At 40.1% G+C, this 72,089-nt stretch overlaps 4 protein-coding genes across 4 annotated transcripts in view; 1 reads left to right on the plus strand and 3 right to left on the minus strand.

The window, feature by feature from the left end:
- Positions 1–4,989, minus strand: part of LOC121934982 (vomeronasal type-2 receptor 26-like) — a 9,618-nt gene extending 4,629 nt beyond the window's left edge. Inside the window, exons 1-3 of the mRNA XM_042475954.1 lie at positions 4,204–4,989; positions 3,507–3,734; positions 2,623–2,749 (exon numbers count right to left, since the gene is read on the minus strand). Coding sequence (XP_042331888.1) covers positions 2,623–2,749; positions 3,507–3,734; positions 4,204–4,989 — 1,141 coding nt within the window. The remainder of the gene's footprint in view (positions 1–2,622; positions 2,750–3,506; positions 3,735–4,203) is intronic.
- A 5,978-nt stretch (positions 4,990–10,967) lies between these two features.
- On the minus strand, positions 10,968–17,216 carry LOC121933884 (vomeronasal type-2 receptor 26-like). Its single transcript, XM_042473876.1, has 4 exons — positions 16,431–17,216; positions 14,087–14,314; positions 12,439–12,565; positions 10,968–11,857 (listed from the first exon to the last, which is right to left on the minus strand). The coding sequence occupies exons 1-4, from the start codon at positions 17,214–17,216 to the stop codon at positions 10,968–10,970; spliced, it is 2,031 nt and encodes a 676-aa protein (XP_042329810.1).
- A 10,149-nt stretch (positions 17,217–27,365) lies between these two features.
- Positions 27,366–33,407, plus strand: LOC121933885 (vomeronasal type-2 receptor 26-like). The gene is made up of 4 exons (XM_042473877.1): positions 27,366–28,151; positions 29,706–29,933; positions 31,478–31,604; positions 32,485–33,407. Exons 1-4 carry the CDS (start codon positions 27,366–27,368, stop codon positions 33,405–33,407), a joined length of 2,064 nt encoding a protein of 687 aa, XP_042329811.1.
- Positions 33,408–38,325: 4,918 nt separating this feature from the next.
- On the minus strand, positions 38,326–45,117 carry LOC121933886 (vomeronasal type-2 receptor 26-like). Its single transcript, XM_042473878.1, has 4 exons — positions 44,830–45,117; positions 43,601–44,455; positions 40,183–40,309; positions 38,326–39,260 (listed from the first exon to the last, which is right to left on the minus strand). Exons 1-4 carry the CDS (start codon positions 45,115–45,117, stop codon positions 38,326–38,328), a joined length of 2,205 nt encoding a protein of 734 aa, XP_042329812.1.
- Positions 45,118–72,089: the final 26,972 nt, after the last annotated feature.

Here is a 72,089-nt window from a genome sequence, read left to right on the forward strand (position 1 = left end):
AGATCCTTCATTACATTGAACAATGATTTTCCCAGGAACAGAGTTCATGACCAAATCTGGGAATGGGGGAAATGTCCCAAGCCAGATAGTACAAATGCCCACTTGAATGAGGGAGCATGAGAGTACAATAGAGATGCCCACTTTTTTCCCCACCCACTTCTTCATACTGGACTCTGGCCGCGTGGCCATGAATGCTGTAACCACCGTGATGGTTTTAGCTAACACAGAGGAAACAGCCACTGAGAAGACAATGCCAAAAATGGGTTGCTGGAGAAGGCAGGTTTTTACCCCAGGCTTCCCAATAAATAAGAAAGAAGAGAGGAAGCAGAGGAGTATGGAGACCAGGAGAGTGTAGGTAAGCTCTCTGTTATTGGCTTTGACTATGGGAGTATCATTGTGCTTTAAAAAAGTTCCAATCACCAAAATTGTTATCAAGCAAAAGGAAATAGCACTTGACGCTAAACATTTGGCTAAAGGGTCTTCATAGGATAGGAATGTTATTAGTTTAGGAATGCATCGATCTTGAGACTTGCTTGCGTATTGTTTTTCTGGGCATAGGAAACACTTATTCATGTCTGGGGAAAGAAAAAAGAAGGGCAGTTAGAGTGCTGATTCATATGCAATATGGAGGTGAATTACATCACTCATTTCAACATTGGAATCATTATTTATGTTGACTCCTGTTACTACACCCTGCATACTCTGAATTATTTGGGAGTACAAATATTTTGTTATAATCACAGTTACAGAGTGGCCATAAACATGAAGCTGGGCAGGCCATGAGGATCTTTAAGTGAACTTCTGACTGGTCATATAGACCTGAGAGCATGTGGAAAACGACTCTTGTAACTTAATGGGTGTAAGTACTGCTTTCTCACCTCTGCTATGTCCGTTTCCTCTTGAAGGTGACAGACCAGCCTAAAACATTAAGCCAATCTTTCTGCTAGCACCTACTGAAATTCTCCGCACCTGATTCTCTCCCAAACATCCTGGGGTTGTTCTAATCTTATTAGTACTTGGTTAATCAATGTCATCACCATCAACCAAAATACTGTATTCCCTTTGTAACTCTGAAATTAAAACCATCAACCACCTATGAATCCTATTGTTTCTAAGATTCCTAGACTCTATCAAAAGTCAATCCTTGCACCCACACATTGGCTCAGTCTGAAATAAGACAGGGATTGGAAGCCAGCAAGTCTGTTTCCTCTCTGTGATGGTGTGTAGCATGGGCATCAAGCCTTGTTCTTCCTTCATTACATTATGAAAAGATATTGCAAAAGTGTTGGAGTGAATCAGTAAGCAAATGAGGAAGAGGACAATAGTCATTGAGCTAATGTTGCTTTATATGTTTAGGGAAAAAAACCCTTTGAGCTGGAGATTTTGTTTCTTGAAGTAGTTTGACCTAAACGTCTTAACCGAATCAGGTTGTACCCATGTTATGGTGTCCTGAGAACACAGAACCAAATGCTTCCATCATGTTACAATCCTCTGAACATAGAGGCCACCATGTGAAGGTTCTCTGAGTCTCCTTCCATTCCTGCTGAGCTGGATGGGACCCCCTGAGACCACCTTTTCCCAAAATAAACATTATTGCTGTCATCACCTGATGAATTAGCCTCCCGCTCCCCTTAGCAACACATCAGGACTTTGCTGGGCAATTCCAAAGATACTTTCCCTTGCCAACTTAGGAAAGAACTAGCTGAGCTAAAGGCATGCGAAAAAGGAGTGCAAGAGAGGTAGGGTACTTTAAAGAAAAACTTTATTTTAACTAAGAGGTTTTAGAGCAAAAGGATATAACTACATGCAGGACTATTTATCCTAAAGGAACAAGGAGAAATGGAAGTTACAGAATATAGTCATTTCAGCCAAGACAGTAAAACAAACCTCCAAAATCCTAATGACACTAACTAGTACATGCTACTAATCTTACTCATAGTTCAGATGGGATTTGTAGTTCTTGATGGTCTGCACAGCTGAGATCCTGGACTCCTTTATCTAGTGCCAGCAGGTTTTTCCTCCTGCCAGCAGGCAGGCAGGCACACTGTCTCAGACTCACACCTCATGTTGCATCCAGGCCTTTTAAAGTCTCTCTTCTAGAACCCTCTCAAATGTTTGCGTTTCTGCCCAACTCCCCCATTTCATTGGACAGTTGCCATCTCATCACCTCTGATGTAATCCTCATTAAAATGTACCTCCCCCAACATTTAATCCTTTGTTATCAGAGAAGAAAGTTCTGATAAGTGGAGCAACTCCCATTTATCACAGCCCAGTCTCTTGTAGGCAAGGTGCAGGTACCCAGATAATACACTACAGACCAACCCCCCCCCAAAAAAAAAGGGGGGGGGGAGGAGAAATAATTTGTGAAGAATATGGACATCCCAATTTTCAGTTTTTGCTTTCCGTTAAGAGCTGCTTTACATCTCAATGTACGTTTCTTGAACTTTTCCCCCCTCTGTGGCTTCTAATTTATGAATCAACCTCTCCTGAAAATTATTGCATCCCCAAAATTTTGCTTTCCACCATTCCTGATCTGGGTGGTCACAAGCACAGGTGGAAGGCTGCCACTTCAATAAGAATTTTTCGCATTAAACAATTTGGTTGAAAGCTTGTGCCACCTACCTGTTTGATTGGAAATGTTCCCTTCTGGACAAGGAACACAATCATAGCAGCAAACTTGCTCTCTTTCCTTCTTTCTCTTCTGAGAACCGGGGGCACAGGAGTCACTGCAGACTGAAATAGGCAGAGCCTGTTCATAAAGAAGAGGGAGGTTTAAGATGGACAAAATTATGGGCCAGTATGGACGGCTCTTTAAGACGCCCTTGTCACGTGCTAGGGTTGCCTTGGGGTGGCTCTTCCAGATGCCACTCAACTCTAACACGTGATGAGGGCATCAAAATGGCAGTGTCCTGTACACCGCCATTGTTATGCAAGTGCCGTGTGACATCCGCATGGCACCACACGGCGCTTACGTAATGAGTGCGCCAGTGGTGCATTCGTTACTCTGCAGGGAAGCCACACAGTTTGGGGGCTACGGCTTCCCTGTGGAGAGAAAACAGGCGCCAGCAGGTTGCCGTTTTTAGGTGCTCTGTACCGTGCCTATGAATCTTTATTTGTTGATCAGGTGATGTAAGAAAAACATAAGAAACATAGAAGAATGATTAATGCAATACATGTGATTGTTTGCCATAATTTTCCTTCATATGCCAGGGATGGCTCACATTCTGATTGTAGCCAACACAGCCCCCCCCCCCCCCCCAACCAAAAAGTTCCATTCGTTTTGATTTTGTTCCTTTCAGGGTGAGCTAGAATATGTCAAAGTTTAGAAAATACTTGCCATGATTTTAGATAGATAGATAGATAGATGGAATATGGTACAGTTTTATTTCAACCTATCAATTGCACGGGGACCATAAATGATTTGTCCACCATACTTCTTTTTTCTTGCTCTTAGATCATCCTCCCTCTTGATGATTTATAGACCAAGAAAAGTCTATAATCCACACCTGGTTGAAGCTTTGATGCCAGATAATCCTATGCTTATCAATGCTGAATCGTTTTCCTTCAGGAGCACTGGGATCTATTCGTCCTACTTTCACATTAAGGAAGGATCTGTTTGGAAATGTAACCAAATTCATGATATCAAACCCAGCTCTCATTTCCCAGTTCTCATTAAAAAACACTCTTTCTCCAGCAGAGTTGTTAAATGAAATGTCTTGAAGGAAAGGATGGAGCTAGTTGAAAAAGAGAAACACAACAATAACAAAAGGAAGGTATAAACATTTGGGAACCTTCACAATTTACCTGAATTCCTTAAAATCGTAATTCAAATACTGTTTAGTTGGATCTAGATTCAGTCACCCTTGTTGTATACCAAATGAAAAAAACAAAAGAAATGAATTAATAAATTTACTTAAGTACTATTGACTTTACTGACTTTACTCTAAGGATGACTGTTGCAGTATGCACTATTTTAAGCAACTGCATCTAAAAACATTTCTGTTTTTATAATGTAGCCACACTAACAAGCAGAAGGTAATTGATTCCCATTTTTTTTACTTTGAAAGCACTGAGATAAGTGTACCCATACATCTCTGTGAATTAGTCCAATGTGGATCTCTGTTCACCATTTATTCAGGAAGGGAAGAAGTAAATCTCTCTCTCTCTCTTAGGCATACATGCATTTCATCATGGAGACCTTACCTTCCAAGGTGGTAGATCTTGAACAGCACCTTTTTTACCATTCATGATTCCTCTGTAACTGAACCTAGATGAGGACAAAGCATGTAAAGCATGGGCCACCGCACAGGCAGCATTATAAATGCCATAACTGTGCCCACTCAAGCGCATTTCAAAAAGAGGTCCAATAAGGGTCTCCAACCGTTCTTCCCCAGTGCAAGTTCCAGAGACTTTGTATGGCATTTTGGGATCAGGAATTGAACAGTCAAAGGCTTCCTGCCAGAAATCCTTGAGAAAATTATCTTCTCTTGTCCAGTCAGGTTTTAGGGTGTGGAGATATTCTTGAAACCCTGGAACTTTATTGGAGTGGATCGTAAAGGAAAGAGCACCCTGGAACATTTGCAAACTTTTATCCCGGCCAAGGCTTCCTAAAACAAAATCAGCCTGGGCAGTTGTAATCCACACCTTCCCTACCACTCCAAGACCTCCTTCAGTAATAAAATACCGCAGCCATGTAATATTAAAAGGTTTACCATAGAGAACAAATACTTTGATTTTGTTTTGTTTGAAAAGCTGGTGCATACTATGGATTAACTCGTCTAATTGTTTTTGATCACGAGCATGTTCTTGGCTTGGAATTTGCTTTGTGAAGGCCATGCAGATGCCATGCTGGGAAAGCAAGGGTTCCATGTTCTCCAAAAATCTTTCTCCATTGTCATCATCCACCACTAAAAATCCCACCCATGTCCATCTGAAATGCTGAAGTAAGCTGATAATCCCCATATACTGTGGCTCTTCATTGGTAGTCATGCGGAAAAAGGAAGGGATCTGTCCCATTTCTCTCTTTAATGGGGCAAATGAGCCATATGAGAGCTGAAAGAGATTTGAAAATGTGTTGGAACTGGAAAATACATGTCATAATTTTATCCAAGATAATTTCTATACCATTCATAATTTAACAGTATCAAAGCTTTATAAAACTACGCAAAGCAATACATTCGGAATAGTGTCAGTGAAACATAAAAAATGTGGAACATCTGCCATCAAAAGCTTTCTGTTGGAAACCATAGAGAACTTGAGCTCTTAACCAGTGGCGCTAGTGAGGCATCTGTAATCTTAACCTGCTAGTGATGCACCTGTAATTTAAGTGTGATTAACACATGTCTGTTCATAGACAATGCACAAGATGACATTCAGGGACCTTTCCATAATGTCTAACCCCCTGCACACACATACAGATACACACAAACACAAAGACTTGTCAAGTCCCAAGTCTTCTGCTTACTAATGGGGAGGTAATAGATCAGGAAGGCTATCAATAGACCTAACTCTGAGAGAAAGGGGTAGGGTGCATTCCCCTTGTCAGCATACTCCCATTTCCTTACTCCTCCAGGCTCAGATGACTGAATGTTTCAGTGTCTCCCTTCCCTGTTTGCAAACAGCAATGCCCCCTCCTGGAGCTTGACAGCTGCACTGGGGGAGGTTTTGGAAGTAGTGGAAAGGGATCAAGGGTGGTCCTTTACACCCCCTCCAAAAACAGATGTGGACATTGAACATGGAAGGGTACACACTCCTTTCTTGAGAAAGCTTCCTGGCTACATGACTAAAGATTTATTCCAAAGTACAGCTGTCATGAAGAGATAGCATGGTGCAGTGGTTTGAGCATTGGACCAGAAGTCTGGAGATCAGGGATCAATTACCTGCTAGAGGACAAAAATCTACTGGGTGACCTTGGGCAAGTCACACAGCCTCAGAGGATGGCAATGGCAAACCCCTTCTGGAAAAGATTGCCAAGAAAAACCAATGGTAGGTTCACCTTAGGCTCATAATAAATTAAAATTATGACTTGGAGGCACAAAACAACAACAAACAGCTGGTATGACAATAGAAAACAGCCTTTTCAGTCACTGCCAAGGTGATGTTCAGCACATGAGAAAGAGTATATTATATTTGAGAACTGCCATGAAAAGATCTTACCTGTGGAAGCTTGTAAAGCGTTAAGATGTCTGCCATATGGAATGAGGTCTTGGAGTCACGTGCCCCAATGATGGCTAATGGCCTTTTGTGGCTTTCACAATCATAATTGAGGACCAGTTTCTGTGATTTGAAGAGACGTTCCAGAGTAGTACGATAAGTCAAGTGTGCATCATTGTAACTGTCATAGATATGGGATCCGAGGGTGACATTTGGTAAGATCTTGGGATTCTTGTTTATTTCCTTTATAGCAAAAACCAAGGACAAAGTATGCTGGTAGAACTTGGTCATCATTCTGCAAAAGGGTTTACACACTCTGTCCTTGGTGAATTCCACAACAAATAAGTTTTCAAATAATATTGATCTGTTCACTATTTGAGTTGCCCAGCTGTAATAATAGGCTTTCATCCTTTTAACTGAAGGAGGAGCAGAAGAGCTACTAATAGGAGGAATACCCCGTAGTGATTATCTGCTTTACTGAGTCCTCTCCAGATGATTGGAAAAGGGAGGCGTGGACACTTGTTTGCTTGTTTTTTTTGGAATGAAATGTGGAGATTTCTGGAGTATCTCTAATGTTAATTAAAGAAAACTAAATATTTTAGGTTCTCATCTTCATCTAAGGAGTTTAGCGCACAGTTAAAAAAAAACCCGGCTTACTTTTGCTGGTTTGAGTCCTAATTCGGGCTGCATCTGGTTATTATCATATTCAAAATGCCACTGATGCCGCTTGCTGGGTGCAGCCTGGGTAATGTCCAGCTGGCTGAGTGTGGCTTCTAGCCATATGTTACCCGGGCTGCACCCAGCTGGCGGCATCAGTGGCATTTTGAGTATGATAATAACTGGATGCAGCCCAAATTAGGACTCAAACTGGCAAAGGTAAGCTGGGTTTTTTTAGCAGTGCGCTAAACTCCTAAGTCTGATGCCCCTCATCTTCTTGATTTCTTTCTTTCTCCCTATTACCTTATACCTCTCCTTATTTTCTTTTTCTTTTTCCACTCTCATTCAGACTTTCCCAGTGTGCAATTTCATCTCTTCCCTTACTAAGCAGTAAGGTTGTCTCCCTCTCTGTAATCGGTGTCCCTACTTGGGGTTGATATGATCTGTTAATTAAAACTTTGAGTAGAGAGCTAGTCTTCTTTGGTTTAGGATCTGTAAATCAAAGCAGAATATGAAATAATTTTTGTTGCTCTTGCTCCTAGTTTTAACTGCCATTAAATTACACTAGTGCAGGGATGGACTCATGAAGCCCTCCATATGTCCTTGGACTGCTTCTCACCTCACCACCTTTGCCTTTAAAAATGAGCAAGGAGGGAGAAAATAAAGAATTGTGGAGGCACCTTTCAGACTAACTGGTTTTTATTTTTGCATGGTATTTTTGTATGCACACAAGCATGCGATTTCTCATGAAAGGTGGAGGCTATCAGATTTTATAATCACAAAAGAAGAAGAGGAGGAGGAGGGGAGAGGAAGGAAAAAGATACCAGGGATGGAACAAAATAGCAGTTTCAATGAGAGCAGAATTTTCCATATCTTGATCACTGTTGGAAATGCATTTGAAAAACTTGGTTAAAACGTTCATAAAAAGTGCAGATAAAACAACATGTATATTTTGTGAAAGCACACAAGTGAGAAACTGTACTTTAAGCAATGAAGAAATGTTCCTTAAATAAACCATGTTATGAAAATGCAAGCAGCGATTAGGAACAATGTATTTCATGTGTCAAGGATGGGGACTAATATACAGTCTGAAAACACAATGCAAAGCAAAGATGGGAAGAAAAATGAATAAACTCATCAAAATTGCAACTAATTTTCACATTCAAAGTATTTTTATCTGAGGGTTAATGTGCATGAAAGGCAAACAATAGTTTTTGTGTATGCTTAACATCCTCTTGCATTTTTAATACTCAGGGTCTCTTATCAATTATTGAAATAATTCAGGGAAAAGAAAAATATAATTCCTTACGTTATATAATTGGAAAATTCTTGCAGAGGATATTCCTTGAAAGAATATTCATGGAAACTATAACTGTAGTGAGAAACATGTGTTCCAATCATGAGGTTTCCAGAATGATAAGACTCTTGTGGAAGAGAAGGTGGATCAAGCAGGAGACAGTTCATTGTATCTACTTCACATGTCCAAAGGAGAAGGAGAAGTAACAGCAGTAACATTGCCAATCCACCATTCCTGCTGTAAATTCTCTCCCTAGATCCAAACCTTTCTATATCCATCTACTACATCTGCTTGATTCAAATGGAAAACCCAAGGTTATTGCTGCTGTACTTTATTACATGAGTCTTCTAATGTGCTGGCAACGTCTGGCCTATGCAATGATACAAACAAAAATAAGGGGAAAAGATCAAAGTGACAGAACCCAGAGCCTGTTCCCCAATTTCAGCTCTCCGATTTGCTCAAGTGAAGGGGTTAATATAACCATTTGTAGAGCTGTTTTTTTCTGCCTGAAAATCTGGACCTCTCTCTGGAGAAATGAAATTACAGTGTTTGGGATAATAACAGGAAAAATAATTCTTTCTTCCCTTGAGTGGCAATATTGTTCACAAACATGCTTTTCAGAGTCAACCAAAAGTTTAGCGAAGAGATTTCCAAACTCTGGTTCTCCAGATATTTTAGACTTTAACTCCCAGAAGCGCCAGACACCATGGCCAATGTCCAAGAATCCTGGGAACTGAAGTCCAAAAACCTGGAGGATCAAAGTTTGGGAACCACTGGTTTGGCACATTAAATTGCACTATTAAACGTGAATATAGTCTAGGATCATCATGTGATGACAGTAGAAACATCAGCTCTTTTATTGAATGAAGTGTGCACTGCAAAACCCCAGTTCTGTTGCAAACAGACCAGACAACACTGGGCCATTCAGTACCAGATCTGGGGTATACTCCCCTTTAAAAAAATTAAAAGACATTATCAGTTGCTCCAGATTTTTTGAAATGTGTCATGTTCTGCTGCCTGGCACATCTGCAACTGCCATCAGTTGCTCATTCTGAGGTCAGAATCAGGCACCCAAGCATGGGACTGAGGTTGGGCACCTCATTCTGACCTCAGAACAAAGGGACCCATGGTGGGAGAAGATGCACTGGGAAGCTTAGAGGGACATGGATGTGATCATCCACCCAGCATCAGAGCTTTGTAATGGGGGAGGCTTTGTGGCAGCTGTGTCACCAGAATACTTCAGGCTGCCTTGCTCCATTGCAGACAGGACAACGTTCGATTGGCTCATGCTTTACTTTGCCTTCACCAGCCACCTCAGAGAGATGATGGGAAACAAAAAAAACTATGATTTTCCCATGGGCTGCCTGTAGGGAGTAGGAAGAGAAATGGCATGGCAAAGACAGTGGACAGGAAAGAAATGAGCCCCAGATAATCTACCTCTGCAAGAGAAGGGTGTGCATATGTTTGTATGAGTAGTGTGCATCATCAGTGTGCATAAGTTTGTATAAGTAGGGAAAGGCAGGGCCTGTGTAGATCTTTTTGTTCAGTAAACCTGGATTTATGTTATGTCTCCTGATGCATTACAGCTTACAAAAGAGGTGTGTCAAATGCACCTTTCATCCATGAGCACATCCATACCCAGCTCTCCTTTCCTTCTACCATATTGTATTATTTCAGTGAAAATGTGAAATAGGAGTGATTTCTTACCCCTATCTCTATGGACTGACAGACTGAGGGTTCTTTGCCATTTGTTAGCTAATCTGTTTCTATCTTAAGGCCCTTTACCAAGCTCTGGCCTCCTGGCTGTTTAGCTTCTGATAGTGGTAAAGTCCAGACAGGGTTAATATCACAATTCCAGTTAAGCATTCTGGGAATTAGAGTCTCTGGATGGGAGAATAAGCATGCTCTCTGGTAATCTTTTAGGTTATTTACTACAGCCAATGAAAGATATACATACATATACACTCCTCTTGGAAAGAAACACACACAAGAAACACACACTAACAATGCTAGGAAAGGTGGAGGGAAGTAGAAAGAGAGGAGGGCCGCAGTTGGAAGGACTCTATTAAAGAGATCATGATTATGAATTTGCAGGAGTTGAGCAGAGGACAGGGGGGTCTTGGAGATGTCTCATCAGCAGGGATGCCATGAGTTGAGTTCGATGCAAAGGTAGTTAACAACAACAACAACAAGAACAACAACAACAAAATTATCTCTCTTAGCAACAATATCTATTAATATCAGCATGGCTGGGGTTACCACCACTGAAAAGTGTAGCTGTTGTGAAACAAATTTCTTCATATGGGGGAGACCGACAAAGCAATTAGTCCCTCTTCTCTTGGCTTGTTTTATACTCTCCTCTATCTCCGCTCATCCTATCAGATGTCCCATATATTCCCTATATCTCAATGAGATATAAAATCTCTAGTAAAACATGTTTATGTCGACAATACTCTCTCCTCTAAACAGGTTCTTAGAATTAATAAAGACAGCACTGGTAGTGTTAGTTCTTGGCTTTTGTCCATCAGATTACATCAGTCAGCTGATTGCTCTCTATGTTTTGCATCTGTTATCAGTCAGATCTGCTCATATCTTTGTTTAAAATTCAGCAGATATTTTCCCTGGAATCCCTATATCCTCATAACACACATGAAAACACTGCAATACATCAGACATTATATCTTATATTTCATGTATTATTATATATTCATCCAATTGTGTGTTATAAGCTTAACTGATACACAGTTAAGAGTATGTAAAGTTCTTCATACTAATAATTTTAAAAACGTGAGATGAAAATTCAAGAAGTATGAAATTGGGAAATGATCAAATAAGACCTTTATATGGACAGGTCGATGCTCTACACCTTTCTCCTACTTAGCTGCTCTCTGCTGTTCAGCTCAGGCTTCAAAAGAATAATGTAACATTTCCAGGGAAAGATAAAACAGAGCAACCCAGCACTGGAGGCTAAGATAGAGAAGATCTCCACAGCTACAATATCTGTCCCCTTGGTGCTCAGGTAGGTGGGAACAAAGGACAACCAAACACTGCAAAATATCAACATGCTGAAGGTGATCAATTTGGCTTCATTAAAGGTGTCTGGCAATTTCCTGGCTAGGAAAGCCACAATGAAACTGATAGTGGAGAGAAGTGTTATATAAGCCTGGATAAGGTAAAACATGATGGGAAAGCCTTTATTACATTGTGCAACAATTTGTCCAGGTACTGAGTTCATGTCTAAATCTGGGAATGGTGGAAATGTCCCAAGCCAGACAGTACAAATCCCAACTTGAATGAGAGAACAAGATAACATAATGGTGATGGCCACCCATTTTCTCATGCTGGATCCTGGCCCTGTGGCCATGAATGCTAACACAACTGTGATGGTTTTAGCTAAGACACAAGATACAGCCAAAGAGAAGGTGGTGCCAGAAATGGGTTGTTGGAGAAGGCAGGTGAGTTTCCCAGGACGGCCGAGGAACAACAAGGAAGACAAGAAGCAGAATATCAAAGAGAGAAGGAGAGTGTAGCTGAGCTCCCTGTTATTGGCTTTGACAATAGGAGTATCTTTGTGTTTAATAAACACACCCAACACCAAAACTGTGATCATGGAAAAGGAAGCAGCACTCGAAGCGAAAGCTTTTCCTAAAGGACTTTTGAAGGACAGAAACACTATAAGTTTAGGGATGCATTGATCTTGGTCTGTGCTTGGATATTGATCATCTGGGCATTGGAAACAGTCAGCCATGTCTGGAAAAGAAAGCAATATGAACAATAATGTAGAAAAATCTACTCTGAATTATATTATACAATAAATAATGATAATACTAATACTGGCTGGAATCTCTGCCTCTTCATAGGTGGACCTTCATCTGCAGGAATTAGAACTGGGCACTTCCATAACATCTGTATCCAATTGAAGGCTGTTGTTACCATATCAAAACTCTATTTAGGAAAAAAGTGCTTTGTTTTCAAGGTGGTGAAGAGATTCCAGTTGCTAAAAAACAACACTGGAAATGAAAAGATGCAATAATAACCTGAGGACACTGGTTGAATTTCTCTATTTTATCCCCGCTTATATCCTTAAGAAATAGTAGGTTTTCAGATGCACATACATCTCCTGAGTTCTTGTCGTTTTGTATATTCCAATTGATGAATCAGCCTCTATATTTAATTTCTATATTTAATTTCTTATCTCATTGCAAGTATCATAGATAGACAAGATGATACATATTAAGTTCAAATATTTACCATATATTTATCTGCCTACCCCCAAATCAGAAGCAACCAGCTGCCTCATCCTTAATGGCTGGAATCCTTGTGCTACCTACCAGTTTGGTTGGAAATCTTCCCTTCTGGACATGGAACACAATCAAAGCAGCAGAATTTCTCTCCTTCCTTCTTTCTCTTCTGATAACCAAGAGGGCAGGGGTCACTGCAGACTGAAAGGGGTCGGACCTGTACTTAAAGATAACAAATATCTATATACAAAATCAAGATCCTTTGATTGATGATCAAGGGATGTACAATAAAGCAAGAGGCATCAAATGAGCCTGAATTGAAGGTATGATTTCCCCCCTCAAAATTGTCTTTATATATGTTGGTACACAGTCTTGTTTTGGCCAAAAGAGCTTTATTTTTCTGGATTCTTATTGAAGTGACCTGGAATAATTCAAGGTATAATAAAAAATATCTCCCTGTCTCTCTAAATATATGCGGTAAGGCACCACAGAGCCAGCATGATGTAGTGGTTTCAGCACTGGACTATGACTCTAGAGACCAGGGTTCAAATCTCAGCTCACCCTTGTTAACCCACTGGGTGACCATGGGCAAGTCACGCTGTCAGCCTCAGAGGATGGCAATGGCAAACCCTCTCTGAAGAAATTTGCCAAGAAAACCCAATTTGCCTAAGGTTTGCCTTAAGGCCACCATAAGTCAGAAATGACTTGAAGGCGCCCAACCACCACCACAACAACAACAAGGCACCCTTATATGTAGGACCATTTTCTTTGGTTTCAGTTACCTGTGCTGAACCTCAGTCATGTCCCCCCAAAAAGCTGGAAGCTGACATATTTGGCCTGTCTGTTTCAGGCCCATGATGCCAAACATTCACTCAGCACTCCTGCTTCTATATTACTTAATGGTAGTATAACCACCAGTGCCTCTTGTCCTAATGGAAAATCTATATTGGCTGGATCACATTGAACCTTCACTTTTAAAATGGATCTTTTCTGCTTTCTACCTGTAAAAGATGTTTGTGCTCACCCAAGAACAGAAAGCAGGGAGGATACAGTAGTCCTAATATAACGTTCACTATTATCCATGGTTTCAGGCATGCATTGAATGTCTTGGAACGTATAGAAGGGTGCCTTATTGTTTAAGTGTGTATGGGTGTCTCTGTGTCTTTGTGCACCTGGAGAAAGGGGCAAGCAAGGTTTTAGGTGCTTCCAAATATTTTGGAAGAACCAGACCTAGTATATTTTTGAAAGCTAGCAGGGTCAGAACTGATTAGTACTTGAATGGGAGACCACTATGGAATACTAGCTTCTTTAGGATATATTTCAGAGGAAAGCAGTGGTATGTTTGCCCCAACAAACCCTGTGAATTCAGCCATCTATGGCTTGAATACATGCACACACGCACACACACACACATCAAAAAGCAAATCTCCATTTTGCCATTTTATACAAGGAACACAATTTTACTGTCCCACTGTATATAATAAGACTTGAGCATCCATGGATTTGGGTATCCACAGAGGGTATGTGTGTCCTGGAACCAAACCCTAGCAGACACCAATGACCCATTCTATATTAATGCTGCTTTTCCTTTCTTTTTTGAATATGCTGTATGTGTGCTTTAATAAAAAAATACTGACCAGCAATGGGATAAACTGTATTTAGTCCACAAAATATCATTGATCTAAGATCATCCATTCTGATGGTAGTTTGAAAAGCAAGAATATTCTGGAATCCCCACCTGCTTAAAGCTGCTATGCCAAGTAATCATGTCCTCATGAATGGTAAGTTCCTTTCCGTCAGGAGCATTTGGATCTACCCATCCCACTTTCATTTTAACAAAAGAATTGTTTGGAAATGTCACCATGTTCATGACATCAAAACCAGCTCTTACTTCTCTGTTAGCATTAAAAGACACTCGTTCTTCAGCAGAATTGTTAAATGATATAGCTTGAAGAAAAGGGTGGAGCTACGTAGTTGAAAGAGAATAAAAAAGAAACATACTAACAACACATTGGCAACTTCACACGAATGTATAATTTCCATAAATTTGTGGCTGCATCCTTAACCATTCATGCGCTGCATCTGGTGGAATAAATGAGAGAAATGAATGCAATTAAATGAAGTGCCATTGGATTTGCTGTCTCCTCTGAACATTAATAAATCTTGGCCCATTGTTTCGTCTAACAACATATACTCCTGGAAAATGGGGTTTGCATTACAGACAGATATTCCTATTTAGTAGACTGGAAGGAGAGAGAAATTGTATTACAAGAGGCATTACTTTATTTATGCCTCATCGTACCCATCAAATTCCTCTGGGAGGAATTTGCTGCAGCCTCAAAGAGCTAGGCTTTCGGCTACCCCCCAGAGGGCTTTTTCTGTTGTCGCCCCCAGATTGTGGAACGACCTGCCGGACGAGATCCGTCAATTGACATCTTTAGACAGCTTTAAAAAGGCTGTCAAGATGGATCTCTTCTGGCAGGCCTTTCCGGAATAGATAACCCTGGCCTGTTCTTATGAGAGTCCCCAAGGTCCTCCTTGGAAATGCTACCGTAGTTTACTGTTTTATTTGTTTTGTTCTGTTTTGTTTTTGCCTTGTAATAATGTGTATGTGTTAATGTTGTTTAATTAGTTGGTTTTAATTATAATTGATTTAATAATTTTTTAAGGGGGGGAGGGAATTTTGATCTACAATGTATTGTATTTTATCGCTGTTAGCCACCCTGATTGACCTCAAGGGGCGGGATATAAATAAACTTTTATAATTATTATATTATTATTATTATCAAATCTGGAATGAAAGGAAGCTTACAAGCAAAACAAAATACAAGAAAAACAATAGAAAATGCTATTCTAAACTAGTACTGGACTGTCTACAGAATTATGGAAGCAAATCCCAAATGTGTGCTGCAATAAAAAGTCTGCAGAATAAAAAATACAACAAATATGGTCTCAACAAAAAAGAACTCTTAAATCTTGGAATCTCAGATTATTAATATGGGAGAATGAGCAGGCTCTGTGTTGGTTTTTAAGGCTATTTATTAGGCAATGTATGTAATCATAGATATACATATATACACTCCCTTCAGAGAGAAACAGACTTTCAGTGTCTAGGTGCTTTAGATTCATTATATTACATAAGAGGCATCATACATTCATAAGGAATCCAAACTTTACATCCTCTGCTTATCCTTAGCAGGCATCTCTGTAGTTGACACATGGAAGAAACTAAACTTGACATATGGGACTAAACTCACATTGCTATAAACATAGTGGCATCTATTACAAGCATAATGGGAAATACATCTTTAGCATAGCCTATATCTCACCAGCATTGTTGGGGCCCTTTATCAGCCAGAAAACAGTTTGTATGTCTCTGATTGTTCCAGGACACTTTTGCATATTTCCCAGTCTCTAATCTTCCAATCAAATTAGATCTTTGCTACCCTCCACTTATGTCAACAATGTTGATTCTTTAAATTTAAACATTTTTCCCCTCCAGTTTCTCTGTAGCATAACATTAGTGACCACTACTTCTTGGCAGCCTTCCACCAGATTGCATCAGTCATAGGATATTAATAATCCTTTGCAGTTGAGTTAACAAACCGATTCACTGTTTATGTTTCTCTTTCAAGGTTATTACAGTGCGCCCTTGCCATACACGGGGGATCAGTTCCAGAGCCCCCCCCCCCCGCATCAGGTAAATTCCATGTATGATCAAATCCCATTCATTTGAATGGGGCGCACTCCATTCACCATATTAGGGCTTGCCGTCCATGTGACCTGAAGTCTGCATATGGCGAGACTGTGTATGGCACGGGCATGCTGTGTTCTGTTTTTATTAGGTTGACCTGATGTCTTGAACTAGACAATGAATATACTCATGGTATTACACACAGAGATATTACTGTGTTATACTTTGTTTTATATTCTATGCTTTACAAACATAGGCCTTAAACTAAGCAAAACAGAACTCATAACAGCACCTAGGCTAACAAAAATAAGTCCCCAATTAGAGAGTTTTCCTGTGTATCTTTCCTGTGTATCATGGTCATTTATTCATTTAATTGTGGAAACATTACCTGCCATGGCTGCAAATCCTGAAGATCTCCTCTTTTAATAGCAGCCATGCTTCTGTGATAGGACCTAGATAGATACAAAGCATGTAAAGCATGTGCAACAGCATAGATAGCATTATAAATACTATAGCTGTAGCCACTCATACGCATTTCAAAAAAAGGACCAATTAGACTCTCCAATCTCTCTTCTCCTGTACATGTTCCAGACATCATGTATGGCATCCTGACATCTGGGACTAAACAGTGAAATGCTTCCTGCCAGAACTCCTTGAGAAAATCATCTGCTTCTTTCCAATCAGGTTTGATGGTTTGAAGAAATTCCTGGAACCCAGGAACCTCACTGGAGTGAATCATGAATGAAAGGGCACCTTGGAACATTTGCAAATTGCCATCCTGGTTAATGCTTGCTAAGACAAAGTCAGACTGCGCAGCTGTAATCCACATCTTTCCAACTGGGGCATTGGTCTTCTCTTCAAGAACTCTTAGAGTAATATGATACCATGCTGTCATAATGGTAAAACTTTTACTGTACAGGATTATTATTCTGATTTCAGATGATTTAAAAATCTGAAATATAGTATGTACTTTTGAGTCAAGAAAATGATCTTGGCTTGGTATTTGTCTGGTAAAAGCTGGACATATTCCATTCCGGGAAAGCAAGGGCTCCAGTGTCTCCACAAAGTGTTCTCCACTCTCATCATCCACCACAAAGAACCCGACCCAAGTACATCCAAAATGCTTAAGCAAGTTTATTATCCCCATGTATTGAGGGTCTTCATTGGTAGCCATGTGGTAAAAGGAAGGCCGTTGCCACATTTCACTCTTTGCTGAGGCAAATGAGCCATAGGTCATCTGAAATAATTTGGAAGCATTTGAAGATAAAATAATTTGCCTTGTGAGAAAAGTGGCACATAAGGTAAGTAAGTAAGTAAGCAAGCAAGAAAATATTTCAAATGGTAGTCCTCTCTCCACAGATGGGAGACAGAATAGTGCCTTGACATAAAGTTTTTGGTTTGCAAAGGGCGCAAGATACAGTGTAAGAACAAAGATATTACATATTTCATTTCTTAAAGAAGAAGACAGATTCCATGTGAACGTGGGCTGAATCCAGACTGAAATGTGTCATGATAATCTGATTGTACAAAAAGTATATGTAGCTGAATAGTCACCACAATGGATATTGTGGTTTTCACGTTTCCAAATATCCCATTTCAAACTCTGAGAACTAGAAGTGGAATAGCACCCACCTTCCTTCCTCTTCCTCATGTGAACTGTATCTACTCAACATTTTGCAATAATTAATTAAACTAACAATAAGAAATCAGATGAAAATTTCCTCCCCCCCCCCCCCCCCGAAATATAACAGATGATCGGAGAATAGCCCCCAGACATTACATTGAATAACCTCCAGACATAAATCCTACCTGTGGAATCTTGTAGAGAGTTAAGACGTTGGCCACAAGGAAAGAAGTCTTGGAGGCAAGTGCCCCAACAATGGCTAATGGCTTTTTGTGGTTTTCACAATCATAATTGAGGACCAATCTATTTGATTTGAAGAGCAGTTCCAGTGTAGTACGATACGTCACTTGAGCATCATTGTAGCTGTCATAAATGTTGAACCCCAGTGTGACATTTGGTAAAATATTCGGATTTTCATTGATCTCCTTGATAGCAAAAACTAAGGACAAGATATGCTGGTAGAACTTTGTCACCATCCTGTCAATAGAGTTGTACAAACATTTCTGGGGAAATTTTTAGAACAAAATTATTTTGGAAACAAAAATAATCATCTCTTCACCATTTCAGTCCCCTGGTTGTAAGAATCTCCTTTTATGCTTAGAGCAGATCTGGCAGTGAATGTGCTGCTTTCTGAAACCTTTAGTCCTCAACAGAGTTGAGGTGAGTTAATAATAAAAAAACAACATATCAAATAAATCCGATTTCCAACTTCTGAATCTAGGCTTATGACTCAAAGCCATGATGCATCGCAAAAGGTGAAATCTACATAATGTCTGATATTTGTCTTCCAAGTTTTACATTAACCATGAAATCGCACTACTTTGGGAGTGGATGACCTGGAGACTACAACTACCATCTTCCCTACACTTTGGCCATGCTGCCTAGAGTGGCTTTGTCTTCCAGCACCATTATATTTTGTTCCATTTTTCACGCTTTTCTGTTAGATGGGAAGATTTTCATACCTTTGCCATTCCCCATAATAGTGACGTTTCATGGTGGTTTTAAACAATGCTTTGTCTTCTTCTGTTTTTCCTTTCTCATCCCCACCTCCTATTCTACAATGTGTGAAAGGCAAATGTACAAGATTTTGTGTTCTTCAGTTTTAATTTTATCAGTTGTATCCTTAGCTTTTTGTGGGCTTTTTTGGGCAATGTGGTCGTGTTCAGTAACAATTTATCCCTGACATTTCATCTGTAGCTGGCATCTTCAGAGGATGGTGGCATGGAAATCTGTGGGGTATATATATACTTGTGTGACCTTTGGTTGAGATGAATTGATTTACATGTTAATCTCTGTGTTGGTCTGTTGTTGAATGGCAAGGCCTCAGGGTTCAAAGATATGCGGGAGGATATCTGTGTCTATTTATGGGAGGATATGTATGTCTACATATCCTTTCACATACCCTTCCATCCTGAGGAAGCAATGGAGCAGGGATCTAAATGGAGAAGGATGCCTTATGGCTGCATCTACACTGCAGAATTAATGCAGTTTGACACCACTTTAACTGCCATGGTTCAATGCTATGGAATTCTGGGATATGTAATTTGTGAAATATTTAGCCTTGTCTCTCAGAAAGCTCTGGCACCACAAGAAACTATAAATCCCAAGATTCCATGATAGTTAAAGTGTTGACAAGTTGCATTAATTTTGCAGTGTGGCAGGAGCCATATATTATAAACAGAGCAGGGGACAGAGCAGGGATGAAAACATATGTGATTGGCTCCACAGTCTTTAAAAAAAAGTGGCATGTCTTTGATGGGATGAACAATCAAGAAAATATTCTTTGTGCATTCAAAGGGTGCACCTACACTGTAGAAATAATGCAGTTTAACACCACTTTATGTGCTGTACTTCTACCATAAGGAATCCTGGGGTGTGTAGTTTTACAAGGTTTTTAGTCAAAGTGTGCTAGTGCCTCATAAAACTACCAGTCCCAGGATTCTGTAGGATGGAGCCATAGCAGTTAAAGTGGTGTCAAATTGCATTATTTCTACAGGGTAGATGCACCTACAGATTTGTTAAGTTGATAAGATGCATCACAGAAATACGGTGCGTACAGAAATTGATATATTTCAAAACTGAGAATAGCTAAAATGGTTATAAAGGGAAATGACATGCTAGTGAGTTGGCAAAATATGCATGATTGCGGGGAATTGGGAAATGTAAGCATTATAGGTTTTTTTTGGGTTTGGGGGGGCTATGTCACATAGCCTAAAAAACCCACAAAAAACTATGTATGCTGGCCATGAAAGCCTTCAACTTCACATTGTAAGCATTACGTTGGGGGAAAATACAGTAAGTATTTAAAATTCAGTCCAGAAAGACAGCTCAATTTTTTAAATTTGAAAGGAAGGTAGCAAAGGGAAGAAAACAAGCTGGATATCTGGGGAAACTCATTTTCATTTCAACCGAGAAAGCTTCAACTTCCAGCCCATTGATAACCGTGATTAGCAAAGGAGAAAATGCTATGTCTGATTCCACCCCCCCCCAGCATTTTGTTGTATTTAAAATACTTAGGACTCAATATATTTCTAATTCACATAATAAAAGATAAAGAAAAATCAAATTCCTTACATTATAAAATCAGAAAATTCCTGCGGAGGATATTCCTTGAAAGAAAACTTGTGGGAGCAATGACTGTAGTGAGAAACAAGTGCGCCAACAATAAAATCCCCTGGATGGTATGATTCATGTGGAAGAGGATGGGGATCAGTCAGGAGACATTTCATGGTATCTACTTCATACACCCAAAGAAGTAGCAGAAGCAGGAACAGTAACACCGCCAGTCCATTCTTCTGAAGCCTCTCTCTAGATAGAAACCCTCTTGCATCCATCAACAGCATCTGCTTCATTCAAAGAGGTCTTTTGGGCAAGCACCACATTTGACTGCTCTACCGGGCTGTCACCTTTTATTGCAGTAACAAATGCATTCCTTACAAAGCCAACAGAGACAGTCAACAGTCTGGACGATACTACAAAATGAGTAAGAACAAGGAACAGGGATCAAAGTGACAGAGCCCTCAGTACTTCTTTCCAGATCCTATCCTAGAATGCCACAACTGGAGGAGTTAATATTGCTGCTTACACAACTGTGTTTCTTTTCCAGCTTTTTGAAAACCCACTGGACCATTCTCTGGGGTATAGGAAATGACAGACTGTTGGATAATGGCAACACAGTTAATTATTCTGCCACCTGAGTGACTCAGAACTGCAGCTGAGCATTTAGAAACGTTGTTGTTATTGTTGTTATTCAGTTACTGAGAAGGGTGCTGTTACCAGTTGGTAATATTTTCCTTGTTTTTCTCAATGGTGTGCCTCTAAATCAGGGGTAGGCAACCTGCGGCCCGCGGGCCAGATGCGGCCCGGCGAGGCCTTGGGACCGGTCCCAGCCCGGTCCTGCCGCTGATTGCCGCTGGGACCTTTGGCGTCTCGCGCGAGGGGCATGGTGGGGCAATTGTCTGTAGAAGCCTCAGAAACATGCATTTATCTTAACATTTTTTAAAAAATCAGCAAATTTTTTCGCATGTCCTCCATTTTTATTTAAAAAGTGCCCTCCATTTGAAAATTTTGTCTTACATTTGTCCCGGTTTATTTATTTATTTAATTTTTTAAAAAATATTTAATTATTTACTTTTTGGCTTCGGCCCACCAGTTGTCTGAGGGACAGCAACCGGCCCCCGGCTCAAAAAGATTGCCTAACCCTGCTATGTTTTTAATTATTTAAAGTTGTACCTGTGTTTTTTATAATCTTATTTTGAACTTTCTTTGAATTTTTATTCAGCATTATTTAAAACTGAATTGTTCTTACCCCTGGGTTGGCACAGCAAAGAGAGGATTAAATGCTCACCCACTGCCATGCCTTGGCATCACTGCATGCCCCCTTTCCTGCTACCACCATTGCATCCCCTGTGCAAGTCACACAGGTTGGAAATTGGGCATCTGCTTCACCCACGTGGCCAGGTGCCTCCTTCCAATGTCACAGATTGCAACTGGGGCCTGCACAAGAGATGCAATGGTGGCAGCAGGTAACAGGGCATGAGGTCCTGCAGGTTGCCAGCTGCTGCAGTGGAGTTTCAAGCAAACTGCTGCAAACAGCCAGTTTAAAAGGACTGGGGTAACAGCATTTTGGGCCAGGGTTGGCCCAGAACCTCCAGACTGATGTCTGGAGTGGCTGATCCCAGCCCTGAGTTATTGGCTTACATCATCCAACATGACAATGCATGGTAAGCAGGAACACAAGCCTTTTGGGCCATGGTTACATCTCCAAAAGCTATCTCAGTTGATATTGAGTGAGAATAATAGAATCATAGAGCTGGAAGAAACCACAAGGGCCATCCAGTCCAACTCCTTGCTATGCAAGAATACACAATCAAAGGACTCCTGACAGATAGCCAAACACTCTCTGTTTAAAAACCTCCAAAGAAAGAGATTCTGCCACACTCTGAAGATCTGTGTTCCACTGTTGAACAGCTCTTACTACCAGGAAGTTCTTCTTAATGTTTTGGTGGAATCTCTTTCCCTGTAGTTTAAATCCATTGTTCCATTTCTTGTCCGCTGGAGCAGCAGAAAACAAGCTTGCTCCATCTTCAATATGAAAAGGTTTCAAATGTTTAAACATGGCTATCATATCACCTCTTTACCTTCTCTTCTCCAGGATAACCATACCCAGCTCCTTCAGCCACTCCTCATAGGCCAGGGCTTCCAGACCTTTCATCATTTTGGTCGTCCTCCTCTGGACATGTTCCAGCTTGTCAATTTCCTCCTTAGTGGTCTCCTCCTTAGAGGTCTTTAAACAGAGGCTGGATGGCCATCTGTCAGGGATGCTTTGATGGAGATTTCCTGCATGGGTGCCCAGAACTGGATACAGTATTCCAGGTGAAGTCTGCATTCTTCCATATTGACCTGTCCAAGCTTTGAGCTATTTGGTGAGAAGCTGATCTCTCATTCTTTCAAATCTAAGAGGACTGTCTGAGGAGACTGTAGCCATCAACTGTATCTGAAATCATAAGATAGAGAGAGAGCATTGCAGTATTTAGTCATTTAAATATAGCAAACCTCCATGGCTTGCTTCAAGTTTGGAGGTATTGTTTCTATTGACTCCTATTTTGTAGTTGCACATACTGTAAGGAATAATTTCTCTGTTCTTTCAAGTGGTTTCCATCATATGACAATCCTGTTATAAACCTATCTTGGGTTTTTCTCAGTAAAATTTGATCAGAGAAGGTTTGTCATTGTCTTGCTCTGTGGCTGAGTAGCTTGCCTAAGGTCATCTAGTAAGTTTTCATCCAACACTCAGGCACTAAACTATTTTGGGCATGATGTCCATATGGATATATGCAGGGAAATGTGGTACAAAAATATACTTTGCACAGTAATTTAAAATACAACCTATACAAGATTATGTATAAATGTTACCTAACTCTAAATATGCTGTTGAAAGTGTCCCAGAATCTCTCAAATTAATGTCAAGATAAGGAGTGCTCCTCTTTTCATATGTGATAGACTTATAAGAAGGTGAAAAATTACTGGTCTAAGATTTATATGCTAATCCAAAAAAGTCTAAATGTAATTTGTGTTATGTTACAAAAATGTTTCTGTTGGGCATTATGGATAAAGAACTGGATTATGAATCTGGATTACTTCTTTGATATATGATAACAGAAGTAAGACTATTGTTCTGTATCTTTATCTGAGTGTATATTATATTGATTGTAAATTTGACTGTTCATACTGAAAACTAATAAAAATTAGTCTTTTTTATGGTCTTGAATTAACAAACAAAGCCAATGGTTTTATCTTGACCCATGATTTGCTGTTTCATTTCTTTGCCATAGAAATCTGGAACTCATCACTTGCTGCAAATATTTAGTAAAGAAAAAGTTGGGTTCGAACTGGAAAACAAATTTGTGAGCTATATTGCCACTCAGGTAAAAGGATAATTAACTTCACTGTTATTATCCAACAGTCTACAATTTCCTTTCCCCAGGGAATGTTCCAGTGAATTTTCAAAAAGCTGGAAATTAGACACAACACAATTCTGCAGGTGACTATATTAACTCATCCAATTATGGCATTCTTGGATTGGATCAGGGAAGGGATCACTTTGATCTTTGACCCTTGTTCTCATTTATAGGGTAGATATTATCCAGTGTGTTGGCTGTCTCTGCTGGCTTTGTAAGGAATACATTTGTTACTGCAATAGAGAAGAAAGCAGAGGCTGTCTTGGGAAGTATAGTGGACAAACCTGGCACTTGCCAAAAGACCTCTTTGAATGAAGCAGATGTGGTAGATGGATGCAGTTGGGTTTCAGGCTAGAGAGAGGAGCCAGAAGGTTGGACTGGCAGTGTTACTGCTCTTGCTTCTTCTTCTTCTTTGGGTGTATGAAGTAGATACCATGAAATGCCTCCTTCCTGATCCCCCTGCTTTGCCACAGCAGTCGTATCATTCAGGGGATCTCATGATTGGTGCACTTGTTTCTCTCTACAATTATTGTTCCCATGAATTTTCTTTCAAGGAATATCCTCTGCAGGAATTTTCTGATTTTATATTGTAAGGAATTCTATTTTTCTTTATCTTTCATTATGTGAATTAGAAAGCCATTAAGCCCTAAGTGTTTTAAACATCACACAGTGCTGGAGGCAAAAAAGTGGACATAGCATTCTCTCCTTTCCATGTACTATCATGCTAGTTGAGTTATGAATGTGCTGGGAGTTGAAGATGTTAGCTGATATGTCAATGAGTTTTCTTAACTATCCTCTAACTTCCCATCCCATTTGTTTTGTATTGTAAAATTTTGAGCTGACTTCCTGGACTGATTTTTTTTAAACACTAAATATATTTGCCGTATAATTTGTATATACATTTGCACAATTTTAGCTCATTTATGCGTATTTCACACACTGGTGATGTATTTTTCCTTGTAATTATCTTAGCCATTCCCAATTTAAAACATACCTGGTGTGTGTATGTGTGAACATACATACCTTCCCTTGTGGATTCACACATTTGTGTCACTGTATTTCTGAGATACACCCTGAAAGCATCACAAATCTATGGATATACAAAGGGAAGGTATGCATGTTCTTGCACGAACTCTTGATAGTGCAGAAGGGGCACAATTTTTTTTGGGGGGGGGAGATCATTGAGGCAAATGACATTTATTTTCAGCCCAGATACATCACTCATATCTAACTTATGGAACCCTACTCCTTTGCACGTGCATGTCAAGATCCAAGGCATTGCTTCTCTTCTCTTTGTAGTATTTGTATATATCCAACTTTTTATGGAGCATTTTTATATGGTATATAAGATTTAAAAAAAGACTTAAGCTGCATCCACTCTGCAGAAATAATATAGTTTGGCATCGCTTTAACTGCCATGACTCCATGCTATAGAATTATGGGATTTGTGATTTCATAAGATATTTAGCCTTCTCTGCCAGAGTCTCTGGATCCATAACAAACTACAAATCCCAGGATTCCATAATATGGACCCATGGCAGTTAAAGTTGTATCAAACTGCATTATTTCTGCACTGTGGCAGCAGCCTTAGTGGAATGGGAAAAAATCCAGAAAGACAACCATCTGTAGATGTTTCAAAAGAAGGAGTAGGGGAGGGTTTTATTTAGAGAAAAAGACAAGGTTGATAATTCTAAAACTGGGGAGAAAAAAAAAATTACGCATGCCTGCATTTTGTACATTAAGAGGTGGATGGTGGGAATGTTAGAGTGGAAAAGAGAAGAAAAAAAAAACAGAGCATTTTTGAAGCCACCAATAAAGGTTGATATTAGAAGGGAATGGTAAAGTTATGAGAATCTTCCCATCTAACAGAAAACAGAAGGGTAAAAAATGTCATCAAACATCATAGTGTCACTGCCATTTACTTCTGAAAAGTAACCATTTCAAACCAGTTGAGGATTAAGGGGTGCAGAAAGCAGCACTTTTACTGATAGAACTCCATGCATTAAAAAGAGATTCTTACAATCAGGCAACTGAAATGATAAAGAAATTATTATCTTTTTCCCCCCAAAACAACTTTGCTCTCAATTTTTCCAAGAAATGTTTGCATGACTCTGTTTACAGGGTGGTGACAAAGTTCTACCAGCATATCTTGTCCCTGGCTTTTGCTGTCAAGGAGATCAATGAGAATCCCAATATTTTACCAAATGTCACACTGGGGTTCAACATCTATGACATCTACAATGATGCGCATGTGACTTATCGTACTACCCTGGAACTGCTTTTCAAATCGCATAGGCTGGTCCTCAATTATGATTGTGAAAGCCACAAAGAGCCATTAGCCATCATTGGGGCACTTGCCTCCAAGACTTCATCTCTTATGGAAAACATCTTAACTCTTTACAGGATTCCACAGGTAGGATTTATGCCTTAACCAAGTAACTTCTCCTGGCCCATCTCTCCCCCCCCCCCAAATTTGATGGAAACATCATTCAAACAAGCTCTGATCATAGGCAAAATGGATCTCCTTTTCCCCATGCTACTAATCTCTGGCAAAGTATGTGTGTGTGGGGTGAGTAGATTGGGCAGTGAGTTTCATTTGTGGCAATAATGTCAAAATCATGACTTAGTAGCGATCATAAATATAATACCATTACTGTAATGGCAATGTTTTGTAATACTTCCAACAGGTTTGAGAGGGTCAGACAAAGAGATGTTGCTTAGTTAAATGTAAGCTGACACAGGATTCTAGTTAGCATCTTTAATTGTGGAATTCAGTCTATATGAATGCACTTTTCACTGATCCTTGCCCATCTTAAGGATAACGATTATTCAATAGAGTTTCCAAAAATCCTGGGATTTGTAGTTTGTTGTGGCACTAGAGCTCTCTAACAGAGAAGACTATAAATCTCCCAAAAGTACAAATCCCCAAAGTCCATAGCATTGGTTTTTCTGTTTTAGGTAAAGGATAACATGAGAGGTCTCGTTTCTAAAGCATTTACCACGGCCCTTTATTGAAGACGTGTTCTATAGATTTTTGGATTCTTTCTTTTTATGTATTTTTAGTTTTCTAGTTTCGTTATTTTTCTACAAAGAGAGCCCTTCATTGTTTTATTTTCCTTTCCCTTAAAAGGTGATGATTCTATGATACAAATTACCTTTCATGATAGCTTTCCTAGCATTCCAAATGATAGCATAGGGAAGATCCAGGGGGTTACTAGCTAGAAACCATTATTCAACATCTTTACTAATTTTGGCAATACAAAAACATTACGAGGGCCTGCATGGTGCAGTGGTTTCAGAGATGGAGATCAGGGCTCAGTTCATCATTCATCTGTGGAAACCCACCTTGGATGAGTCACAGACCCTCAACTCCAAAAAACCCTGTGATAAAGTCACTTAGGGTCACTATAACTTGAAGACACATAGGAACAACAGCAGTGAAAGTCATTGTGTGAAAGAAATAGTTTAGTCTCCATATGAAACTATGTAATTTATCTAATCCTGTTTTGCCTGGAATCCCATTAAAAACCTTTCAATTATAAAAATATCTTTAAAATATTTAATACCAACTATTCTGAGTTTACTTTTTAAAAACAAAGTTTAGCTATTGTTTTATAACTGGTACTGGGTTTCAAGATGAAATATATTTCCCAATACCTTCTCCCCATTCTTTCAGCTCATCTATGGCTCATTTGCGCCCACAAAGAGTGGGAATGGGCACGTCCCTTCCTTTTACCGCATGGCCACCAATGAAGACCCTCAGTATATGGGGATTATCAACTTACTTCAGCATTTTGGATGGACATGGGTTGGACTCTTTGTGGTAGATGATGACAGTGGAGAACATTTTTTGGAGACAATGGAACTATTACTTTCCCAGAATGGAATATGTTCAGCCTTTTCCACGCAAATAAGAAACCAAGAACATTTTCATGACTCAAGCACACAGAAACATAGAACACAGTATTTGTATCAGATATTCAAATCACCCAAAGCCAGAATATTTATCCTCTATGGTTACATTTATACTATTATGTGGATTTGGTATTTTATAACTCAAGGAGCTCTTGGGGATAAGTACAAGGTGTGGATTACAACTGCCCAGTCTGATTTTGTGTTAGCAAGCCTTGACCAGGATGGCAGTTTGCAAATGTTCCAAGGTGCCCTTTCTTTTAGGATTCACTCTAGTGAAGTTCCAGGGTTCCAGGCATTTCTTCAAGCTCTCACACCGGACTGGACCAAAGCAGATGATTTTCTCAGGGATTTCTGGCAGGAAGCATTTGACTGTCCAGTCCCGGATCCCAAGATGCCATACAAGTTGTCTGGAACATGGGCGGGAGAGAAGAGGCTGGAGAACTTGATTGCTCCTCTTTTTGAACTGCGTATGAGTGGCCACAGCTATGGCATTTATAATGCTATATATGCTGTTGCACATGCTTTACAGGCTTTGTTCTCATCTAGGTCCAAACACAGAAGTGTATTTGGGCGTAAAAGAGGAGATCTTCAGGATTTGAAGCCTTGGGAGGTAATGTCTCCACCATAAAATGAATATATTTCCATTATTAATACAAAGATGCTGTAGTTAGGAACTTATTGTGCATAGAATTCACCTTTTTTGTGTCGAAAGTGCTCTTTTGTGCATGAACCACATATTTTTGTGGGAAAAAATTATTTCTGACTAGTCTCTAAACAGGAATATTATTTTGTGCATGGAAAAGACTGTTTTCTGCACAAAAGACCTGTGAAACATTTGCATAGGATAGGTCCCAGACGAAGAATAATCTCTGAAGAGCATTTACTTTGAAAACTAATGTCCCATACAGACAGGCCAAAATAAAGCTGCTTCGGGTCACTTTTGAGGTATGCTGTTTCAATGATGCATGTGTCCTAAGAGTCTGGAAGCTGTGCCAAATCTGTGCTCTAGTCCTTAGGACTGGATCATGGCTTTGGCACGGCTTCCTGACTCTTAAGACACATGTATCATTGAAACAGCATACCTCCAAAGTGACTGGAAGCAGCTTTATTTTAGCCAGTCTGTATGGGGCCTATGCCACTTTATGTAAGTAAATTAATACAATTACTCATTTATTACTTAAGGAATGAAATTACCAAAATTTTACATCCTTGATCATGAAATCCGCAGGAAGGCTTTTTCCTTACTCCACATACCAATGCTGTATTTTGGAAAGGGAATGTGATGCAGGGCCTTCCCAGGCGATGCTCTGGGGCACTAGGCTTTCTTTTCAATTGAGGCTACAGTGGTTTCCTTCTTGTGCTTTTGTCAGCAAGTTGAGATTTTCTTTTTATTCCAGCACACTTTTTGGAACTGCTTTGATTATTATTGTTGTTGTTATTATTATTATTTATTTATTTATTTATTTATATAGTGTTGTAGATTTACACAGCGCTGTATATACCAACAATAAAATTGATAAAAATGAAACCTGCCAATGGCGTACATTCTACAAAATACATATAAAACAATAGATAATAATACAAGATAGAGTTAGATAAAAAATAAGCAGGCAACAAATTAAAAAAACATCAACTATCAACTATCAAATATCAGATAACAATCGGATAAGCAATCACACAATGCTTGAGAATGGCATTGTGTGATTGTTTGATGATTCCATGAAGGGTTTAGTCCTATTTTCAAGATAGTCTTTTGTATTCTTTTACTTGTATCTATTTTTTTTTGTCTTGAAAGCTTTCTTTTGTTCTTGTTTTGGGGAAAAGATGGAGTATAAATAAAGTAACCCAGTTTAAAATATAATTTCTCTCTCCATCCAGTGTACAAATAGGAATCTCTGTCTGTAATGGAAACCACTTTTTGCACAATGGTTTGTTGTTAGATAAAAGAATTTGTAGCATCAATGTGGAATATTGAGAACGGAAAGCAAATCCAATTGCAATTCATTTAATCACAATTATTTTATCTCATATATTTCCCTGGCTACACTGTATTATGATCAAGGATAGAGCCACACAGTTATGGACATTATACATTAATGTGATGCATCTGAAGTTTTGTTACTCTTGTTAACCTAGTTCTTCCTTTCTCATGTTCAATTTATAGCTCCACCCTTTCCTTCGAAGCATTTCATTTAACAACTCGGCTGGAGAAAGCATATCTTTTAATGCTAACAAAGAAGTGAGAGCTGGATTTGATGTCATGAACTTGGTTACCTTTCCAAATAATTCTTTTCTTAATGTGAAAGTTGGAGGGATAGATCCAAATGCTCCTGATGGAAAAGAATTCATTATTCATGAGGACATGATTACTTGGCACAGAAACTTTAATCAGGTGCAGATTCCAAAGTATTCTTGGTCTTCAAGCTGCCAAAGACGGGTGGTTTAAGAGCAAAAAGTAGAAATATCCACTGTGAACTAAATACACTCTATTCCCTGCATGTTAGGTTTTTATTACAGCATATATCCATCCTATGCAAAAACTAAAAAGAAAAGCAATGTTAATGTCTCTGTTTCTTCTTGTTGTTAATTGCCCTCAAGTTGATCTCAACTCATGGCAACCATGTGGATGAGACATCTCCAAGCTCTGTTCAGGGCCTACATGCTTATGTCTCTGGCCTCCCTGATTGACTCCATCCATCTGGTGTGTGGTCTTCCTCTCCTTATACTTCCTTTCACCGTTCCCAGTTTTATTGTCTTTTCTAATGATTCATTTTCCCCTCATGATGGGATCAAATGATAACAGCCTCATTTCATTCATCCTGGCTGCCAGGGTACTGCACTTAGGGCAGAAAAATGAAATGCACAGATATAGGATGGGGAACACCTGGCTGAATGAAACTATGTGTTAAAAGGGATCTGGGAGTCCAAGTAGACCACAAGTGGAACATGAGTCAACAGTGTGATGCGGCAGCTAACAAGGCCAATGTGATTTTAGGCTGCATCAATAGAAGTCTAGATCAAGGGAAGTAATAGTGCCATTCTATTCTGCTCTGGTCAGGCCCCACCTGGAATACTGTGTCCAGTTCTGAGCACCACAATTTAAAAAGGATGTTGAAAAACTGGAGCGTGTCCAATGGAGGGTGACTAAAATGGTGAAGGGTCTGGAAACCATGTTCTATGACGGACGACTTAGGGAGCTGAGGATGTTTAGCCTGGAGAAGAGAAGGTTAAGAGGTGATATGATTGCCCTGTTTAAATACTTGAAGGGATGTCATATTGATGAGGGAACAAGCTTGTTTTCTGCTGCTCCAGAGACTAGGACTGGGAGGAATGGATGCAAACTGCAGGAAAAGAGATTCCACCTCAACATTAGGAGGAACTTCCTGACAGTAAGGGCTGTTCGACAGTGGAACACACTCCCTCAGAGTGTAGTAGAGTCTCCTCCTTAGAGGTCTTTAAACAGAGGCTAGATGGCCATCTGTCAATGAGGATGCTTTGATTGTGATTTCCTGCATGGCAGATTGGGGTTGGACTGGATGGCCCTTGTGGTCTCTTCCAACTCTATGATTCTATAATTCTAGGGTCCTATCTATAGCAATACCTTTCAAATAACTAGGACAAATATGTTTAGCAGTTTTCATAGACTCATAGAATCATAGAGTTGGAAGAGACCACAAGGGCCATTCAGTCCAACCCCCTGCCATGCAGGAAATTTTTATTATACCTTGAATGATTTCAGCTCACACTGAGATGAAACTAGAACAAGACTGTGGGCCAACAATAGGCCATCCTTACAATGTAAGAATACCATTTTAGATATTAATTTCATACATTATATTCAACATTATTGCATAACACTTTTATTATATATCCTTTGATGATTGCACAATTCTTCCAAATTTGCCCATCCCAGATATTTGTTATCTCTAAGTATAGGTCCGCCCCATTTCAGTCTGCAGTGACTCCTGCCCTCTTGGTTATCAGAAGAGAAAGAAGGAAGGGAAGAAATTTTGCTGCTATGATTGTGTTCCATGTCCAGAAGGGAAGATTTCCAACCAAACCGGTAGGTAGCACAAGGATTCCAGTGATTAAGATAAAGGCAGACAGTTACTTTTAACTTGGTGATAAGCAGATAAGTCTATGGTAAATGTCGATACATATTATTGTGCCAATTTACAACACTTCAAATCAAATAAGAGATTAAATATACTCCATGCAAGTTATACATCCTCTCATATCAGATGGGAAATATTGGGGCTTTGAACAGCATATTTTCAGTAGAGGTTGAGTTGGAAGACACAAAACGACAACTCAGGAGACAAACATTCAGTTGCAAGCCAACCATTACTTTAGTACAGAAGCTGGAGATGGAAAAGTGTACCCAATTTTTGCTGTAACTTTTCCTTTCCAGTGTTGTTCTTTAGCAACTTTAATCTCTTCAGAGCCTAATTGTCCTGAATACAGTGCAGACATAGCTGACAAAGATGCCATTGCCTTGTTCACACTTATTTTCCATTCACTGGAATTTAGAAGAGTACTCCATCAGGTAAAAATGTCTAACCATTAAAACCCGTCAGATGATCATTCAGAATGAATAAAAGAAGAAAGTCATACCTGGTATTTGGCTAGAGGTATAGCAAAATAGCCAGAAAAATGGAAGTGTAGAAATAGGGACGTATGAGTTATGAAATGTGCAGTTTGTCAAAGGTGCTACCATTGAACAGAACATGAAAAGGGGGAAAAAAACCTATAGCATTTCATTGTTTTCCATATGTAGAACTAGGAACAGCAGGTCCAGCATGGGGGAAATTAGTGCATAATTCTTATGGACTTTTTAAAAAGTGTCACACAGTGTCAACCTGCAACTGGTAACTGGAGAATAAGAGGTAATAAAATATGTTCAGGTTAGTTGCTCAGCACAATGACATTGCTTTGTTTTCCAGACATGGCTGACTGTTTAGAGTGTCCAGAAGATCAATATTCAAGCAAAGGCCAAGATCAATGCATCCCTAAAGTTATAATATTTATGTCCTACAAAGATCCTTTAGGAAAAGGTCTCGCTTCTAGTGCTGCTTTCTTTTCTCTGATCACAGCTTTGGTGTTGGGTGTGTTTATTAAACACAAAGATACTCCTATAGTCAAAGCCAATAACAGAGAGCTCACCTACATCCTTCTTTTTTCTCTCTTACTCTGCTTCCTCTCCTCCTTCCTGTTCCTTGGCCGTCCTGGGAAACTCACCTGCCTTCTCCAACAACCCATTTTTGGCACCACCTTCTCTTTGGCTGTTTCTTGTGTCTTAGCCAAAACCATCACAGTTGTGATGGCATTCATGGCCACAAGGCCAGGGTCCAACATGAGGAAATGGGTGGGGAAAAGAGTGGGTCTCTCCATTGTGTTCTCTTGTTCCTTCATTCAAGTTGTTATTTGTATTATCTGGCTTGGGACATTTCCACCATTCCCAGATTTAGACAAGAACTCCCTTTCTGGAGTAATCATTGTGCAGTGTAATGAAGGGTCTCCCTTTATGTTTTATCTAGTCCTGGGTTACATGGGACTTCTTTCCACCATCAGCTTCATTGTGGCTTTCCTAGCCAGGAAATTGCCAGACACTTTCAATGAAGCCAAATTGATCACCTTCAGCATGTTGATATTTTGCAGTGTTTGGTTGTCCTTCGTGCCTAGCTATCTGAGCATCAAGGGCACAGCCATGGTGGCTGTAGAGATCTTCTCCATCTTAGCCTCCAGTGCTGGGTTGCTCTGCTTTATATTTTCCTTTAAATGTTATGTTATTCTCTTTAAGCCTGAGCTAAACAACAGGGAGCAACTAACCAGGAGAAAGGTTGAGAACATTAAGCTGTCCATTTAAATATGTTATTCAGATGAATCTATCAGTTTCAGTTTCTTGTATTTTTTTTTTAAATGTGTGTGTCATTTTGGATAATTGAAAATAGTGATAATGGCTCTAACATCAGAACCAAATTGGTTATCAAGAATGGGACACTGCTGGGCTTTTGAGGTATTTTCATGCTGGTGAAAGGTTTTGGCAATGATCTGAGTACTGTATCTAGAAAGATTCTGGAGCAGCCTGGAAACTGCACTGGAGTTCCCCAGATTTTCTACATTTCACACTTGTCCTGTCTCCTTTGTAAGCAGTCCCATGTCTTAAAATCAAGACAAACAGCTGTCCCCAGCTATTTCCGGGCTGAAAGCTAGAGATCTGAGAGCTGGCATAGTTTAATTGTTTCAGTGTTGGACTATGACTCTGGAGACCAAGTACTGCATCCCTCCTTGGCCATGGGAACCTAATGGGTGACTCTGGGAAATACACAATCTCTCAACCTCAGGGGAAAGCAAAGGCACACATCCTCTAAACACATCTCGCTAAGAAAGCCCCAAATCTTGCTTTAGGGTTGCCATGATTCAGAAATGACTTCAAGACACACATCAACAACAAGGAAAAGATTTACATGGCAACTGCCTTTCCCCACTAATACAAACATATGTGTATCTGTGTTCATTCTCTTCTATGAGTGACTGGCCAGAGAGTATTTTCTTCCCATCTGTTATCTCTGCCTCATCATTTCAGGGCTGGTTTGGGTCATGTGATAAAACTGAAAGCTTCCTTTCTCCAATCTACACAGGATACTGATGGAGGGAGAGAGGAATGGGAATAGGGCAGCTGAGCAATTATTGTCCCACGAAAGAAGGAAAAGAACGACAGTGGCAATTTCTATTTTTCCAAACTTGGGCCCTGTAGAATACTATAACAGCTTGGTCACAGAAAGAGGTGTTCTAGTCCACCTTATGAAAAGGGAGATAGGGGCCCTTATCAGATGAGTCTGGAACAGGGGGTCTTCAGCACTGGGCGGTTCGAATTCACGTTATTTCGCACAATACCATCATACCTGGGAGCCCCTCCGAATTGGCAGGATTCAAATTGGCCAATACGCATTCGCGCGAAGTGCATTCAGTGCAGAATGTTTAGCCACACCGGTGCTCAACATGAGGATTGGCCGATTCGTATCGGCCGCCTCGCACATGCTCAGTGGTGCCCTGCATGGGTTGCGACCTTAAACGCTTCCGGGGTGAAAGGGGAGGTCACGTCATGACAGCCCGGTAAACAGCTGGAGAGCCAGCTCATGCACATTAACAATCGCGATACAACGTGCCCTCTCTACATTCCTCTCTGTTTCCTCTCTACATTCCTGCTTGGTTTTAACGTTACCATGACCTTCCCTTGCAACAAATTAGCAATGCCCGGTTCTACGTGTGTGTGTGTGAGTGTGTGAATATGTATTCTGGGGGGGGAGGAGCAGTTCCAGCGGCTGTCAAAGAGGCTGGATGGCCATCTAAGTAAATGGGGATGCTTTTTTCCTCCTCCTCCTCCCGGCTTGGGAGCCAGCATAGGCTGCATCCCAGCAGGGAACAGGCGCGGGGCCGCTAGAATCGCGGCGATCGCCGCCGTTCCAACGGCCTCCTCCTCCTCCTCCCGGCTTGAGAGGCAGCCTATGCTGGCTCCCAAGCCGGGAGGAGGAGGAGGAGGCTGCTGGAACCACGATTCCAGCGGCCCCCGTGCCTCTTCCCTGCTGGGATGCAGCTTATGCTGGCTCCCAAGCCGGGAGGAGGAGGAGGAGGCCGCTGGAACCGCCTCCCCCCCGCTTCCCTGGAACCGGCAAGAGGAAAGACCCACCGGAAGTTAAAATTGGAATCTGGGGGTCTTGCGATGGAATTCAGCACTGGGTAGTCACACCAGACCCATTCGCACTGAGATCGAACAGAGCCCCAATCCAGGATATTGCCAATCCCCTTATCAGCGCACTGGCCAACACGCTCCAAAAAGAGGAGCCAGTACGCATTCAGTTCGGCAGCTCGCGCATTCACGTGAGTTCGGATTGGGCCATTCGAATGCTGGTATGATGGTATTGTGCGAAATAACGTGAATTTGAACCGCCCAGGGCAGAAGAGCCCCAGTTCCAGACTCATCTGATAATGGCCACTGGTTGGTACAGACTGGTGCTTTGCACCGACCTGAGGCTGATTTTAGGTCTCCGTAGGGCTGGGCATCCAGCCCTACTTTTGGCACCCGTGCACCATCTTGCCATGGCCCCGTGATGATGACACACGGGTGTCCAAGCATCCAAATGGCACTCGCCGGAAGAGGCACTTATGACACTTCAAATAAGAAGTGTGTCTGTGCTGCACCATGCGGTTCGCGAAGCACTGATGAGGGGCAAATACAGGTGCCATGGAGCCACCTGTCTGCATCCCCCCATTGTCAGAGTAAACTGCACTCTGAGTAGAAAATGTGATAGATGTGGCTATGGCCTGAAACTGGAACAAGCGTGAAAAGGTAACCTGAATTCAGTTGGGAGACATGATGACTCAACATTTGAAGAGTCCTGAGTCACAGGAAGCTGATGACAGAGGGGCAGGAGGTGAAGTTAGCAAACTTCAATTCTGTAGAGTCATAGCTGTCAGGTGACAGGAAACTGGGTTGACGAAACTCAAATCCCAAGAGGGGATACTGTATATAAGTGTGTGAGCTGAATGCTCAGTGTGGTTGTATTTTAATAGGAGTCTGGCAAAGCTGTACATAGCTGTAATCAAGAATAAAAATCACATTGTGAGAACTCAGCAGTCCAGCAGTTCTTGTCTTGCCAACAGTGTCTGTGTGGGAGGATTTTCACTCTGCAGCCTGCACCAAACTTCACAGCAGAGACTCTTCTGTAGCATCTTGTTCCTGGCATAAGTCTTCTACATGTTGATCCCAGATTACACATGACCCAACAGACATTTGTAATGGAGGCAATGAAAATACAGTCGGCTCTTCTTAAACACAGATTTTTTTAATATATGGATTCAAGCATCCACGGTTTGACAATGTTCAAAAAAAGTATAAATTTTAAATATCAATCCTTGATTTTCCATTTTTTATAAGGGACACCATTTTGCAACACAAGGGATCCTGGAACCAAACCCCAGTGTATAACAATGTATGGAACATTCTGCTGTTGGTGGTATTGGGTTTGTGGTTGACCATCTCCACACTTTACATTAAATTTAAGGGTTCTTCATGCTCCAGAAGACTTCTCTTATCCAGCATAAGAGCAAAGCATCAAATCATTTTTCATCCTATTTTCTTTATTTTGCTGTTTCAACAATTTGTGATTTCCAGTGTGACTGCATCTCAGCTGTGTGCACATGCATGTATACACACAAAAACACACATTCTAAGAAGTAGGCTCTGGGCAAGTGATCAGTTGCTATAGAAGGAGCATTTCCCATAGGACACAACAGATTTGCCTTACTGAAAACAGTGGGAGTTACTTTGAGTAAATGGGACTGCATATGTATACATAACAGCCATATATACAGTATATACATCCTGGCTCCAATTTAATTCTGCTTTTTCTTTTATCACAGTCTGTACACAAAGTACTACTTAACTACTTGGAGGACATTAAAATAGTACTGTATCTAACTCTTTTAAAAAGTAATGTTCATAATTCTTAATAAATGCATATTGAATCTCCATGCTGCCTCTCCTGTTTATCCACATCCAGAACACAACCTTTCATACAAAGTTGTCCATCCATCAACCAGGGCAGGGCCCAGCCCAGAATCTTGTGAGATGTAACTCTCCTTCTTCATCTACAAGCTGATAAACTCTCAGAACTATTAGAATCATAGGACACAACAGATTTGCCTTACTGAAAACAGTGGGAGTTACTTTGAGTAAATGTGACTACATATGTATACATAACAGCCACACACACACACACATATGATTACACTTTTTTCTCTCCCTGGGTGATACTTTTTGGGATATCTTTCACATTTCAAGATGTTTGCAAAAAACAAAAAATGTTTTTGAAAAAGAAATGACCTCTTTGTGTGATAAACAATATTTTTTTGTATAAATGAAAATTTCAGAAACAAACATTTGAAATGTGAAAAATCTTATTGGAGTTGACCTCTTGATCTGGTGAGATATACATTCTCATGAGGAGCTCTTCCCAAACCCCCAAAAGTATTCCTTACATTTCTCCTCTAGATCAGAGAACTGGGACTCATTCACAGCTCTTTCATGCCACAGAGATAAAACAGTTTGACATCACTTTAACTGTCATGGCTACATGCTATCTAATTCTTAGATTTGTAGTTTGGTGAAGTATTCAACCTGGACTGTCAGAGAGGCCCAGAGCTTTACCAAACTATAAATCCCAGGATTTTGTAGGGTAGGCTCATGGCGGTTAAAGGCTGCATCTCCACTGCAGAAATAATGCAGTTTGAATCTGCTTTAACTCCCATCATTCAGTGCTATGAAATCCTGGGATTTGTGTTGTGGCACTAGAGCTCTCTGACAGAGAAGGCTAAACATCTAACAAAACTACAAATCCCAGGATTGCATAGCATGGAGCCACAGCAGTTAAAATGGTGTCAAACTGCAATATTTCTGCAGACCCTTGTATAGTTCTTGCAACAGTGTTGGGCCAAAGTTTTTCTATGGGCCACATGCATCCCCTCCCTTCATGCAGGACTCCAGCCATTTAGAAAATTCTCTAATCCTTCCCACACACTGTTTTCCTTCCCCTTTTCCTTTGAAAAACATGAAAACAGGTAATATTTGCATTTCAGAATTCTGATCCTTATACAGTTTGCTATACAGTTCATTTTTGGTATGAAATTACCAAATACAAATAGAATATTTCACTTCTGGAATTTAAAGGACTTGGTATTTTTGTTTGTTTCTTTTTAAAATTGAAACTGTGAGTAAAGCTAAATCAATGTAAGACATTTAAATGACCAGCTTGATGCTTTACTCTCCTCTTGGTGAGCTGCTGCCTGCTGTTCAGCTCTGGCTTGAGCAGAATAATGTAACATTTGAAGGGAAAGATAAAACAGAGCAACCCAGCACTGGAGACTAAGATAGCGAAGATCTGCACAGCTACCATGCCTGTCCCCTTTGTACTCAGATAAGTGGGAACAAAGGACAGCCAAACACTGCAAAAGAGCAACATGCTAAATGTGATAAACTTGGCTTCATTAAAGATGTCTGGCAATTTCCTGGCTAGGAAAGCCACAGTGAAGCTGATGATGGACAGAAATCCCATGTAGCCCAGGACAAGATAAAACATGATGGAAGAGCCTTCATTACATTGCATAATGATTTCTTCAGTAACTGATTTCATGTCTAAAAATGGGAATGGGGGGAAAGTTCCAATCCAGATGGCACAAATGCCCACTTGAATGAAGGAGCAAGATACGACAATTGAGCTTGCCACTCGTTTCTTCACCCACTTTTTCATCTTGGAACTGGGCTTGGTAGCCATGAAAGCTAAAATCACAGTGAAGGTTTTGGCTAACACAGAAGAAACAGCCACAGTGAAGCTGATAGCAGAAACTGGTTGTCGGAAAAGGCATGTGAATTTCCCAGCCGGGCCAAGGAACAGGAAAGAAGAGAGAAAGGAGAACAAGAGGGAGACAAGGAGAGTGTAAGTGATCTCCCTGTTGTTGGCTTTGACTATGAGAGTGTCATTGTGTAGAACAAAAATTCCAAGAACCAAAACGGTGATCAGTGCTAAGAAAATGGCGACTGAAGTAAAAATCTTCCCTAATGTTTCTTCAAAGGAGAGAAAGGTTATACGTTTATGGATACAATGATCCTGGTTCCTGCTTGGATATTGATCATCTGGGCACTGGAAGCACTCACCTTTGTCTGAGAAAGAAAGAAAGAAAGAAAGAAAGAAAGTCAATTATGGTGATGAGTCATGTGGAAAACGAGGCCAAGTTCCAAGGCTATTTTTATGTTGAGAGCTATTTCTTCTATTGACTACCTTCTTATTGTTTTCATCCAACACTGGAGTCACTGGGTAACCTTGGGTGAGTCACTCTCAGCCCCAGAAAACTCTGTGAGAGGCTCACCATAAGCTGGAAATGACTTGAAGACACACAACAACACAACCAACATTTTATTAGCAACCTTTCCTGTCAACAATAACGTATTTGATTAGGATGTATATTTGATTATTGATGCTCATACATTTTGGTGAAGATTATGTTTCTAAACTGGGGAGCTGGCAAAATGACTGATGCCCTTCAGGACTGATGCATAAGAGGACCAATGCACATCAGTGTCATTATGCTTTGGGACACCAGGTAGGGAGTGCCAATGGGCACTTATACAGCCCAATGCACACGATCAGGACACTCTTTCTGGTGTCTTTACAATTCACTAACATGGTTTTTTAGAGCCTGGATATTTACTGGGGTTTGGTTCCAGGAATATTCCCCCCGCCATGAATACCAAAATCCATGGATGATCAGGTCCCATTATATACAATGGGGTAGTAAAATGATGTCCCTTATATGGCAAAATCATGTTTAACTTTCTGAAATGATTTTTTAAAAAATATTATCAAGTTGTGGATGGTTGAATCTGTGGATGCAGAATACATGGCTATGGAAAGCCAACTGTATAGGTAAAGTTGTGTACCATAGACTATGATATAATTTGGAATTATTGTAAGTGATCGGAATGATAACTGCGAATGCCTGACATTTACTTGGTGGTTATGTTCATTTCAAAGACTGAAATATATATATAAAATCATCTACATTATTCTAGTGGTTTTACCTACCTGTTTGGTTGGAAATCTTCCCTTCTGGACAGGGAATGCAATCATAGCAGCAAAATTTATCCCCTTCCCTCTTACTCTTCTGATAACCAGGAATGCAGGAGATACTGCAGACTGAAAGAGGAGGGATCTGCCCATAAAGATGAGGAATGTTTAGTGTGGGCAAAATTGGGAAACATTCTTTGATTATAATGTGATGTACAAATAAAAAAGAGACACAGAGGAGTGCAAAATCTGATACATGACATAATTTTCCAAACTCTTTTCCCATGTGGCAAGCATGGCTAAACGTTGGACCACATTCCTCTTATAGCTAACAATTTTTGTGTACATGACAGTCTTAACAAGAATAAGAAAAAGTATAATAAATATTTGTTACAGGTTGAGTCTCCCTTAGCCAAAAAGATTGGGACCAGAAGTGTTTGGGATTTTGGAATACCCGTATTTTCATATATGTACATAAAGAAGTATCCTGAAGATGAGACCGAAGTTTAATTAAATAAACAGTGTAATAAAATATTACACTGAAGGTAATATTTTATAACATTTTATAATATTTTTTAACATTTATCTGAAGATGCCAGCCACAGATGCTGGTGAAACGTCAGGAAGAAACTCTGCTAGAACATGGCTACATAGTACAAAAAACCCACAAAAAAAACATTTTTAATAAATTTGTGCATGAAGCAAACTTTGTGTACATCGAATAACGAGAAATCTAAGGTGCCCCTATCTCAGCCACCCATGAAAAATGTTTTGGTTTATGGAATATTTGGGATTTCAGAATTCTGGATAAGGGAGACTCAAGCTCCATGTCAGATATTGTTTCAGTTTCATTATGTGATACTTTAACTTTAAACCCCTTGTTAGATTCTGAATAGATTCTGGCTGAACAGAAGGATGGACAAATAATTAGATAGACTACATAATGGATCTTCTCTTTTTAGTTTTTGAGTATTAGGGCAGGTTACAGACCGCTCATATGGGGCAGCGTGCACCCGCCCCTTTCCCCAATGTATCGGGGCCTCAGCTGCCAGACCGGCAGCCTCCGAGGCCCCGATCCGCTGCTTTCCAGGCTCCGGGGAAGCTGCAAAAGGCCGCTTCCTCACGGCCTGGAAAGGGGTGTCCTTGGAGCTTCAAGCCCCAAGGATACCCAGCGATGGCGGGAGGAGGAGAAAGGGGCCACTTGGCCCCTTTCTCCTCTGCGTCGCTGGTGCAGCTGTCTGAAGGCTGTGCCCAGCGACGCAAACCCAGAGGAGCTCCGAAATGGAGCTCCTTCTGGGGACACGGAAAAGGGCGCCCTAGGCGCCCTGGCATGGCCCCAATACGTCACAACTGCAGCACCTCGTTTGGAGGCGGCGCAGTCGTGACGTAGTGATGGTGGCAGCCGTGTGGAACGGCCGCCGCCATTTTCTATGCACAGAGCGCGTACTAGGGTTAGGGGGCTGCGGAAGCACCGCCCCTTCCTAACCCTAGTATGCGCTAGTCACGTACTTTCTGGCGGTCTGTAACGAGCCAATGCTAGTATCCTTAGACACATGCACACAACCACCATCAACTAATCATCCAGGATCTCTTTAATTCACAAAGATTACATCCAGTTCTATTTCTTAGATCACCCTTATTTATCATTATTTGCCCACTAAAAATAGCCTGGAATCCACACCTGGTTAAAGCTTCTATGCCAAGTGATCCTGTTGACATTAATGACAAATCCTCCCCCTTCAGGAACAAGTGGATCTATGTGCCCAACCTTCACATTAAGAAAAGTGCTGTTTGGAAATGTAACCATGTTCAGTATGTCAAATCCAGATATAATTTCCCTTTTATTATCAAAATACACTCTTTCTCCAGCAGAGTTGTTAAAGACAATACCTTGAAGAAAAGGGTGTAGCTATTTAAAAAAGAAGAAAGAAAGAAAGAAAGAAAGAAAGAAAGAAAATAAATGACTAATTCATATTGACTTACTTCAGTAAACATCTGTAACTTTGTGGCTGGCTACTTACTCATATATATGCAACAAATGGAATAAATGAACTGTTTTTATTTTGAGTAACCTTGGATTTTGCCAATGTAATAATAGCCATATAAGGTCTAATATGCATTGCAGAAAACACATTTTCACAAAGTTTAAACCATCATAGCTTAATGCTATGGGATTCTGGGATTTGTAGTTTTGTAAGGCATCAGAGCTCTTTGACAGATAAGGCTAAATATCTTATAAAACTATAAAGCCCCGAATTCCATAACATTGAGTCATGGCAGTTAAAGTAGTCTCAAACTGCATTAATTCTGCAGTGTAGTTAAGAGATAAGGCTCTTGCAGCACAAAAAGGATAAAGGGAAGGGAGGAGGGGGGGAGGAGAAATGTAGAAAAAATTTTAAGACTGCTTTTTATTATAGCATAAGCTTTTGTGGATAAGTAATGAGTTTATATCCACAAAATATCATGCTAAAATAAAAAGCATTTAGTTTAAAGGTGCTGCTACATTCCTTCTCCCCACCTCCACCTCCCTTCCTCCTTTTTATCTTGGATTCTACCATTAGCTTTATCTACTGTATATACTCAACTATAATTCGACCTCATGTATAAGTCGAGGCCAGGTTTTGGAAGCAAAATTATGGATTTTGATACGACCCTTGGATAACAAACAAACAAACAAGCTTCATTTATAGACCACTTCATACCGCCTAAGCAGTGTCTAAGTGGTTTACAACTGTAAGCTAATTTGCCCCCAACAATCTGGGTATTCATTTTAGCTACCTTGAAAGGATGCAAGCCTGAGTCAAGCTTGAGCCCTTTTTCTGGTCTTGAACTTGCACCCTTGTGGTTTTGAGTGAGTGGCTGCAATATAGGCATTTAACTACTGCACCACCAGGGCTCCTAAGTTGAGGGTAAAACTTAGGGGCATGTAACAAAGGATCTAAATGCTGAAGCAAAGGAAAACAATGCCAAAGAACCTGCAAAATGATGGCAGGCATAACTGTTTTAACTCATACTAAAGGCAGGATGGAAAAGAGAGTAGAGGGAGGTCAGTGCTTCTAGAACAGATTGCACTCTTGCCTTATACCAGGGGATCGTTCCCTTTTTAATAAGTTAAAGTCTAATGTTTACATTTGACCCATGGATAAGTCGACCTGGGATTTTTGGGTCAATTTTTTGACTAAAATTTATAGACTTGTACATGAGTATATACAGTAGTTTCACTTCAAAATAGTCATCCCTCAAAAATTGGATTTCCATTGCAGGGAAAGGGGAATTTTCTGATCCCCATTTTGTAGATTGCAAGGCAAGATCAATGTATCCTTTGCACCTTTGTCTGTGACATTATTTGCAAGTAATTCAGGATGAGGGACTAGATGAGGTGGACATTTTTTTTAGTAATTATGGAAATAAATGTATTTCATTTCTGAGCCATTACCTGCCAAGGCTGCAAATATTGAAGATCACTCTTGTTACCATCAATCATTGCTCTGCGATTCAGCCTAGATGCGTACAAGGCCTGTACAGCAAGTGCCAAAACATAGACAGCATTATAAATGCCATAGCTTAACCCAGTCATGCGCATCTCAAAAAGAGGTGGAATGAGGCTCTCCAACCTCTCCTCCCCTGTGCATGTTCCAGAAACTTTGTATGAAATCCTGGGATCTGGAAGGGAACAGTCAAATGCTTGCTCCCAGAATTCCTTGAATAAATCATCTGCTGCTGTCCAACCAGGTTTTAAGGTCTGAAGAAATGTCTGGAACTCTGGAGGCTCAGCTGAATGAATATGGAAGGAAAGAGCCCCGTTGAACATTTGCAAATTGTCATGCCGGTTAATGCTTTCTAAAATAAAATCAGCCTCAGCAATTGTAATCCACACCTTTCCAATCAATGCACTGTTTGTATCTGCAAGAGCTCCTTGAGTAATATGAACATACACCCAAAGAATGGCACCAGTTTTACCATAAATGACAAAAATCCTGGATTTTGAAAACTTGAATATATGATACAGCTTATGGATTAAATTATTCCATCCATTTCGGTCATCAATATGTTTTTGGCTTGGAATTTGTATTGTGAAATCTGAACATATTCCGCTCTGTGAAAGCAATGCCTCCATTTTTCCCCCTCCACGGTCATCATCCATTACAAAAAGCCCCACCCATGTCCACCCAAAGTGCTTAAGCAAACTAATAATCCCATTATCCTGAAGGTCTGCGTTGGGTGCCATGTGATAAAAGGAGTGGAGTTGCACCATCTCAGCCTTTAGTAGGGAAAATGAGCCATATGCGAGCTGGAAAAATTTGGAAGAAGTATTTGAAAATACATTTCCTTTTACAGTCTGCCCTTCCTTTACGCGGGGGATCCATTCCAGACCCCCCTCCCATGTAAAGGGAATTCCACCTATGCTCGAGTCCCATTTAAATGAATGGGGCTGGTGCACACGGCAGCATGGCAGCAAGAGCGCACCATGGGCGTGTGCCCCATTATTCCTAATGGGATGCGCTGCCTCTTCTCTCGGTGTGGCTTTCAGAGTATGCTGAAAGCCATGTAAAGCACACCCACATATTTCTCATTGATTAGAAGATAAGAAATTTAATAAAACTTTTCAAATTTGTTCAGCTGTGAGTTTCAAGAGAAAAGGTGCACTGCATTTAAGGATCTTACCTGTGGAATCTTGTAGATACTTAAGATGGTTGTCATGCGGAATGTAGTCTTAGAGTCAAGCGCCCCAATGATGGCTAATGGTTTTTTATGGCTTTGACAGACATAATTGAGAACGAAGCTATATGATTTGAAGAGGAGTTCAAAAGTGGTACGATACGTCATCTGAGCATCATTGTAGCTGTCATAGATATGGAATCCAAGGGTGACATTTGGTAAGATGCTGGGATTCTCATTGATCTCCTTTACAGCAAAAACCAAGGACAGGACATGCTGGTAGTACTTTGTCATCACCCTGTAAATAGAGTTCCACATACTTTTCTCAGAGAATTTGACATCAAAGTTGTTTTGAAGTAATACCAGTCTTTTCACTATTTTAGCTGTTTAACTGTAACTGTAAGGCAATCTTGATCTCAAAGGAAGTATATTTGTGTTGCTAATGGAGTTTAAATTTTATTTCCTGGACTTGATGACTCTGTCCTCCAGAACCTCTATGGCCAGAAGAGGCCTGCCTGGCTGGATATCCCTCCATACCATCTTAATTGAGAACAAAATCACAACAAAAACAACATCTTGACAAAATCTAGGCCTGTGACTTTAATATCGTCATAATTCCTTTCTATCTCATGTATGGTATTTAACTGCTTTGCCTGATGAAAATGCCAATAGAGCTTTGAAAGCGTGTAACATATATTTTGTGCATTTTGGTGAATCTAATGAAGGTATCACTGTTCTGTGGATTTTGGAAGTACTGTAAGGTTATGTGTTTATCCTAAGAGTCAAGTGAAGAACTGGAAAAGGTGTTCCTTTTGGTGGCCTGCATGCCAACCCCACCAGAACCTGGTAGTATTTTCTTTGTGTAGTAAAAAGATAATGTAATTTTTCTAAGTGCTCCTCCTCTATCTACTCTACTGTTTGCTCTCCCTCTGCTTTTTGTCCCTTCCCATCTTCTTTTTTTCCCCTCTTCAGTTTTATTCAGCCTTTGTGCAACACCCAAAGCAAAAGTAACACCAAAACCTACTAGTTTTGCACAAAAAAACTTGGCTTCTTGGTATGAAAAACTTGATTTTCAAACAACAAAAACCTCCCATATGTTTTATGCCTCCCATATGTATTACGTTCCCAGAAAAAGTACATGGGTTTTTTTGCACAAAAAGCACGTTCCTTGTTCACCTCTGACCAATTTTACACAAAATGTAGTTCTGGAAGCAAGGGGGGTTTGCATAAAAACTGCAGTTATTTGCACCTATCTACATGATTTTTATGATTTATAAAAAACAAACAAAACAAAACAAAATGGAACAAAACATGTATTTCTAAGCAGAATAGTTTCCTAAAACGTTTGGGGGAAATTCACCAAATTCTGGGGCTCTGGGATTTCCCAAGCATTTCTGTCAAATTTCCAGAAACCATTTTTCTACTGAGATATGTATAATGGAGAATATTGTTTCCATGCCTACTCAGCAAATTGTATCAGGGAAAATACATTGACTTCAAGGCTAATGGGAGATGCTTTCTATTTTGGGGAAATACTTATTTTGGCAGAAATCCACATGATTTTTGTACAGAGGCTTATTTTCTACCCAGAACAATCATAGCACAAAAAATGTGTTATATGCTGAAAACGTGATTTTTGCACAGGAATTGAAAAATTGGTAGATTGGGTAAAATGTGCAAATATTTGCACAAATTAGGAACAGGTGCATTAAATATACCAATTTCAATGCTGGAGGAAAACCCAAAATATTGCAGTTTTTATATGATAGAAGAATGGGAACAAAAGGTAGATAGGCTTTGCAGAAATTCAACCAAAAAGAAGAAGGAAGTAGAGGAGGAGGAATAGGAGGAGAGTAAGTACATGGAAGGGCATAAAACCTAACACCTATTTCTATTCCTTCCTTACAACATTTATATTTCTTGGGAGAAGATTGTCTTTTAAAATTCACACATACACACACATTTACAAGTTGCAGGAAAAAGAAAATTGCAATTTCTTACAGGATAAGGTCAGAAAATTCTTGCCAAGGATGCTCCTTGAAAGAAAATGCATGAAAAAAATAATTGAATTGGTGAAGAAGTGCACCGATCATGAGGTCTCCGGAGTGATACGACTCATGTGGAAGAGAAGGGAGATCAGGCAGAAGACATTTGGTTGTGTCTACTTCACGCACCCAAAGAAGAAGCAGAAGAAGGAGCAGTAACACTAATAGTCCATCCTTCTGGCAGCAAATTCTCTCCTTAGATGAAAACTCTTTTGTATCCATCCACAGCATCTACCTGATTCAGAAAGTCTCCTTTGGCATGCCTCAATTTTTTATCACTGTACCTGAATGGGCAAGACACATTCTCATGCTCTATGACAGTAGCCTTAGTAAATCCGTTTCATACAAATCCAGCAGCAACTACCAAATACACTCACAAAGTGTGACATATGCAATGGGAAGAGAAATGGGCAGAGATTTGAATAATGCAGCCGTCTCTGCCTTTTGCTTCGTCTCATCCATAAAGGCCATATGTGCAGAAGTTTAGGTAACCACTTATACAATTTTGTCTTGTTTTCTAGCGTTTGGGGAATCCCCCCCCCCCCAATCCACTGAATTGTTCTCTGGGGAACAGAAATTACAGAGTGTTAGATAATGCTAGTACAGATAATTATTTCTCCACCTGTCCGCCCCTGCAAGGCATGCTGGGGTGCAGCTGGGCCTGTGGGACCTGGCAGAGCAGTGCAATTGCCCCGGCAGCAACAAGGCCGTAAGTCGGGCGGCCTCATTTCTGGTTGGAGAAGTCTGAATAGAAAAAACAATTTTGCAGAGTTTTGCAAACTAACCTAAGGATCTCTAGACCAGAACAAGGACATTTTCCTTGTTTTTTTCAAAGAACACTTATTTGTCAATTCTCAATCTGCCATGACTCCCAAAGTAATGTGCAATAATTTGTGCCTCAAAGTCATTTCCGAGGGAGATTTTCTATCTACAAATGAACAGCTTGAAAGCAGAGGACACAGCTGTTTATTACTGCACTAGAGACACACATTGATGAAAAAGTATTCTGGGCAGATGTCAAAAATATCTTCCCTAAGATCTGAAACCAATTTGCTGGTGGTGGCACTCATGTTCCATGACTGAGCTAATGAATATAATAACTGCATTATATAAAACTCAGTTCGAAGAGAAAACAAAGGAGAAGTTATATCACAGGAAACAGATGTTTTGTGGACTCTTTTCTGCTTTGGAAGCTATCTTTGATAGATAAAGACACTAAGAATCTAACTCTTAAAAACCATCATAGGTTTTGGAATGGAGACATGTATTTCCTATCCATGTTCCTGCCATCTTATGGAATACTGACATTTGTAGAAGGCTAAAGACCTTGTAAAACTACAAATCCCAGGATTCCATAGGACAGAGCTACAGCACTTAAAGTCGTGTCAAACTGCATTATTTATACAGTGTAGAAGTACTCTGGGGGGCCATGTCCTAGAAAAGTATATAACCACATTCAATGTCCTTCATCATTACTTTTCTTGTGACACTGAATGAACAAAAATACAGCAAAAACAGATCGAGTTACCAGTAGGATAAATATGGCAAAAATTATAATTTCACCTATAAATTATAATTTCATGTATCTGTAAGGTAGGCTAATTTCAAATGGAGGTGTTTTGAAAGGTAATAAAATCATGTAATAAAAATCATAATGCTTCATAACCATATGACACTGTGTGTGTGTGTGCCTCTCTGTGTTTTAAGATTATATTAGCTACATCAGTTTGACTGCTGCTTTCAGAAGGAACAAAGGAAACAACCAGTTGTGATGATAGCATTTTACAATTCTGCTCTGGTTAAAGTGAGTAAGCAGATGCTGGATTTAGAGGTGGGACTGTTGCTTTTTATGGAAACAACACATCCTACAATTTTGGCTGACACCTCTTCTCATCTCTTACATTAGAAGCACCAAGGGGATCATGCAAATGAGTTTCTGGTGTGGCCCTTATAATATCAAAGCCACATTATAAGGGTTGAGTATTCAAACTCCTTGATATCACTCAGGTTCATTTTGGGGTTTGAGAAGTCATCAATATTGTTTAAAATCATGGAACTGCAGTTCTTGACAAGTTTACTTCTAATCTTCCCTGCCTGTAAGAAAAAAAAACTGTTTAAAATATACTTTAATGGGTAAAATCCAGTGGTTTCCTATTATGTTTCTTTTCTCATGTTACATTTTCCTCCTTCTATATTCATTTCCCATGTATGTGCAGATATTTCAGCTCAGGTTACCCTAACAGAGTCCGGTGGTGGTGTGAAAAATCCAGGAGAGACTCTACAACTGACCTGTACAGTGTCTGGTTTTTCTCTCACAAGTTACAGTGTACAGTGTAGCCATCAACCTCCAGGAAAGGGAGTGGGCTGCAGATATCTGGAGTAGTGCAAGCACCTCTTATAACAGTGGCCTCCAAAATCGAGTCACCATCACAAGAGATACGTCAAAAAAACAGGTGTTCCTGCAACTGAGTGGTCTGAGACCTGATGACTCTGCCATGTATTACTGTGTAAGATACACACTGAGCCAATCTTTCTCAGAAATAGCACAAAACATTCTCTTCCAGAAAAATGAAATATTAGGCATTCATGATTTTTTGTACAACAGCTGGTAACAAGTTCCCTTTTCACTCATTTTCTCCATCTGCAAATTTATGATGTACTACATTGGGAGGAGAGATATTTATAGTAGTGAGGGCCACATTGGTGGCGTCTTGGTGGCTATGTGTGCATGCATGTTTGCATATATTTGTACAAATAAAAGCACACCCATGGAAAGCTTACAGCACAGGCAGGTATGCACACTGCTAAAGATCACATAGATGGCATGCCAACTATCCTACTGAAAATCACTGTGATGGGTTTGGGATTAAAGTCCCCAGCCCCATGATCTGGATTGCAAGTGGATCGCTAGAGATAGCATTGGCAGTGAGAGAACTACTGAGGTTTGCCATCCAGCAACATCTGAGGGCTAGATGATCCCAACCCTGCTTTTAAATTATAGCATATTACCTAAGATTAAAATGAGCAAAGAATTAAGAAAAACCCTGTTAGCTTCATTAGACATAAAATCCAACATGAAAAGCATCATGAGACTTTCTTGGAAGGGCTTTTGGTCTTCTTTTCCCTTGGAACTGTAGCACTTTTGAGATGAGTTGCATACAGTTTGGATTCATAATTTGGGAATTTTGAACCTTGGATTCAAAAGTGATGGAAGCTTGGACAATTTCTTGTACCATCCTACATATACACATCATAAGCCAACACCATACATACATACATAAAATGCTGAGCAATGATATATAGTTCACAATGAAAACATACTAATTACAGAAAAAATGTAGAACCAATAGAGGAGTAAAAAACTCTGAAAGGTATATGTAGTAGTTTATACCTAATTTATGCATACCTACATCTGACTTATCTTAATTGAAGGTTTCCAAGCAAAGTCTTTGTGCCCAGTCTTAGGAAATGAGAAAGCTTATAGAAGTGTAAACTGTCCTTCACAAAATTTCATCCTAAATCACTCATGGCTTTAAAAATAACACCAGCATTTTAAATGGAAATACAATTGCAACTAGTGGGGCTGGTACAAAATTCTATGGTTTGGTCACTTGTTCCACATGAGCAATAAAAATCAGGAAATATGAAAATATTGTTGCATAGCACATTCATGTTTATATGACTTGCATTCTTTCTGGACCTGTCTTAATACTAAGACAGGTCTGAGGTCCAGTTTTCTGCTTCTGGGATCCTCTGGGAGCTGTGTAAAATATCAAGATAAAAGGAAACAAGCAGGGGTTGATTCCTGTTTTTTTAAAATGGGTCTTTTATGTTGTTAAACAGCATTGAAGGGAGAAGACTACTATCTATTTGAAAGATGAATCACTACTGCAAAGGCTTTGCTTTTTTATGGCCAGAGAAAGAGGTGTTCATGCAAAAACAACCTTGGAAGACTAGCTCTGCTTTAGTTAAGTACATAAGAAGCCAGCCAGCAGGCCAATATGATGACGTTGTTGAAGTGTTAAACTAGAAGTCCAGGAGACCAGGGTTTGAATTCCCACTCAGTCATTGTAACCCACTGGATAACCTTGTGAAAATCATATTCTCAGAAGAAAGCAATGGTCAACCTCAGAATGTATCTCCCCAAGCAAACCTAGTGATGATGGGGTTATCATAAGCCTAAATCAATACAAATAACAGTAGCAGCAGCAGCAACAACAACAGATAGATAGATAGATAGATAGATAGATAGATAGATAGATAGATAGAGGATAGGGAAGGAAGATAAACAATCAGTTGATTTACTTAGGGTTTAGCAAACATCCTAGGCTGCATCTGCACTGCAGAAATAATGCAGTTTGACACTGCTTTAACTATCATTGCTCCATCCTATGGAATTCTGGGCTTTGTAGCCTGATGTGGCACCAGAGCTCTTTGACACAGAAGGCTACATATCCCACACAACTACAATCACAGAATTCCATAGCATTGAGCTATAGCAGTTAAAGCAGTGTTAAACAGCAATTAATTCTGCAAGCCCAACAAGGATGACTTAATGTCTCACATCTGCTGATGTTTCCAGCTAATCCAGGGAACAATTTTAGCTGTCATCCAGTTTTTGTTCATGATTCTGCCTTATGTCAAAAAACCTTAAATGGCATGCAAATGTCTTTGTGGAGATGGCATGCAACCTAAATGACATGCAAATGTCTTTTTAATAAATAAATAAATAAATAAATAAATAGGGGAGATAAAGTTAGGCATACAGCTTTCAAGGTTCCTATTATAAATCAGCATCACTTCGGTCCTGTGAATTCCTGGCACCCATTCAGATCATGGAATTGATTATCTTGATAGGCTTCCTAATGAGCTGTTCTTCATGTAAGGAGGAGGAAAAACACACCCACATTTGCATCTTTATGTACTAAATGCCATCACTAACTGTGTATACTAACATTTTTTTCTGTTTTTTAATCTTTTCTTGTATATATTCCCCACCCTCACCCACTGAACCAGATATTTCATCACAGATTAGTGTAACAGAATCTGGTGGTGGACTCAAGAGACCAGGAGAGACCATGCAGCTGACATGTACCGTGTCTGGATTTTCTGTTGGGAGCAGCTACATGGATTGGGCTCGTCTGCCCACTGGAGGGGGACTGGAATGGTCTGGACGTATTACATCTGATGGACACAATTATTATAACAGTGCTTTTCAAAATCGGATCACAGTCACAAGAGACACCTCCAAAAATCAAGTGTTCCTACGTCTGAAAAGCCTGACACCTGAAGACACCGCCATCTATTATTGTGCGAGAGACACACAGTAAGGAAAACCTTTGCTGAGGAAACACAAAAACCTTCCTTTTCAGATTGCTAGTCCTTAGTCATGCATGTATTTGCATACTGCATCTGAAAACAGCCGTGCTTCAGCCTGTCCATTTACTCAGCTATCTGTGTATGATGCTATATAAGGGCACATTCTGACATCCAGGGAGGCAGAGTGCTTTCAGTTTAATCTCTGAAGTGTCCTCATTTTATCGGTTACACCTGACAGTGCATTTAAAACTTTTATTGGATCCAAAAGACAGGAATTAAATTATATGCTTGCTGCTACTGTTGACAAAGTGGCCATGGTGATTTGATTCCTGCCAAAAAGCCTCTTTTTACCACACAGATGTTGGATAGAGGAAGGTTCAGAGCTAGATGCAATCTTTGCTGTCAGACTAATGGGTTTAGGGTACAATTGCTGCTGCTTCTATTTCTTAATTGGGTTTGTAAAGTTGATACAATGAAATGCCACATTTTCAGCCCACCTCCCTTTCCACACGAGTCATACCAAAAAAGGAGATGTTACCATCAGCACTATTGTTTCTCAGAACATTGACTGATTCCACAATTTTACTTTCAAGGAATATCTTTGGGATAAATTATCCAACATTACAATGTAAGGAATTATTTTTCTCCTTTTTGTATCCTGCATATCAGGGTATATCATAAACCTCAGGAATTTTTAATAGTAGAGAATGATGAAGGGAAGGGATAGACATTTATTCCCCTGGAAACATTTATTTTGAACAATGTACTTTTCCTACTTATCAATGTGACATTCTTCTTCTGTAGTGAGAAATCTCTCTTTTTTTTTGTTCTTGCCACTGTGGCTCTTATCACTTGAGGGACTTACTGCATGGTTATCATGGCCCAAATCTTGCCCAAATGTTCAAGAAGCATGGAGGTGGGATCGTCTGTCATGCTTCTGAAACATCACTGAAGAACTCTTCTTGTTGTGCTGTTGATCAATTGTTCATGGAAAAACCATTTTTGTAATAATGTGATCTTCATTTATTGCAAAAATGGCTTGTCTGCGAACGATTGGTTGATGGAAGAACAGCGGAATGCCTCAATTACATTTCAGAAGTGCAATGGACGATCCCACCTCTGTGCTTCTGGAACATTTCAGCAATCTTTGGGCTGTTATTAAGTCCCTTGTGTGATAGAGTGTGTGTGTATATTTCTGTTCGAAGGAGGCTTAGCTTTTGTCTCTTCTTACACCATTTTTCAATGTGGAAAGCCAGAGGTACATCAAGAACATACTGGGACATCTTGGTCATGAATCCATACTTGGCTGACCATGGATGAGGTGGATGTGATAGAGATGACCTAACTTTCTCTACCTGTTTTAAATCAATAATATCCTGAAGAAGGAATCTCAAGGACTGTCCCCAGTTTTTAAATCTCCCTCTCTAGGTATAGTGTCTAGATCAAGGGAAGTAATAGTGCTACTCTATTCTGATTTGGTCAGGTCTCACCTGGAATATTGTGTCCAGTTCTGGACACCACAATTCAAAAAGGATGTGGAGAAACTGGAGCGTGTCCAAAAGAGGGCAACTAAGATTGTGAAGGGTCTGGAAAACATGCCCTAAGACTGAACATCCTGAGAATAAGAGCTGTTCAACAGTGGAACACACTCCCTCAGATAGTGGTGGAGTCTCTTTCTTTGGAAATTTTCAAACAGAGGTTGGGTGGCTATCTGCCTTAGGTGTTTTGATTGTGAGTTTCTGCATTGCAGGAGGTTGGACTGGATGACCCTTGGGGTCTCTTTCAAATCCATGATTCTATAATTCTATGATTTTAAGGTTTTCACGGCAAAATGCAATCATTCTGCACAGTACTAACAAGAGTTAGAGAGAGTGATGCTGTTGTTGACACAATGAGAGATCTTTTGCCAGTGTCACCCTTCCCTACACACACATGCTATTACTGCCTAGTAGCTGTTTGGCACATTGACGCTACTGCCTCATTGAAGAACTGATGCTGTTTGGTACCACTTTAAGTGCATTGGCTCCATCCTATGGAACCCTGGAATTTGTAATTTGTTGTGGCACCAGAGCTCTCCGACAGAGAAGACTAAATATCTCACAAAACCAAAAATCCCAAAAGTCCATCGCATTGAACCATGGAAGTTCAATGTGGAGTCAAACTTAATTATTTCTGCAGCACAGACGCAGCCAGGGACTCTGTTATATTGCTGGTGTCTGGGATGTTATGCAAATAGTTCTGGTGCATCTTCCTTTAAAAGGATGTTACAGGTTGAGGGCAAGGAGTTTGTGATCCTGAACTCCACTTAGTTCACATTCCATTTTGAGGATTGTTCTCAATAGCTAGTCATGGAACCGAGGTTCTTTATAATCTTATTAATGGCCTTGCCTGCATGTAAGAAAATAAAACCTGATTGTTCTTTAAGTTAATAGTATTTCTGTGAAATTAACATTCAAGTCTCTTTGAAAATCTTCCTCATAATTTTTCTTCTCTTTCTCCCTCCCCTATTATTTTTCCCTTTGCACAGACATTTACTCCCAGGTTACTCTTACAGAGTCTGGTGGTGGAGTGAAGAAGCCAGGAGTAAATCTGCATCTAGTCTGTACTGTCTCTGGATTTTCCCTCACAGACACAAACTATGCAGTGGGCTGGATTCGGCAGCATGCATCAAAGCCCCATGAGTGGATTGTACATATCTGGGGTAATGGGGATGCTTACTATAACAATGTCCTCAGAAATCGGATCACCATCACAAAAGACACCTCCAAAAGCCAGGTGATCCTTCAGCTGAGTGACTTGATGCCTGAAGATACCGCTGTATATTACTGTGTGAGACGCACACTGAGGAAATTCTTCTTAGCAATAATACAAAAACTATCCTTCCCTTTCTTGGGGGGGGGGGATCAGTCATGCATGGGTTCGTGTGCAACAACTGAAAACAAAGCCATGTTTTCTTGGAGACAAATGTGGACAATTCATAGGGCACCATAATTTTATTTTGCAACTGCCTCTGTCTTATTAAAAGGGTAGAGAGTCTAGGTGCACTTACTACAGTGAACCTACAAAAAGAACACAGGTCCAAAACACACTATAGAAACAATCCAGTTTGAGACCCTGGGTCAATGCTAGGGAATTCTGGGAAGTGTAGTTTTGTGAGACATTGAGCCTTCTCTGTCAGAGAGATCTGGTGCTAAAGTAAACTACATTTCTTAGGATTTCTCTGAGCCAGGACAGTTAAAGCAGTCCCAAACGGGAATATTTCTACAGTGTGTTTTGGACAACGGTCACTGCTCCATGTAGGGGGTCATCTTTTAGTCTCGGCATCTGGATTCAACCATCCATGGCTTGAAAATACAACATGTACACACCCGAAAGAAAATCCAAATGGCAAACCTTGATTTTGCCATTTTATATATGGGGCAGCAGTTTATACACTATTGCATATCATGGGACTTGAGTATCCACAGATTTTGGTATCCATGAGGAATCCTGGAGCCAAACCCAGCGGACACCAAGGGCCCACTGTATTTACTTTAATTTTGTTTTGTTTTGTTTCAGTTCGCTGTGGTAAGTGTGACCAGACTCTCTACTCACAATGGTTCTCTTGGCCTGTATAGCCCAGAGAACTAGTGGTTATGTTGACAGGCAAAGGCAATTTAGGTTGTTGACTAAAGGTTTTTACCAGCCTTTTCACATGAGAACATTTAAAAAGGATTCAACTAGAGATACCAGCATCATAGACATGTCCTCCACTACTAAGTTATGGCCCATCACACCCTACATGGCAGGACTAAGTGAACATGTCAGGCAATTGCACTCTCAGTGAAATAACAACATTTTAATCTTAGGCTAGAATTCATAATCGTAAAGTAGAAAAAAAATGCAGTTTGACACCACTGTAAGTGCTGTAGCACCATCCTATGGAATACTGGGATATGTAGTTTTACAAGGTCTTTAGCCTTCTCTCCCAGAGAGGGATGGTGCCTCACCAAGCTACAAGTCCCAGGGTTTTGTTAGATGGATCCATAAGCTGATAAGACAAAGGCTGTAAATTGGATAAATTAAAGTTAGGCAGAATCTTTGTAGTTACTGTTTAAAAAAGAGGAAGGGAGGTATTCATGATGGAAAGGACTGGTTTTCATTTTCACATGAGCTTTCATGGGCACAAACCCACTACAGAAGTAAGGCACATAGGAAGGGATAGCAAAAAGGTGTCACATGTTGCACAATTTCTCAACCATCCCTAGATGGGAACCAAATTCCAGTTATCCTTCTCTATTGACTATGCTCCTTCATGTCAATGAGAGTCACAGACCAGCCCAGTGACATTTAGAAAACAGTGCCTTCGATTTTATTGACAGATCATGAGATAAGCTTCATGGGATTTGTGTGGTGACTCCCCATCATAGTGAAAAGAATTGTTTGGATGGAAAAGAAGGGGAGGGGGGCCAACAATAATAAAGTATTCCCTTCCCATTTATAAGAAATACTCCTTTCACCACTGAGTAGCCCAGAGTACCTAGGCAAAGGTGACATACAACTGAATTTGTAGTACAACAACCTCGGTAAGCCCATATGTTTCTTGACAAAAATCACATAATTGCTTCAGAGCAATAAACAAATGAAAAGGTTATTTCTACTAATTGCTATAACTGATAAAATAGATTAGAGGACTAGAAAATATTTTCTGCTGTGCAAGTTCAGAAAAAAGAATATACTGTTGGTGGCACTCATGTTCTGTATAATGCATGAAAATAAGGTTCTGATAGAAACTACAAGCTGGAGAGGAAGGAAGCAGAGAGAGACGGAGAGATCTAATTTTAATAACAGAATGTAGTGGTCTAGGAACGTCTGCCTCATGGGAAGAGGTAATTTGAATGGATGAGTAATCTACATGGCTACCCACTTTAAGTGAGTAGCTCCATCCTATGCAATTCTGGAATTTGTAGATTTAAAAGGTCTTTAACCTTCCCTGCCAAACAATGCTGGTGCCATGGGACTTAAAGTGGTATCAAACTGCATTATTCCTACCATGTAGATGCACCCTGAATTAAGTCTATAGTTGACAGTTGCTGGCACTCAGAATATTAGAATCCTTCTGCTCATGAAGGCTGCAAAGTGAAATCAGAATGCAGTACTATAATGTACTGAATCATTTGTACATGCGCTTATTTTTAGGTGTTTGAGTATGGATTGGTGTCCCACAGCATAGAATGGAAAAGCTTGACAGTTGTAGGAAGGGCATTTGAAATTACTGTTCTTGGTTGAACACACCCATTCCTTGTCATGCTTTAGTAAGAGATTGTGATTGCCTTATATTAGTGAAAACATTGGAGCCATGCAAATGTTTTGGATATGGCCTTCTTTAAAGGGAAGTCAAGCATGTGAAGCAGGGAATCCATTGTCATCATCACAATCTGCTTCAGTTTCCAACCTTGAGAGTTGTTGCCAATAGTCAGTCTGTCATGGAAATGAAGCTTTTAATAAGTTTCATAATTATCTTCCCTACATGTGAGAAAAACCCCCTCTTAAAATGGCTCTTTAATACTTTATTTCATTGTAAATCAGTACAATGACTTTTCTCTGAAGTTGCCTTGTCTAATGTTTCTTCTTATTTTTATCCCCCCTCCCTCTAATCCATTGCAGATATTTCCTCCCAAGTTACCATCACAGAGTCTGGTGGCGGCATGAAGAAGCCAGGAGAGACTCTGCATTTGATCTGTACAGTCTCTGGATTTTCTTTAACAGACGCAACCTATGCAGTGGATTGGGTCCATCAGGTCTCAGGAAAGGGATTGGAGTGGACTGGAGCTATCTGGAATGATGGAACTGCTAGGTATAACAGTGATCTCCAAGGACGGATCACTATTACAAAGGACAACGCAAAAAAACAGGTGTTCTTGCAATTGAGCAGCTTGAAGCCCGAAGACACTGCTGTATATTATTGTGCAAGACATGCACACTGAAGTAATCCTGCTCAGAGGCAGTACAAAAACCACTCTTCTTGAAAAGCAGGCATTCATTATAAACTACTGAGCCAGGACAGTTAAAGCAGTCTCAAACTGGATTATTTCTACAACGTGTTTTGGACCACAGTCACTGGTCCACTGGTTCACCTAGTCTGAGCATCTGGATTCAACCATTCATGGCTTGAAAACACACCACTGAAAGAAAATCCAAATGGCAAACCTTGATTTTGCCATTTTGTATACAGGAAAGCATTTTACTATACCAATGTATATAATAGAACTTGATTACCCACAGATTTTGGTATACATGAGGGATCCCTGAGCCAAACCTCAGCAGATACCAAGGGCTCACTGTATTTGGTATAATTTTGTTTTTTCAGTTTGCTGTAGTAAGTGTGACCAGACTCTCTACCAACAGCAGTTCTCTTGTCCTATATAGCCCAGAGAACTAGCGGTTATGTTGATAGGCAAAGGCAATTTTGGTTGTTGACTAAAGGTTTTCAAACGAGATCATTTAAAATGGATTCAACCAGAGATACCAGCATCACAGGCATGTCCTCCACTACTAAGGTATGGTCCATCGATCACACCCTACGTGACAGTTAACAGGACTAAGTGAACATGTCAGACAGTTGCACTATGTACTATCTGACCACCAAACCTCTAAGGCATACCTATTTCTATGGTGCTCCCCTCTCAGTGTAATAATAAAATTTTAATCTTAGGCTAAAATGCATGATGGTAAAGTGCATCTATACTGTAGAAATAACGCAATTTGACATCACTTTAAGTGCTGTAGTACCATCCTATGGAATACTGTTTGTAGTTTTACAAGGTCTTTAGCTTTGTCTGCCAGAGATGGATGGTGCCACATCAAGCTACAAGTCCCAGGGTTTTGTAAGATGGAGCCATAAGCTGATAAGACAAAGGCTATAAATTGGATAAATTAAAGTTAGGTAGAATCTCTGTAGTTACAGATTAAAAAGGAGGGAGGGAAGTGGTAGAAAGGACTGGTTTTCATTTTCACATGAACTTTCATGGGCACAACCCCACTACAGAAGTAAGGCACACAGGACAGATATAGCAGAAAGATGTCCTTCCAAATTCCTGTTATTCCTCTCTATTGACTATGCTCCTTCATGTCAATGAGAATTACAGTCCAGTCCAGTGACATTTAGAAAGCAATGCCTTCAGTTTCATTGACAGATTGGGACTGGCTTCATAGGATTTGTGTGGTGATGCTCCACCATAGTGAAAAGAACTGTTTGGATGGAAAAGAAGGAGGGGGAATAAACCCAATAAATTATTTATAAGAAATACTCCTTTCACCACTCAAGCAACCCACCTAGTAAAGGTGACATACAATGAATGTGTAGTACAACAACCCCTGTAAGCGCATAGAATTGCCTTCATGGTAATAAAGAAATGAAAAAATAGTTCTGCTAATTGCTGTAATTGATAAAATAGGTTAGTGGGCTAGAAAATATTTTCTGCTGTGTAGTTCAGAAAAAAGAATATACTGTTGGTGGCACTCATCATGTTCTGTATAATGAATCAAAATAGGGTGCTGGTAGAAACTACAGGTTGGAGAGGAAGGAAGGGGAGGGAGACAGAGAGATCTAATTTTAATAACAGAACTTGGTGGTCTAGGGACGTCTGTCTCGGTGAAGAGGTAAATTAAATGGATGAGTAATCAAACTCTTACACACCACCATACTATCTGTAGAGTTTATTGGCTACAGGGTACTTCATGAGGTGCAGCTCTGCAAGACATGAAGGCTAATGCTAAATCAGAGTGAGCTCACCTCAATGGAAAGGGAAAGGAAATGTGATTCCTATTTAGATAATGCTGCTAGCTACAATGCAGAAACTGGCTTCCATGAAACTGTTTCAGTTTTACAAGTCCTTCCGCTAGGGAGGTAGAACTCTTTTAGTCAATTCTCATTGAGGCGATAAGCCTACATCATGTTGGCATAGTGTCAGTCTATACTCACATAGTTATATGATGTCTGTGCTGTGCCATCATGCTGCTGAATATCAAATTGTGCAATTGATTGTGTATTTGTCTATGTTTCTGCTTATTATGATATGGTACAATAATGAATACACACTGTGTGTTTTTGGGGATGGGTGGGTTGCAATCCCAGTAAGTAAAGATCTTATCTATCTATCTATCTACAGTATTTATACCCCGCCCTCCAGCCCTAAAGGCTCTCAGAGCAGCTTACAATTAATATTTTAATTAGACGGTTCCCTGCCCTCAGGCTTACAATCTAAAAAGACACAACATAAAAGGAGAAGGGAATGGTGATGGGGAAGGGGATCAGGTCCAGCAGTTCTTCGCTCCCTCTGAGGCCTGGACCAAGGCAGGTGGACTGGAGGGAGAGCTCTTCTTCTTAATCGAAGACGGTCCCGATGCCGTTGGGCCTGTCTTGTTACTACCTCCAGGCCAGAAGATAACAGTTGGCAAGGAGGGAGGGCCCTTCTTCTTCAGGCTCGATGGGATCTTAATGGGAGTGCAAACAGCGTCACTGTTTGAATATTGGAATTGTCCACATGGCATTGAAACCCCACTTGGTGATCTTGGGCAAGTCAAAGATACTCATTAGGTTTGCCTTGGGGTCACCCTAAGTCAGAAACAACTTGAAGGCACATAGCAACAACAAAGGTCGTAATGATCTGCATTGACCAGATTCAATAAGAGCATCTATTCAAACTGAAGAGGACCACATGTTGCACAATTTCTCACCCATCCCTAGATGGGGACTATTCCTACTTGTGCTTTGCTCTTGCACCTATGAAAAATAACTGTATCAAATGGCCCGAACAGACAGGCCAAAATAAAGCGGCTTCAGGTCACTTTGGAGACATGCTGTTTAAATGACACATGCATCTTAAGTGGCCAGAAGCTGAACCAAAGCTGCACTCCACTCCTTAGGACTGGAGCATGGCTTTGGAGTGGCTTCTGGCCTCTTAGGACACATGCAACATTTAAGCAACATACTTCAAAAGTGACCTGAAGCAGCTTTATTTTGGCCTGTCTGTTTGGGCTCTAAGTCATTAAACTGGATTGTGTGAAAGAGCCTAAGAATCTTCACCAGAAGCAGTGATTTGTGTAACAGCTGCAAAACTAATACTTGAAGAAGGCTAAAAAAACTGTCAAGGGTGAGAGGAGTATTGATTCTAATATGCATGAAGGTTGTAGTGTGCACTCATGACACAGTATACAGAATATTTTTCATATGTGTATATATTAAAAGATAGAGCCACTGTCATATCATGCTATTTGAGTATTCATTAGCTTTCTCCTACAAAAGCCAGAAGACCTCCACAGATGTTAGAGCAGTGGCCCTTGCAATCTATTTCAATTTTATGATTCCATGAATGAGATTTCTATGACTGGTTGCTTGCATCCGTTCTTTATTATTGTTTAGTTAAAGATTATGGTGGTCTTATACTGATAGCTTTGGTGAAATTATGCAAATATTACTGCTGTGATATTCTTTAAAAGGAAGTCACAGGGTGAGGCAAAGAATTCACAGCCTTCACCTGAATCTGAACAAATTCAGAGCCTAGAAATTGTTGACAACAGTCAGGCAGGCATGGAAATAATTCTCTTCATAACTTTCATAATGATCTCCCCTGCATGTAAGAAAGGCTTCCATTGCCTTTTATGCCAGCAGTCCACTCCTCCTCTCTGTATATTTGGGTGTTTCTTCTTAATTTATTCCTTTTCTCTGTTATTTCTTCTACTTGTTGCAGATGTCTGCTCCCAAATTACCATGGAAGCGTCTGGTGGTGGTTTAATGAAGCCAGAGAGACTCTGCATTTAATCTGCACAGTGTCTGGGTTTTCTCTAACAGATATCAACTATGCAGTGGGCTGGGTCCGTCGGCCCTCAGAAAAGAAAATGGAATGGATTGGAGAAGTCTGGTATGATGGAAGCACTTACTTCAAGAGCAGCCTCCAAAATCAGAGCTCTATCACAAGGGACACCTCAAAAAGCCAGGTAGTCCTTCAACAAAGTGGCCCGAAGCCTGAAGACACTGCCTTGTATTATTGTACAAATCGCACACTGAGTAAAACTTTATTGAAGTTAATACAAAAAAGCAACAACTCCTTCTACAGTCTTAGCATTAGTCATTCATTTGTTTGTCGTTAACAGCTGCAAAAAGCTCCTGCCACAAACTATAGTCCACCAGTAGCCCTTGTGTAAAAGCCAGGGCCCCACAGGGATTAAAAAGAACACCTTTTGAATTTTCTTTTTTTTAATGAAATGCCCCCAAATACCCTTTAGGAAGTGTGGGCCATTTTGCCATGTTTTGGACCCACCGGTGGGATCACTGCAGGGGGTGATAGGCCTCAGGAGGAGGTAAAGATGAGCACCCTCTGAAGAAATTTTCCCAAGAAAACCCCATGCTAGCACCACCTTAGTGTTGCCATAAGTTGGAAATGACTTGAAGGCACACAACAACAACAACAACCAGCTTTTAACCTTCATTTTAGGAAAGAAGTTGTCTGTAAAACAAACAAACAACCCAGATAGTAATAAGGACCTCTTTGGATCTAGGATAGCCAAGGAGCCCAAAATCATGGGGAAAGTGCCTCCTTATCCCCAAAGTACAATTGTTGGCTCCTCCTTGTTGCACATAAAGAATCCTGAGAATGAAAAATCAGTGGGATCTAATGTGCTCTGAGATGGGATGACATGCAGAACAGTTTGGTACATTAAGCACTGTTCCTACCACTGGAGAAAGCTTCTCATATGAACCTCAGAATGGTCAGAGAGGGATATTGTAGCTTTTAGACTTACAGAATATTGGTGAGAGTTCATAAGGTTGAAGAGAAGTGGTCTTGTAAGGATTAGGACATCAAAAACACCAGGGGTAGGTAACAGCATGGGACATGTGAGCCATTTCCTTTCTCTCCTCTCCCACCATTGTTCGCAATGTCCTTCCCTGTACAAATGGAAGTGACAGAATGACACTTGACAGTTTTGTGTTTTAGCCAAGAAAGGACATTTTTAGAGATTAAAGCTTTTAGGGCATGGGAGGATAGTATGGAGCAAGATGAGCTGATTTGTATTGAAGTGAGTGTCTGCAGGTCTTATGTTCACTAAAAAAAATGGCAGAGAGTTTCAAACATTTGCTGGTAGTTTTCAACAACCATATATGAGGGCCCAGAGGTCATATGCAGAGTTCATGCTGAATTTTCCTCACTCACTGACCCTGCTTTAAGTGTGGTAGCTACATCCTATGATATTCTGCAATTTGTAGATTTAAAAGGTCTTTAACCTTCTCTGCCAAACAATGCTAGTGCCTCAAAAATCTACAGATCCCAGGATTCTGGAGGATGGAACCATGGCAGCTAAAGTGGTATCAAACTGTATTATTTCTACCATGTAGATGCATCCTGAATTAAGTCAATAATTGATAGCTGCTGGCACTCAGAATATTAGAGTCCTTCTGTTCACAAAGCCTGCAAAGTGAAATCAGAATGCAGTTCTACACTGTATTGAATCATTTGTACATGCATTTATATTTTGGTGTTTGAGTATAAATTAGTTTCCTACAGCATAGAATGGAGAAACTGGGCAGCTTGCCTAGGAAGGGCATTTGAGATTACTGTTCTTGGCTGAACTTGTCATGGTTTAGTTAGAGACTGTGATTGCCTTATATTAGTAAAATCAGTGGAGCCATGCAAATATTTCTGATATGGTCTTCTGTAAAGGGAAGTCATGCATGTGGAGCAGGAAATCCACTGCCATCAATAGAATCTGGTTCACTTTCCAGCCTTGAGAGTTGTTGTCAGTATGGAAATGAAGCTCTTGATGTGTTTCATCATCATCTTCCCTACATGTGAGGGAAAAAACCCTCTTAAAATTGCTCTTTAAGTATTGTATTGCACATCAGTAGAATTATTTTTCTCTGAAATTGCTTTGTCTCATGTTACTTCTTATTCTTCTCCTTTCCCTCCTTTAATCCATTGCAGATATTTCCTCCCAGGTTACCACTACAGAGTCTGGTGGCGGCATGAAGAAGCCAGGAGAGACTTTGCATCTGATCTGTACAGTCTCTGGATTTTCTTTAACAGACTCAACCTATGCAATGCATTGGGTCCATCAAGTCTCAGGAAAGGGATTGGTGTGGGCTGGAGCTATCTGGCATGATGGAACTGCTAGATATAAAAGTGCTCTCCAAGGACGGATCACCATTACAAAAGACAACGCAAAAAAGCAGGTGTTCTTGCAACTGAGCAGCTTGAAGCCTGAAGACACTGCTGTATATTATTGCACAAGAGATGCACACTGAAGTAATCTTGCTCAGAGGCAGTACAAAAACCACTCTTTCTGAAAAGCAGGCATTCATTATTTGTCCATTTTTAACCGTATTTCCAAACTGTTCCTTTTTATTTATTTATTTTTAGTTTCATGTAATATCGTGTATATCTGTTTTTATTCCCCTCCCCGTATCCTTGTTTACAGCATATTTCAGTGATTAGTCACCATATGCACAGCAAAACCCATCAGAAGGCTATTATATTAGTCGATTATTCCACTGGTTTAAATAAGGCCTTGTTTACATTGGTGATTTCCCCCTAAATTCCCCCTAGGCCCAATGCATTCTATTTACATTACACAGGGCCAAACCCTTCAATCTGGTCTGGATTGTCGCCATGAAAACCACACCTTATTTAGAGACTCTGGGGCTTAACAGACTGCCCCTTTCAAGTGGCCTGCTGCTGCCCCTTTCAGTGCCAGATTGGGGCTGTGGCAACCACATTCTGCGGCCCCAATCTGGAATTTCCACAGCACAAAAAGGAGCCGCAAAAAGCAATTGTTTTCTACCATGGAAAGGGTGTCTTTGCTGCCACTGCAGCACGTTCTGATGCTCAGTTTACCACTGCGTCATCAGAACACAGCACCAAAGGAGCCTTGTGATGCTGCCTGCCATGACGTTGGGCACACAGTGTGATGGTGACATCAGGGCAGCTCCAGGGCATGCGTTGTGTGGATGCCACGGCCCCACTCTGCCCTGAGTCCAGCGTATAATGCTGGTCTGTACAGCCTCTCCTGTTCCTAACCTGTATTTAAATAACTCACTTTTTGCTTTAAGTTTTTTGGCTCTGCTCGCAGTGATACCAATGACTGCCTTTTCACTTATCATCGCTGCAAGCTGCCCAGCACTGCCACTTTGGACACAAATGATTTTGAGATCATAATAAGTCATACAGTATCAACAGCATGGCTGTGTTCCTCATCCTGACCTTAGCACCCAAACCAAGCTATGAAAAAGTCATTTGCTGCAAGGGCTGAAAACCCTCAGAAAAAGCGAGCAGATAAGAGATGAATTCAGGGGAAATTCAAAACCATCCCAGAATGTTTTGGTAAGTGTAGACCCACTTTAAGAAGATGATCTATAGATAGTTGATAAACAGAGAACAGATAAAAAGGTCCTTTGATATTTTCCCTCTGTTCAACCAGACATGGGCATGGTTATTTCTCCCTGCTAAGTCAGTCTAAGTACCTCTTAATTGATAGACAACCCACTGATTTCCATGCCCTCAATATTTCATGAATTTGTATTAGTTAAAGATCTACGGAATTAATAAAATATCTTTCAGTAGGGAACCTTGCCTTATCACCAACCAGGGAAAAGATCTTATTTCAAAATTTGAGAGCAGTGATTGCACACAGTGGTTAAGTTTCCCTTATCCAGAATTCTGAAAGACGAAATATTAAAAAAAAAAAAAAACAACCCCAAAACTTTTTTCATGGGTGGTTGAGATAATGATACCTTTGCTATCTGATGGTTCAATGCACACAAACTTTCTTTCATGCACAAAATTATTAAAATATGTTGTATAAAATTACCTTCAGACTATGTGTATAAGGTGTCTATGAAACATAAATGATTTTTTTTAGATAGGTCCCATCTCCAAGATATCACATTTTGTATTTATATGCAAAAAGGGTATCTGAAATCCAAAATAAAATAATAAAATAAAACAAAAACCTGAAATCCCAGACACTTGTGATCCTGAGCATTTTGGATAAGGGAGACTCAACTCTCTCTCTCTCTCTCTCTCTCTCTCTCTCTCTGTACATATTAAGTAGAATTGGGCAGCCATGTCAGGCAGTCTTTTGAAAATGGCAGGGGGGAAAATGTTTTCATGTGTTTCTATTCTATTTTGAATGCCATCACTGGACGAGTTGCATGTAGAATAATGTGACAAGCAACAACGCAGGTAAAGTTGTCAGGTCAGAAGCCAAAACCAGAAACAATTCCTGTAGAGGTCAAAGTGGATAGGTCTTAGTGATGTCCTTAAGCACAATAATAATAATAAAAAGGACCAACCACATTTGTTCAGAGCATATAATAAAAACTAAGGGTGCAGTTCTACACTGTGGGAATAATATTAACCCTTTCAGACTTTGCAAGGTTAAAAGGGAGCCATATAATTGATGTAAACAAGGTATGTCCAAGATGCATAAAAAGTACAAAGAAAGAAAGAAAGAAAGAAAACACTCCGTGGTTGGTTCCTATAGGAAAGCAAGGAGCCATTTGTCTTCTGCAACTCGAGACTGTCTCACAATTCTAATAGATAGGTCAGATCTCTATCTGCAAATAAGAGGCTGAAAATATAGAGAACACTGATGGATATTTCTGTGTTGGAGTAAAATAACAATGGAAATCTGGTCTGGATTTCCATGTTTCCTGTGCAAATAAGGAAAACAAAACAAAGCAACCCCCAACAAATAAACAAAAAAACCCACAAAGAAATACCTTCTCCTACACGATTCATAGGGGAAACATTGCTGATGGTGGCGCTCATGTTCCATGACAGTGGCAAAAGATCAAAGATACATAATATGAAAAATTGCAATAGGACAGAAAGCAGAGAAACAAATTTGCTCTAACCACAAGAAGTAAATGTCTAAGAACAGTTTCTTTTTACAGAAAAGCTATTTTCAACACCTAAAATATTAAAACTCAAAGTCTCCTAATTTTTACACTCTACTATGCTCCTGTACATTTCTTGATCCCTCCCATAATAATAATAATATTTATTTATTTATACCCCGCTGTTCAGCCAAAGCTATCAGAGCGGCTTACAATTTGTAAATTAGACAAGTTGTTAAATTAGGCAGCTTATATCTTTTCTTTTCTTCTTACAGTTTTAACAGTGCCATGTAAGAATATGCGAGATACAGAGGCATACTATTAGAATCCAACTATTAGAATCATTTAAAGGTGTGAATGGAAGTTGTTCTCTTGTTTTCTACCATTTTAAAGGGATATATCTGGAATGTTTTGGCATGGAAAGTATTTATTGCACAGTTGAGTCATGACACAAACCAATTTTGTTTTGCGAATCTGGGAGATTTTCACATTTCCCTAACTTCGATTAGTACAGCCAGTCCAAAAAATATTATGAGAGCCATCTGAGAGAAGGTGAAATTAGGGATTTCTTGAACAGTGGCACCATTAGAAAAAAAAATCACATCCCTGCCTCACTCTCTGGGGCTGTGTCTGCATTGCAAAATAATGCAGTTTGACAACACTTTAACTACCATCCTATGGAATTCTGGGATTTGAAGTTTTGGTGGAGCACCCGAGCTCTCTAACAGAAAAGGCTAAATATTTCACCAAACTACAAATTCAAAATTCAGTAGCACTGATCCATAACAGTTAAAGCGGTGCTAAACTGCATTATTTCTGCCATGCAGATGCAGCCCCAGATAAGGAAGCAAGGGGTGTGATTTCTCTGGAGGCTCTCTGAAAAAAATGCCTGATTTCACATTGCCATCTACTAGACTGTAGATAGTTGGGTCCAAATTCCACAGTGTTGGAGGAAAATCTCACCAAGCAGGTCCATATTGGGTGGGGGAAGCCTTTAGGTTATTTTTTCCCCTTGCACTAAAGTTATGAAGATATAAAAATAAAACTGTACCAAAGTACACTAAAATATCCTAAATATTACAGAAGTGCACTAAATTTTCCAATTACACTCAGAAGTACTCTTTGCCTTTCTGCTTATCCTTTACATTTTAAAGTACTTATCTTCTACATTTTAGAAAACTTTTGACCCATAACATTGCAGTCCATCTAATCTGTGGGTATAATTTTGAAAATATCTTACGTTGGATTCATTCTTTGTGATATAGAGTAGCTTATTCTTATTTCTTACTCATTTCAATGGAGCTGTTCCACTGTATACTTATTGTCAGAAAAGAAAAAACAGACATGAATACCATCTCACTTTAACAAGATTTTTGCTACATATGATTTGTTTGAGGAGATAGTTCTTTCACAGCATATTTACTCTCACAAATTCGTCTGCATCAAACCACTCCTTACTAACAGCATTGTGTTTTTGCATCATGCAAATTATCTTTGAGGTCTCCATTATTAAGGACAACTTCCAGGGAAAAGGATACAGATTCAGTAGACTTTGGTGGAACTGAATTTGGACCCCTCTCAGCCATCTAATCCTAGAAGGAATCTCTGTCAAGGGGAGCAATGCAATTAACAATCTGACAAACATCTTAATGCTCTTTCCTGCATGAAAGAAGTAATCTGGATGTTTCCTCTTATGAAGACCATCTAATTCAGAGATTCCCAAACTTTGGTCCTCCAGGTGTTTTGCACTTCAACTCCCAGAAGCCACAGCCAGCTTGGCCAACAGTCAGGAATTTTGGGAGATGAAAGTCCAAAATATCTAGAGGACCAAAGTTTGGGAACTACTGAAATTGATTCTTAGCTAACTTTATGTTACTTTCTTTTTGTCCTTCTATATCCTGCAGGTGTTTTCTCACAAATTGCCCTTACAGATCTGAGAGTGGCCTGAAGAAACCTGGAGAATCCCTGCAATTGACCTGTACAGTCTCTGGATTTTCTTTAGCAAGCTATGCAATGAACTGGGATTCCAGCCACCAGGAAAGGGTCTGGAATGGCTGGGAATTGTCTGGGCCAGTGGAAGCCTTAACTATAACAGTGCTCTACAAAATAAAATCACACTTAACAAAAGAGAACTCAAAAGGCCAGGTTCTCCTGCAACTGGTCAGCCTGAAGACTGAAGATATTGCCACATATTACTGTGCAAGATGCACAGTGGGGAACTCCTCCTTAGAAATACTACAGAAACTACTTTTCCTGGTCAATGCCAGCCAAAGACACTTTCATCCTGCTAAAACTCTACTTTTCTAGCTTCATGTGTCAAAGTCCTAAGATGTATGGATGTGGACATTTATTATTTTTAATCAGTTTTATAGTGTATTAGTGAGGTTTTTAATGTGTTCTTATGGAAGTCGCCTTGGGTCCCATCCTGGGAGAAGGGCTGCATATAAACAAATAAATATCATTCATTGTGGTTTAGACCATACATTTGAAATTAGCCATCCAGAGGTGGTGGTAGTTAGAAGCAACGTCCACAGAATATGTGCACATTTATTTACAGAAACTCAATGCAAAAGAGATATAGGTAAAAACATGAGAAACAGAGAGGGATACCCATTTCCATAAAAGGAATCAAGAAAAACTCATCCCAAGAAGTTATGTTTGTGGCATGGGACACTGAAATGAAATGATTAGATTGGAGAAGTATTGCAGATCTGGAGTGAGAGATCATCATCACCATCTCCCCATCACCACTCCTCCACTGACCTCTTTTCTGGGTCATAGGGAGTTGCCTGGAGTCGTGAGCATATCTCCTTTCTTTAAAAGATGAGAACCTCTAATGGTATCAGATGAAGTGGGCTAGAATCCACAAAACTGTATCCCAAATCATACTTATTTGCTTTTCAAGTGGAACTAGGCTATTGCTATTGCCCCCCCCCCCCCCCCACCACCACAATACGCATACAGGCATACACACCTGCAACCAGAAAAAAAATCGCAGCAATAGGGACTTGCTGAACTACTTCTCATATTTGACAACTTACCAAGTGAATAATATCAGGTCCGTTGATTCCAGGAATGGGCCATAATGTGTCCTGGAGCTCAATTTTGTAGCTCCTGAAGTTTCCCAGAACCCCCAAATGGTATGATTTTTCAGGCAAATTCACCCCATACACAGTAACCCCATAATGTATGAAAACATGTGAAAATACCCCAGAACTCCATACCATCCCCCAAATGCTTCTGTTTCCCCACTCAAAATGTCAAGCAAAATTGACACCATGCCACTTCCTTGCATAAATTTGGAAATGGAGGTATTTGGGTTCGCTCTGGGTAGGTCAGCCTGTGTTCAGAGGATGGCCTGCATGCAGTTGCCCTCCCCTGATGCAGTGTGTGAATTTATCAGCCCCTGAATAACTAATCTGTTAGAAGTAAGGGTCAAATTCTCAACTGCAGTGGTTTCTTCCTGCAGCTAAATGTCTGTCTAGCTGCTCCAGAGTGATTGGTCAATTAAATCCAAGCCAGAATATGCCAAAGAATCCGGTTGTACTCCTGCTTTGATCCGCAGGGAGAGGCGGAAAATATAAATAAATTATTTATTATTATTTATTAAAGGTCAGGAGGAAGAGGAGGAGAGGATGACTCAAGCCAGCAATAGAAGTGACAAGATGGAGAGCAATTCAGAAAACTCCAAAGACCACCAGTTGGAAGTTTTTGGTTGTTATTACTGTTTAATCATACCAAGAACCTGTACATTTTCATGGCCATTGACTGGAGATTCAGGAAGATATATATATATATATATATATATATATATATATATAGTCTCAAAAGGAAACTTTCTAAGCTATGCCCAGTAAATATTCCTTCTCTGTTTACAACTGAAAGAAATAAAACAGAATGGTAGACTGGGCAGTAATATGAAGGGATATGAAGATCTGCTGTCGGCTGAAGTCACCAATTCTTTACTTTTCTTTTGTTTCAGAGTGTGATGGTCTTATATTAGCAATGGTTCTGGTGTCATGCAAATCTTTCTTGTGCATCCTTCTTTAAAGGGAAGTTACAAGTGGTGGGCAGACTGTTCGTGTTCCTTGAGTGAATTTGGCTTCGTTTGGGGGAGTTCCTTCCCACAGTCAGTCAGTCATGGAATCGATCCTTTTCATAAGTTTCCTAATGATCTTCCCTGCATGTAAATAAACCCTTCCATTTCTCTTGATTTTTATATAATAGTTATTACATTTTATTTTTCTTCATTTTTGACTATGTTTATGTTCTTTTCCTATGCCTGAAGACATTTCCTCCCAGGTGACCCTCACAGAGTCTGGTGGTGGTCTGAAGAAGCCAGGAGAGACTCTGCACCTGACCTGTACAGTCTCTGGATTTTCTCTAACAAGCTACAGTGTGCACTGGATCCGTCAACCTCCCAGAAAAGGACTAGAATGGGCAGGAGCTATGTGGAGTGGTGGGAGCAATAGCTACAACAGTGCTCTCCAAAACCGCATCAGCATCACAAGGGACACCTCAAAAGGCCAAGTGTTCCTGCAACTCAGTGACCTGAAATCTGAAGATACTGCAGTGTATTACTGTGCCAGAGACACAGTGAGGAAATCTTTCTTGGAGGCCATACAAAAACTCCTCCTCCTGGAAAGCAGGCATTAATCATTTATACCTTTGTATGAAACAGCTGCAAGCAAAACCATTTTTCATCCTGTCTGCCTCCAAGCCACCAATGTAAACAATGAATACAGCACCAATAGTACAAAAATGACAAGCTATAAATGTGGCCATAGAAACACAAGCAGAGATAATGTAAAGGCTTTTAAACAGTCTAAAGTAAGTAACGGAAGTCAATAGCTGGACTATCTTCCCTTAATAAATAATAATAATAATAATAATAATAATAATAATAATAATATGTTTTATTTATAGACCGCTATTCCGCAATGATCATAGCGGTGTACAGTAAAAATTGTAATACAATACAAAATACAAAAAAGGTGACAGTTAAAGGAGGGAGAAGTCTCATCCTTCAG

Source organism: Sceloporus undulatus, chromosome 6 (genome assembly GCF_019175285.1).
Source record: "Sceloporus undulatus isolate JIND9_A2432 ecotype Alabama chromosome 6, SceUnd_v1.1, whole genome shotgun sequence".
NCBI lineage: Eukaryota > Metazoa > Chordata > Lepidosauria > Squamata > Phrynosomatidae > Sceloporus > Sceloporus undulatus.

Coding starts and splice junctions, on each gene's coding strand:
- LOC121933884 (XM_042473876.1), bottom strand. CDS start 17,216: ATGGCTACCAATGAAGACCCTCAATACATGGGGATAATAAACTTGCTT. Junction 14,315..16,430: donor AGGATTTGCAGCCATGGCAG/GTAATGTTTCCA, acceptor TCAACTACGTAG/CTCCACCCTTTTCTTCAAGC. Junction 12,566..14,086: donor GGCATAGCAGCTTTAAGCAG/GTGGGGATTCCA, acceptor CTTTAAGTACAG/GTCCGACCCCTTTCAGTCTG.
- LOC121933885 (XM_042473877.1), top strand. CDS start 27,366: ATGGCCACCAATGAAGACCCTCAGTATATGGGGATTATCAACTTACTT. Junction 28,152..29,705: donor AGGATTTGAAGCCTTGGGAG/GTAATGTCTCCA, acceptor TTCAATTTATAG/CTCCACCCTTTCCTTCGAAG. Junction 31,605..32,484: donor GAAGATTTCCAACCAAACCG/GTAGGTAGCACA, acceptor TTTGTTTTCCAG/ACATGGCTGACTGTTTAGAG.
- LOC121933886 (XM_042473878.1), bottom strand. CDS start 45,117: ATGACAAAGTACTACCAGCATGTCCTGTCCTTGGTTTTTGCTGTAAAG. Junction 44,456..44,829: donor GTATCTACAAGATTCCACAG/GTAAGATCCTTA, acceptor AAATTTTTCCAG/CTCGCATATGGCTCATTTTC. Junction 40,310..43,600: donor AATATTTGCAGCCTTGGCAG/GTAATGGCTCAG, acceptor CTTTATGGGCAG/ATCCCTCCTCTTTCAGTCTG.